The sequence below is a fragment of the Pinus tabuliformis genome, chromosome 1_2, assembly GCF_031772625.1.
Source record: "Pinus tabuliformis cultivar Carrire ecotype Pingquan chromosome 1_2, CPIR1, whole genome shotgun sequence".
NCBI classification, from domain to species: domain Eukaryota; kingdom Viridiplantae; phylum Streptophyta; class Pinopsida; order Pinales; family Pinaceae; genus Pinus; species Pinus tabuliformis.
Window position 1 is genome coordinate 202196288 of NC_142298.1, and position 72089 is coordinate 202268376.

A 72089-nucleotide genomic window follows, 5' to 3' on the forward strand; every position below is an offset into this window, starting at 1 on the left:
TCCAACTGTATCAGGTTGTCAAAGCTGGCCAACTCTTGCACCAAGGCAAGTGGCTCACTAGGGACCAAGTTCAGCAAAAGTTTCCCCATCTCATGGAGGCACTCAACACAATGGAGAACATTGCTTCCTAAGGGGGCCGAACTGATCCAGGTGGATATTGGTGGCCACTCGCCTATTCCACTTGGTCCCCCAACATTGTCTCTTTTAGTTTTTCAGTTTCCTTAATTGTAGCACAATTTACTATTTTTGGCATTTTTTCGAGTCTTGAGCTTTCAGAGCCATTTTGACACCCTAAACGACGTTTTTAGCGAAAATAGAGAGACCAAAAATGTCCTAAACCAACTTGCAAATTTGTTTTCAACCTTAGAGGACTTGCCAGTTTGTTTTTGACCTTCAAGATCTTCGAAACGAGGTATTATGATAGCCAAAAAAAGATTGTATGCCAAAGTTATGACCCCGAGAAGTTGATGTACCAATTTACCCAAACGGGGCCCACAGTTTTGGCGCTTCATCTCTTAGGGTTAGGTTTTTGGATGTTCAGGGTTTTCCATTGTTTCTCAATAATAAATAGGCCTTTGAGCCTCATTGTAACACAGTTTAGAGGCAAGTATATGTCGCATCTCTTCTAAGAGATAAGCTACCATGGCCTGAGCTAGTTCATTTTTATTTTTGTATGTAATCATATTTCAGTTCTTTGATATTAATGAAATGAAGTTTTATTTCTGATGCATCTCTATGTATATGGGTATTTATGTATTTTGTTGTGTTCCTGCAAAATTCTGGATCAACAACCCTAATCAATCGTCAAGCAAATGTAACAAGTATATAAGTGTAAGAGACATACATGCAACTCTATAACACCCTCCTCTCAGGCCTACCCAAAGTAACCATGCCAACTGGGTAAACATCAGATGAGAGTCTACTATGATCATATTTGACCTCCTATGTGACCTCAAGGAAGTGGAATAAAAAAAACATCGCATATAGTCATCCAACATCATCAACAAAACCCTCAAGAGACAAGTCAGCCACTTTCACAACTTATCCCTGGGTCCCACTATTGTTTTAGGTCTCTTAGGCCATAGTCGCTCTCATGCTATGGGCAAGGTAGCGGCCAGAAACCCAAATTCATTGTCAGAGGCCTGCCTGCCAGCGACTGTGGACTAATCCTACCACTTATGTGCTAGTGACCTCGAGAATTAAGCCACTTTTTCAAACCCAGAGCCCAGGCCACTACCCAAAATGGAATGAAAGATCAGAATCAAGTAAAGTATAGGGAAAAAATGATGCAAAAGTAGATATTTGATCAAGACCTTAACCAAACCCCTACTAACCATGACAGGCATTTCATCAAACATACCATCGACATGTAACCTACAGGTTTAAACAACAGAATTAAGTGTAGGGATCTCATACTTATTTAAGAATCACTATGAACCATTGTTCCCTCATGTCATTTGTTGCATTATCATCTTTTAGGTCATAGACACATTATCCATTCATATACAAGTAAAAACATGTTGAGAGCCATATATAGTTGTTATCATAAAATGTACATATAACCAACATAGTAGGAATATAAATACAATAAAAATATCATCCACCAAAATCCATATATACATCAGTACCTTTACACATGAAAATCAAGGGAATGAATTTCTCATTAATGAATGCAATAAACCAGCCGAAGATGGGACTATCACATTGCACCTGATCATAGAATGGCTAAGCCAAATCTCTCTTCAGTCATTCACCCTCATGCCATATTCCAAGCATGAATATGGTATCTCATAGAACACATCAATCAAAACTCATCCAGGTCTTCCAGAGGCCATCCACCTCAACCCATCAAACAACGATTCCACCTAACGGTCAGATATCACAAAACCATCATCAAATTGGTCTCCATCCAAGCCTGCCAGGGACTCCAGATCATTTTTCCAACCAAGGCTTCCAAAACTAGTAACTCAACCCGCATCTTATACAGGGCTTCCAAAGCGTTTCTCCAACCAAAGATTCTAGGACTAGTAACTCAACCCAAGCTAAGGAAACATGAGAACCAACCAAAAACTAACAATGAAAGTGAACCCATAATCACCGTGGCTATCCAGGAAATGGAAAGGCTATGCAATCCATTGTTGATCCAGGCAATCCTCCATGCCAATGACAGATCACAACCAAGAAACCACATGCATGCCAAAACTAGTGAAGAAATCATACATTCAACTCGGTACCTGCAAGAAAATCTGATGTAGTTGTTGATGCCGATGCCTTCTTGCATTTTCATGCTCTTCCTTTTCCTTCTTTCTCCAAGAATCCAAGTATGCCACACCTTCCACGAGTGCTCCAAGAAAAATCTAAGTATTCAAGAGTATGAGAGAGAGAGAATAATGAGAGAGAGCTCCAACACTAAACTCACAAAAGTTTACCAACTAATCCTTACAAGCCTTGTTATGGATGAGGCATCTATTTTCTTCATTTTCCATTATTTTCCTTAATTTTCCTTGTCCCATGCAACCTATGACCTTTCACCTCCCTTTTCTCCTAATTTCCATTATTTTCATAAATAAATGTGCAAAAAATGACATTTTACCTTTCCAAAGCCTTAGCCATTTCCTTTCCCAATTTCCTTATTCATAAACAACCAAACTAACACCCCTTAGGATGTCTTTCCCAACATTTAGCATAGAATAAGTGTCTCATTGACCGTGGTCATTGTTTTTAACTTTTATTACATGGAAGTTTCACCAGGGTTGTTACATTGCCCTAGAAGGTAACCCTTAGTTTATATGATGGAATTGTATTGCAGTTGTGTATTATTATTCTCAACAAGAAAGAGAGAGGAGACTGTGTGAGAGTGAAGAGGAAATTAAAATGGATTTGTTGTAGGTTGTATTTCTCCATTTTGTAGGACAATACAAAAGGAAGGACTAGTTGTTTCTCAGTGGACATAGCCTAAATTGGGTGAACCACGTATATATATGTCTCTCTTGTTTTATGTGTTTCTGTATTTGTGTTTCCGCAATATTTTATGTATTTCATTGCTCCATTAATTAATTTGTAACAACAATCATGGAAATTCTAAAAAATGAAGCACCTAGATGTGATGCCTTTGAAACCTTATTCTTTTAATGTTGTTGGTCAATCACAAGATAGGAAATCCTTGAATTCGTAGAGGAATCCAAGAATTCTAGTTCAGTTCTCCCAACATGCAACGTAACCTTCCTCATGCTTACTCCTAAGCAGGACAAGGTGGATGATCTAAGCATCTTCAGGACTAAAATTCCTTGCAATGTAATTTACAATAAATTACCAAAGTCATTGCTAATTGCCTTGATCCCATCCTTCCTCATCTCATCTCTCCTGAGTAGACTAGTTACATGGAGGGAGAATATATCCTAGATGAAATATTATCACTCAAGAGGTCATTTCCTCTTTAAAACATACCAAAACGTTGTGCATGCTCATTAAAATTAATTTCTCCAAAGCATTTGATAGGTTCAATTAATACTTCATAATTAAAACTTTAAAGGCTTTTATTTTTGTTGAATCTTGAGTCAATTGGATTAAAATGTTGATATCCATAGTCTTCTTCGCAATCCTTCTCAATGGTTCTCCTACAACCACCTTCACTCCATCATGCTAAATAAGAAGAGGGGGTCTCCTTTCCCTTTTTCCCTTTATTCTAGTTGTGGAAGGACTAGTTTGTGACATCAAAGTAACTGTCTTTTCAAGCAAATTAAAAGACATAAGGATCTTGAGAGAAAATATTCTAGTATCCACCAACAATTCAAGGAAAATGCCATGTTTATGGGAACCCCCACAGTAAGGGAAGTGATGATGTTCATCCATGCTCTAGATGAATTTATGGAAACCTTTGGAATTATAAGTAATAAATCAAAGTCTGAACTATTCTTTTTCAATGCCCCACCAACAATCAAAAGTCATGTCGCTTACTTGTTTGGCTACAAATATAGCTCTCTCCCTCTAAATATTTATGATCCCCTTTGGTAGTAAACTATTATATGGTTATCCTACAACGTGATATGCTCAATAAATTGGATATAAAGCTAGCCAATTGGAAATTCTAGTCTCTTAACATCACAAGTGATTCAATGCTTGTCAATCTTATCTTTAAGCCCTTACTACTCATCTTTTTCAGCCATGGCTACACCCAAGACAATCTTATGCTCAACTTGTAACCTACAAAGGTCCTTTCTATGGGGTGGAGTAGCAAAACAAAATAAATGTTCTTTGTGGTATAGGACAAATTTTTCCTTCCTAAGCTCATGGGAGGACTAGGCTATGAGATCCAAAGACACTTAACACTATTCTTGAGGCTAAAACTTGGTGGTATTAGATCCTATGTGGTCAAGGCTTATGGAAAAAATAATAATAATAATAATAATAAGAAGAAGAAAATTGACAATGAAAATATGGTAATAGGAAAACCCCTCAACAATTGATGTGAATCCAATCCACACAACTTTGGTCCTCTTTCTAGAACCTCACTTGAAAAGGCATGAAAATCATCCAAAAAACATTATTTTTGGGAAGCAAAGGATGTAAGAGAAGCTCAATTTTGGAATTACTCAAGACAATTACTTTTGAAGTTCAACGCTTAAGTGCCACTACAAGAACTATGTGCCTCCATGACATCTAACAATAGACACACATTAGTTGACTACTGGAAAATGGATAACCCAAATGACCATTAGAGGCATTGAATTATAGAAGAAACCTGACATCCACAGTCAGGAATAGGGGTTTGATAGTCCTTATGGTAGGCTCTTCAATAAAGAAATATCCCACTTGCTAATTATCAAGAAGTAGTAATATGGGGCTACAGATCGAAACACACATTCACTATCAAACAATATTGCTACTTCAAAGTTGAACAAGCCAACCACCCAAAAGAGTAAATCTAGGAAAATATTTGGAAGAAAAATCTCTAGCCTAAACTCCCCAAATTCCCTTAGCTCCTAGCTCGAGGCAATACTTTAACATGGGACAAGCGTCTTAAAAGAGGATTTCAAGGGCCATCATTTTTCCACCTATTTTATTATCTATGGAGGAAGTGGAACATCTCTTCATTATTTTAACATTTATAAGCAACCTATGGACTCAAGCTACCTTAATCATGTGAAAATTTTCCAAGAACAAGAATATTTGGTTTCTTACTCCAACAAACTAGAAATGAATGGTTTATATCAGTTCCATCCTCAATAGGATCTAGAGTCTCCTCTCAGGTTTTGTCCTATGGGAATTATGGAATGAAAAAAAAAAATGTAGAATTTTCCATAGAAGTAGTTGGCCTATGGCAACTATATAGAAAAATTACAACAAAATATTTAAGTTATGGTTCCCATTCATCTATGACCTGACCAAAACTAGAAATCAAATGACAACAAATCCAATATCCTTCAACTATGGGAAATCATAGCCAACCAGTTCCCCCTCTCTAAGTAGTTCCTCCAACCATATCTCAACACCCCCAAACCATGGTCTCACCCTCCCTCTAGCTTCATTAAGCTCAATTTTGAAAGGGTATCTAAAGGTAATCCTGGAGCAGCTGGCTTTGGAGGAATATTCAGAGATCACCAATGTATAATCATACATCTCGATGTAGGAACAATTTGATACCATAGAACAATGTAGTAAAACTCTTCACTCTCAGATTTAGTCTACATCTATCATCAACACATAATTTTCCAAAGTTAATAGTAGAGGGAGATTCCTAAATTGTCATCTCAATGCTAAAGAAACTCCATAGATCCAATCTAAATAAATTAGCATCCAATCGACATCTAGAAGTTAGTTTGGATTGAGTTGTGGTTATTCACCTTAAAATCTCAGTTGTCATCGCTTCCCATGTCAAGTGATAAGGGAAAAAATTGTATATAGATTAGCTAACGAAGGATGCACTTACCTCTTAATACTTCTCAATGCCACATGTGAAGATCTCACTACATCAACTTTAAAGGAAGATTTTGTTGACCTAATGCAAAATGATATGGACTCTCTATATGGGTGATGCAGGATGAGATAGGTGGGAGGGTAGCACAATGATCATCCTGCCAAGAAATAATGGGAGGGGATGTGCCATGCTGTCCCTCCCCCCCACGAATGAGATAGAACAATTTTACCACCAAAAATTTCCCATGATCTGCCATAACTGTGATGAGATGTCTTTGCCTTTCAATCACTTTCACCATGCAATTGTAGATTATGAGATTTCAATCTTGGAAGGTAAAATAACAATGCAAAAATTACGTTCAGTGGTCATTCTGATGGGGATTTACCTCCTGCATTTGAAGCCACCTGGAGATAATGACTTTTGCAAACCATCCTATGAATTTTTTTCATTATATCGACTATTGGAGTTATTTCCTTCCCCATCACCCTTTAGATTGATTATTAGCATTGGGTTCACACCTTGATGTTGTTCCTTTGTCCTGGTGATTCTAGAGGGAGTACGTCTTAGTTAGGAGTTAACTGGTGAAAGGTGATTAAACCAACATTGCATCTACTAATACACTTTTAATTGTTGTCTTTCCTTTGTTGGTTGGCTTGAATTCTAACATCATCCTCCTCTATAGTTCATATTCATGCCACATCAATGAGCTCATTTCCAATGACGAGAAACACACTATGAGGCTAGGGGAGATTTTAGAGCTCAACATAGGGCTAAATCCATAACTCAACAATTCCAAGAGCAAACCTTGTCAACCATCCAATGCAAAATCCATGAGGCTAAATAAGAAATTGTTGGAGAGAAAGGTTGTCTCTTAAACAAAGATATTTCCACTAAAGTTGTTGTGGGGATCTTGCAAACTGGTAATACTTTTAGGAGGAAAAATAAATACTTGCATACAATAGACTTGTATTGGAAAATGAAGTCCTTACAGGGGAAGGTGTTAATGAATTAGAAGGATGCCAAAGATGAGACCTTGCTCATGTTGTATGAGTTACAAATTTAAATAATGGACCTAGACTACATAATGGAAAGGATTGAGCCCCACTTGGGTATACCACCTAATCCAAGGAGATTTAGAAAGCAAGACAAGGAATCGATTGAGGTGGAACCATCTGATTCCACTTAATCTCAATGACTTTCTCCAGGTTGAATAATTTCTTTTGTTTTGTCTTTATCTTGTTGGTTTGAATATGTTAGTTGGCTAGAAGTCATTTTTTTTGGGCATGACCTTATGTATATTTTGATTTAAATTTTAGATTTCAAACTCAATTATTTAAGAGGTTGATGCACTACCACTAGTATTGTTTCCCTAGAAATAGACGAGAGTATGTTATGACTATTTAGATTTATACTCTTATGAATTATCAACCAAAAATTTAACGTCACAAAAAAAGAAAAAGAATGTAATGGCCCATTGACCCATATGAGGCCAAATAAGAGGTAAAATTGTTATGTCACTTCTAAGTGAAATATAGTGATGGTGTTTGAGTATTATTTTGGTCTATATAGTGAAATTGTTATGCATTTCCAAAGTTCAACATTGATTTTCAAATATTTTTGAAACAGATGTAAGCCCGCCGCCACCACCACGACTACAATGGCCAAGGATATACGTCAGCCTCTGTGCTAAGGACCCTTCAGTCTTGTATTGGCATCCTTATACTTTGGTCTTCATCATGGTTTTGTACATATCTCACATCATAATATGTATACTCAACAACTATACAACTAGTTGCAACTTTATGGATCTGATGTTCTTCACAGACTATCCAATGTCACAAGAGTTGAACTGCATGAAATAACAACAACTATAACAATAACAACAACAAATTCAGATGGAGGCAAGAATCAATGCTAGAAATATCCTTCCCCGACTCATCCCAACATGATTCCTGCCTCCCCCTCTTATTCAAATGCATCGGTGAAGCCTGGAAGGGGAATGGTCTGTTCACTACTTTTAAATTCATTATTTTATTATTGTTTATCCAACCCCTAGTTAACTATCTTAGATCACTATTTCCCTCTTCAAAATCCCCCTCTCATCTTCCTATGACAGACATTATTTCTTGAGTTTTTATGGTCTGGATATCAATTTTAACAACTCTTTTAGCATGTTAGGGCATTTTTATGGGATGGAAATCATGTTTTCTAACTTCCTCTACAACTTTCTCTTGTATGTGTGCTTAGTAGTATTTTTGCAATTGTTTCATAAGAGGATGCTTATTTTTTTCTCCTAGAGATGGTGATTTTGTGAATCTAGCAACCATCTTGGAATTTCTTGCAAAAACCAATTAGAATGAAGCAATGGCCATCAAAAATAACAAAAGTACGTTATTTGAATAATCTTCCACTAGATTTAGGAGAAAAATGCATATTTCTACCTCTTCTTCCCCCAAGTTATGTTAGTTCTCACTGATTTTATTGCTAAATGGTATGTATGTTTCCAACTCAATCTTGAAAGGAGAAGTAGAAGTTGTTGAGGTACTTTTTGGATTCACAAGGAAATTATAGAACCACCATCATCATTCCCTTATTGCAATAGAAAAAATCTATGCCAATGCATCCAATTCTGATGTGAAGGTGACTTCAAACGATGCATCAACAACAACTCCTCCTGAGATTTCCAAAGTCTTATATTTGATGATACCTCCCCACCCCTTCGCCTTATGTTATTTCATTACCCTGACAATCTACTTCAATTCTCACACTAGCAATGCGTACAATCCTTGTTTTTCCCCACTTTTGAAAATTATTTACTCTTCATTATTAATCTTCTTTTGGACATTTATGATATAGATGTTTCATGCAACACCCAAGAGGAAATGGCCTTGTCCTGTAAATCCCAAAGAAGTAAGCTCTATAGTTGCCACACAGCCTCCTACATCTATGGGAGGCATCTCAATCACTCACACAATGGTAAATGGTGTCTCTATGACTAGAAATAATGTTGAAATGGGGTCTGAAGTTACAAAGTTAGAAATCCATCTTGTGAAGAAGGAACCCAATGCCCTGTTTTATAGCAAGGGAATATCACTTGTGGTTTGCAAAAATTCTTCATTAGCTTCAACTTGTGGGAATTTTAATTCAATTTCTAGTCCTCTGCCAATTTCCAATAAAAGTGATGTGCCAATAGTGAGCGAAAAGATAGTGGGAACAAATATTAAAGATTCCAAGACATTAACAAGCAAGAACATAGTAGAAGCTAAATTTCTCAATCTAAAAGTAAGATGTGAGAAGATATTAGGCAATAAAACTGTAGAGATGAAGATGATATATGAGAAGACCACAAGAGCTAAAAGCACAGAGTTGAAATCTATGGCAAGTGAGAATATAGTAGGAATTGACATAGAAGAATTTATGTCTATACTCACACTGTCAGCAAAGAAGAAACCATCTGATGTATCTGAAAATTTGGGAAAGATGGTGCTTAAGGTATCTAAAGCACTTGTTTATCAAAATGCAATACAAGAAGTCGATACAATGGCTTCATATTTGACTTTGGTCTAGATTTGAAACAGGGGGCTGTGAAAATGTGAGAATTTTTGTACTGGTGGAAATATTTCTCTCAATAGACTCAATTTACATAGCTTTTCTCTGCAATGAACTAAGCACTTTAATTTGTTTTGGTAGGTTCCAGTCTCCAAATATTGAAAATACTTTTGAGGAGAAGTTCAATATTGATCTCATCGTAGAAAAATTGCTTCAATTTAGTAAGATTTTGCGTTTGGTTTTTGTATCAGTAGTGTGGTTATTGATAATTGTATAATTACATTTTGGCCTCAGGGACCTCCAGGTAATTCATTTCTTGATACAGAGGATGAAATTGACTTGATGTTGCTGGCACTGCTACTCCAGAGAAAGGAATTTTACGTTTATATTCTTTATGATATCTTGTATAAGAGACCATTATCAGTGGCGGAATTAATGTTAAAAACACATGATAAGTTCTCATGCACTATGGTGGTTGTGATAAGCTTTAGCTTTTCAGTTTTCATAGGAGAAAATGTTTCTTTAAGGGACTAATTATTTCTGGGAAAACTAGTATTCCTATAGAATGCTAGCCCTCTAGGCTTGGCAGCTACCCTAGAAACAAAAATTTATGTAATCCAATGATTTCTTCTATGTGTAACAGATAAGAGAAAGATAATGGAACCAACCTGGAACTTCCGCTTAATCCCTTGCTTGCTCTCTCTCCCCTTTGATAGATCCTGCAACTCCTCCCCATACTTAACACACTTGGAGAGTAGCTGCACAAGTACAGCAACAAAGATCCGTCAAAGCATCGTGATCTATTACAACATAAACATTACATAATCAAATATATAATGAACAAATGATAACATTCACAATTGCACAATCATATGGAAGAAAACTTGAAGAAATTTATTAATAGAAGGGAGAATTACAACCCAGTTGTCTGATCCAGCATCATCCTCCTAGCTTCAATCCCTCTTCACCTCATGAAATAGCAAGATCACACCAACAATACAATGCTCTTTCCTCAATTACAAACTATCAGCACTTCCTTGCAATTCACAATATTCCAGCCTCCAGATCTCTTAGATGAGGGATCCATTTATAGATGTGTGCAAGGGTGTGAGTCATCCATGGGTTTTGATTAGTGTCATTCCCCTTGTTAAAATTGGTTCCACTTGGAGATTTCTTAGATCCCTTACGCATCCTTGGGCGAATTCAGAGAGGCAAGTGGCATAGGAGAAGTTTCTAGAAGATTCCATGAGCAACCACCTAGAAAACTGTCTCGAACATTTGTCCATCCTCGCCCATCGCACCCTATAGAAGGCCTAATCAGTATCCATCACACCTTGGCTATGTACCACTCAGTATGCATCTCACTTTTCTAGTGGAGTAGTCAATATGGTTTAATTTAGGCAGTTTTTGGATGGTTTCTCATATGGAACTTTTGCGGAATGATGTATTCAGATGACTATGTTCCTTTAGGGTATGAAACAACTCTTTTAGGGGTTGATGAGCCCTAATAAATTGACATATAAGTTGGGGTTGATGCGCCCAAATATGTCTATAACAGTTGCCCCCTAAAGCATGAAGTTGTAAATATTAATGTCGGGTGAAATGCTTTATCATGAGGATCGGAAGTTTCAAACTGGAAGGTGACCTGCATAAGTTACAATACAATACATCATCATAATATATTTTTCATGACTTAGCTGAGGGAGGCATTCCCATGCTCAACTTCATAAATTCACTTCATGTACATAGATAAGATAGTCGTCTACAGATACAGACTGGTGATTTTTCAGATATAGAGTCATCATCCATGGGTAGGATGACCATCTGTGTAGAGCCTTTGTACATTTGATGTTTTTATGTCCCTAAATATATCACAGTCTGGATGGATGAAACTAGATCCGGGGTCTTCAAACTCATTCAATCTCCGCTCGATGTACAAGTCAATCCATCTGAAGTGATGTTCTGAAGTCGAACATGGAAATACATCACCTAATTACCAGCCAATGATGTAAGTTGGTAACAAACACGAGAGGAATCACCGGTAATGATAATGACCCTCAAGGTACTATAGTACAATTCATGTGGTGTGAATATATGATTTGATGTCGAACACCACACAAAATCTTTCAGTCGAAGGCCATTGATGTCAACCTGTCACCGGAAGTGAGAAACTTTCCATTGATGTATGCAAGCTTCAAAGCACTGAAAGGGGTGTTTATAAGTCAACTTCTTGGATAATGATCTGATGTCGACAAGAAGTGAATCATCATAGGAGGGCCTTGATGTATCCCACATCTACGACACGAAATGAAGGAAATGATTTCTGGAGGTGAAAAATGAACTGACGACACAAGGTTCAGGAATGGCGGTCATGAAGGTTGGAGGTACTGCAGTGGATGAGCCATTAACTGGATGGTGATTTCTCAACTGAATGAATTCTCTTGAACATGACGGTGATACTGAGATGAATTGGTAGTGTTAACCCCAAAATATGGATGGTATGAAAGACCAATGGTGAGATGACCAGTGAACGAAATAACCCAACCCAACACAATGATGGTGATGAAGTGAAAGTGTCATGTTCAAGAGTGACTTGCTACCATAAATTCTTCAAGTTTTTTCCCTTTTTCCTGAGTCATTGCTGACCAGTACCTCTTTACCTTTGTCAAGCTTGAGGAGGATAACATATGCTTGTTCTATAATTTTCCCTTTGGGCAAACCTATCGCTATTAATGTTTTAACGAGTCTAGCGACAGTGAAACTCGGTCTCGTCTAGATGGACAAGTTTTTCGCTATTGTTTTAATGAGTTTAACAACAAGGATAACTCAGTCCTTTTCATGTTTAGAGAGTTTGAAAATGGACGAAAAGAAAACTCCATAAGTTATTTTTCGTAAAATAACCCCTCAGGTCCGAAAAAGGATAAAATAATATAGGAGGGATGACATTTCCTGTTGTGTGCGGAGCATGATTGTTCAGAGGTCTTTGTTTCAGCCGGATGTATACCCCAGGAAGTTTGTACACCCCTCCACGCGGGGGGGTGCGGGCGGTACTTTTCCCCCCCGCGAGGGTCCGGGGGCCAGCGGTCCCTCGGCGGGGGCTCGGGGGCAGCGCCCCCGAAGCTAAAAACAAATGTAAAATTGCCTTGTAAAAGTATAGTAATTTCTAGTCAATCTGAGTCGTTCATTAGGTGGATGATCTGACGGTAGAACTTATGTTTAGTTTAGGGTTTTTTTCCCTAGAAGGCAACCCCTCTCTTTCTATGAGGGCATTGTATTGGAGGCTGAGATATAGATGTGTATTCTGTGAGCGAGAAACAGTGAGGTGAGACTGTGAGAGAAAACAGAGGATATTACAGCGGATTTGCTGTAGGTTGTGTCTCTTCATTTTGCTGGATAATAGAAAGGAAGGACTGGCTGTTCGGGGTGGACGTAGCCCAAACTGGGTGAACCACGTATATCTGTGTCTCTCTTGTTTTGTGCGTTTTCTGTGTTTATATTTCTGCAATATTTTATGTGTTCCATTGCTCCGTAATATATAATTTTCTAACATTTCCAATACTTTAACGAGCTGGAAAAGACAAACGCTCGACAATATTTTCATATTTAACAAGTCTGAAAAGGGTTTAAAGAGGACTCTATTTTGAGGAATGAGTGGTGTCAAGGGTAGCAACTAGTTCCAGTGATTTTTGAACTTCTCAAAACATGTTGATTTCTTTGAAGAGGCTGGCTAATAAGACCACTCATTGTGACTGCTCCTCAAAAAGGGTAAAACAACCAAGTGAAAGCGTATGATCGGCTGAAGAGATGGTGGTGATGAGATGAAAACAACCAAGGCTCAAAAGGCTGATAGAATGGAAATCACAGGGGTTTAAAAATTGAAAATGGGTTCATTTTTAGACAAGCTTGAACCATGGGGTTTTATGCTTGGCTTCAGCTTCTTTTTTACACAAGCTTAAAATGGAAAAATATGCTTGAAGTTAGTTTTATTTTTACACAAGCTTGAAATGACAAATCTATGCTTGAAAGTCAGTTTCATTTTTACACAAGCTTGAAACGACAAAACTATGCTTGAAATAAAATTGAAAATGGGTTCATTTTTAGAAAAGCTTGAACCATGGGAAACTATGCTTGGATTCAGTTTCATTTTTACACAAGCTTGAAATGAAAAACTATGGTTGAAAAAAGGTTTGCATGCCCCCAACATGGTGAAAGGGAGAGTTTCTTGTAACCAGATGGAAGTCACTGTGGTGAGGCAGGACAGTTATCCAACACCTCTTTGGTTTCGTCCAGAATAGACAAAGGTGAATGGTGTGATAGACCAATCACATAACCTACAGGGAAACTTATCTTTACCATTAGGTGTATGCCCCCCAAGCTTCATTACATTCACCAGATTACTCATGGCTATCAGGTGGATGAAATGAAGGTTCAAGTGATAGAACTTGAACAGTATCATTTTCACTCTCCTCGAGAAAGATACGATTAGCTGAAGGTGAAATTGGGTCAACTGTTACCTCGACCTATTGATTTTGGTCGAGTATAGACTCATAAGATTCACTTTCAGAATGAGTGGTTTCGACCGACGTTTGATTTAAGTCAGTCGATTTTTCAATTAGTGAGGGACTTAGGGAGAGTTTCTTGAAACTAGATGGGAGTCGTTGCGGTGAAGCAGGACAGTTATCCAACACTCTTTTGGCTTCATCCAAAAAAGGTAAAAGGTGAAGGGAATGGTTACCTTCACATAACCTACATGGAATCTTGTCCTTTCCCTTCCGTCCATGAACTTTGCTATCACTAGTTGATGGTGTGTTACCAACATAATCTCCAGAGGTTGATGACACGGGATGGTGTGAACGGGAAGACCATTCTTTCAAGATCCGAGGAAAGTAAAGACAATCTTGATGAAAATGGTCTCCCGTACATATTATGCAAGGATATTTTTCTTTGGGAAGTTTAATGGGCAAATTTTCATCAGATGATGCATTCAAAGCAATGGTTGCTTGGTCGTCCCCTTGCTGAATTGGCTTCTTCTTCTTCTCAGCCACCTGGCTACTAGTATCACTACTTTCACCAAGCAAAGAGGAAGAAGGGGAGGGAGAAACAAACGACGAAGAAGGCGAAGGGTCAACTTCAGGATCAATTGGAGGTTGCTTTTGTTCAGTTGAAGGTGCACCCCCATTTTGAACGAAAGAGGTTGAACAACCATACTAGCAGGCCAATGGTAAGCCTCGGAAGGGATAATGTAGCCATTTAAGGAGCACCAATATTTCTGAAAGAAGGAAAAGCACTATGATTCCCTTCAAAAGAGATTCCTTGATTGGTGGACTCCGGATTTGTCTCCATATATCTCAACTTAAGATCAACTAAGGAACAGGGATTTTATTCCGAATTCAATTAATTTTAATGATGCTTGGACACAACTTTTCTTTTTCAATTTTTAAGAGTCGAGAAAAATCTAAATATGACTCTAGTCTCCTTCGATTTTTAATGAGCCTAAAAGGACAAGTGCTCAGATGGACCTTTTCTTTTAAAGAGTTGAAAAGGAACGAAAGTGACTACTCTGGAAAATCTAGATAGAGGGATTACCAAACCAATCGCAAAACTGCAATATACACCTTGGTGGTAAATTAAAGAGAAATTACCAAGGACTTATGTACGGCAGTCAATCTTCCCAAATGTTGTGTTCAGTGCATTGCGATCAATAAGGCAGAAGACTTGGCTTCCTATGGATAAAGGATTTAGGCATATTTTGGTCTCCTAATATATACGCGACGATACGGGGTGCGCAAGTCCGTGCTTGCACTTGTCGTATCAAGGAGGAGGAATCACCCAACCTTCGATGAAAATGATAGCCACTAGTTTTAATGACGCCGAAACACGTCTCTAGCCTAGACCTCTAGGTATGTTGCGTTAAGTTTGAAAGCGTTGTTAGGTTCATTGAAATTTATTTTAAAGTTGATCTTGTTTAGAGTTTGCCTTTCAATGGTTAACCACGTGATGATGATTTGAAATTCCTAAGATGCAATCTACAATGATAAACAATCTTTGTTTATTTTTGTTAATGAATATCCTAGCTACTAGGGAAAGAAAATTACAATGCTTTTAAACAAAGAACAAAGAGCACACTAGTGCATTTCCCTAAATCATATTTTCGCAAACAAACCAAAAAGTGCTAAATTCAAATGCATGTATTTTTTTTCGTTCTTCTTAATGTGTAAAATGCCAAAAAGGAAAACTAAATGCAGCAAAGATCTTAAATATTTCACTCAAAATGATATTTTCGACAATTTCTTCTTCAAAAGAGAAAGGAAGACTCAACGACACTTTTCAATTTTGAATAAAAAACGCTTTCGACACTTCGAATATAAACAAATCAAACCAAATACATGAAGAAAAGTTTAATCGATTATCAAGGGAAGGAAGAATTGACGATACTTATCTTTTCGACACAAAACGACAATTACGATAGTTTTTGTATCAAAGCGACAAATCGATTTAAACAACTTTTCGACAAAGGATTATAAATGATGAACAAACACACAAAAAACATTCACTAATCCTAATGTAATTGAGGTTGATCTATGTGATGCAAGTGAGCTTCAGTAAGGAGGCACTGTTCATATGCAGTAAAACAACTAAACAAAACTGAAAACAAGGTCAAAAATCCCCAATTTCTAGAATGGAAAAAGAGTTCAGTCAATCATCAAACCTAGGCTTCACAAAAATATAGATGCGTAAAACAACTAAACAAAACTGAAAACAAGGTCAAAAATCCCCAATTTCTAGAATGGAAAAAGAGTTCAGTCAATCATCAAACCTAGGCTTCACAAAAATATAGATGCATCACACTTACTACACTCAGGAGGTGTGATGCATACTAGGTTACAGTCAAAGACAGTGCGATGGTCCAAGGAGCGCAACTGAAATGGGTTTTGGCTCAGATGTGTAGTTGTTTTCAATGAGTTAAGCTGAGTATTGATGAACAATAAAGAGTGAAGTATGAAGGAATGTCTTGAGGGGTTACTGAGCTACCAAAAGGGCATCTAGATTTGCTTGCAAGTCAAATGTTTAATTCATAAACTAAACCAAATATTGACTGAATCAACAATCATCTATATTGCAATTGCAGAGCAAGAGCAGTTTGAAGGCTACATGGCCGACTTTAGGCTCTGTCTATAGTTTATAAAACAAACAGTAACAACAAACAAACATCTGTTATTCCCTAGCGGATTCACCAATTTGCTTTCTGGGAAAACTAGTATTCCTATAGAATTCTAGCCCTCTAGGCTTGGCAGCTACCCTAGAAACAACAGTTTAAAGAAATTCAATGATTTCTTCTATTTGTAACAGATAAGAGAAAGATAATGGAACCACCCTAGAACTTCTGCTTAATCCTTTGATTGCTTTCTCTCTACTTTGACAAATCCTGCAACTCCTCCCCGTACTTAACACACTTGGAGAGTACCTGCAAAGGTACAACAACAAAGAAACGTCAAAGCATCGTGATCTATTACAACATAAACATTACAGAATTAGATATATAATGAACAAATGATAGCATTCACAAATGATAACACTCACAATTGTACAATCATATGGAAGAAAACTTGAAGAACTTTATTAATAGAAGGGAGAATTAAAATCTAGTTGTCTGATCCAGCATTATCCTCCCAGCTTCAATCCCTCTTCACCTCATGAAATAGCAAGATCACACCAACAATACAATGCTCTTTCCTCAATTACAAACTATTAGCACTTCCTTGCAATTCACAATATTCCAAGCTCCAGATCTCTTAGATGGGGGATCCATTTATAGATGCGTGCAAGGGTGTGAGTCATCTGTGGGTTTTGATTAGTGTCATTCCCTTGTTACAATTGGTTACACTTGGATATTTCTTAGATCCCTTACTCATCCTTGGGTGAATTCAGAGAGGCAAGTTGCACAGGAGAAGTTTCTCGAAGATTGCATGAGCAACCACCTAGCAAACTGTCTCGGACATTTGTCCATCCTCGCCCATTGCACCCTATAGAAGGCCTAATCAGTATGCATCACACCCTGGTAGTGTACCACTGAGTATGCATCACACTTTGCCAGTGGAGTAGTCAGTATGGTTTAATTTAGGCAGTTTCTGGATGGTTTCTCAAATGGAACTTTTGGGGAATGATGTATTCAGATGACTATGTTCCTTTAGGGTATGAAACAACTCTTTTAGGGGTTGATGAACCCTAATACATTGACATATAAGTTGGGGTTGATGCGCCCAAATATGTTTATAACACTGATGATAACCTTCATGTTCATGGAAACATGTGGAAATTACCAACATCTTAGAAGTCAAGGTTCTAGCAGTGAAGGAAGAATGAGAGCTAGAAAAGAGGGAGGAGGCAATATTAGAAGAACTAGAAAAGAAAAATTACAAAAGAGACGATGGAGAAAAAAATGTCTTGGAGAAGCATAACATTAAAGAGATAAGTATTGATTTGTAATTAGAGGGAGAAAAAATGGAAAATGATATCATATAATGAATCAAGAGTAGAGCAGTTATAAAAATCAGGTTAGAGGATTTCCTTCTCTAATTTGTTTTTGGGTAATAGTTTCGTTTTGTTTTGTTGCAGTCTCATTTCAATCTGTAATTAATTCATAGAATCACTAACATGGATCTTCTTTCTATTTTCAACAAAAACTATAATGAGGAATGCCAATACTTCTTCAAGTGTAGTTGCTTCTATGACGATACCCATGGTAGTTGCACGCTGGCATACCTACATGCTCTTAGGTATGAGAATTTGCTTTCTTCAATGTCTATACTATTGAAATCTTCTTAGATATGGATTCTTTTCATAGAAAATTTTAGGGGCGAATGTTCCCCTTTGGCAAAATTAAGGGGTTTTAAATTTTTAGTGGGCGAATATTTTGTATCATAGTACATTTTTACAAATCACCTCAAATAGCCCACCTTATTTTAAGGGAGAGGGTAAAAAAGGTAAATTTAGCCCTTGAAATTAGGAGTTACAACCTTCCATTCGCCCATTTTCAAGAATAGGTTTTATTTAAGTGAATCCATTCGCATATTTTCAAGAATAGGTTTTATTTAAGTGAATCTTATGGGCCAAAGGCCCAAATACCATATTTATAAAAGAGGTATGGTAAATAAATAAAACATTTTTTATATTTACTCCATAAGTCACCTTATATACATGCAAGGGTGTAAACAAATAAAAATATAAGTAAAGTGGAGGTATGGTAAATAAATAAAACGTCTTTTTATACTTACTCAAAAGGTATGGTAAATAAATATAAATATAAATAAACTAGACGCATGGTAAATAAATAAAACCTCTTTTTATATTTAGTCCATAACCCTCGTTCTATTTCTGAATGCTCAAGAAAGAGGTTTTATTTAAGTGAATCCTATGGGCCAAATACCATTTTTGTAAAAGAGGTATGGTAAATTAATAAAAATATAAATAAAAGAGAGGTATGGTAAACAAATAAAACATTTTTTATATTTACTCCATAAGTCACCTTATATTTACGAACACTCAAAAAATGCGTTATATTTAGGTGAAACCTATGGGCAAAATACTATGGGACAAATACCATGGACAAGATTGTTATTAATACCATGCAAAAAAACATTATTAACCCTAATATAAGTATTAATAAAAATAAAAATGGCACATGGTATTGACCCATGGTATTCACCAAAATGGCACATGGTATTGATCCATGGTATTCACTTGGAATGTAGCCTATTTAAATGGGGGAATTAAACCAGCATAGATCCATCTTTACTGTAGATCTACTAACCATCTTTACTCTATATCTACTAACCCCCGAGAGGTATCAAATATCGTGATATGCAAACTAGCATAGAGTGAAAAAATATTTGATCCAATCAAGAGTAAAAATGGATGTTGTAATTTAATGTATGTTAAACATTTTAGCTTGGTTAAAATAAAAAATAAAATAAAAATCAACTATTAATTTTATTAATTTTTATAAATTAATAATAGTAATTTTTAAGCTCCATGTTTATGATAACCCATGGTATTGACCCATGTTAATACCATGGTATTCATGTGAGCATAGACTATTTAAAGGGGAAATTCTATAATATTAGATCCATCTTAATTCTGGGTCTACCAAGTGCTCAGAGGGATAAATAAATTTCATCCCCCCTAAGAGTGGTAGATGTGGAGTTAAGATGGATATAGGTTGGTTTTTATGATAATGAAGATATTAAATAGACTTAGGAAATTATATTGTAAAAACATCTTAAGGTGAATGGTTAAAGCATAGACATTGGACAAGTATATTTGTATACTTTTGTTTTAAACTAAAACAAATCCAGGACTAAAAGGAATGGATTGATTGCACTAGTCATCCTTCTATAACTTTCCAACATATGCTGGAGTAAACAGATTGTAATTTGGGTAATTATTCTAATTGCAAATAGGAACAAACTTGTGTATTGGCAAGGTGGTTACGAGGTCCCTAAAAGTGATGAATTTGATTTTTTCTTGGTTTTATATATAGTATTAGGTTTTTTCTCATGCTTTCTGTGAATGGCACGGGTGAATTTTATCCTACACCCACTAGGTTATCGATATGTAATTTCGTAATTTTGATTTCAAAAGATATTTTAAAGAAATGCAATGGTTTCATTTGTGTATTCAATAAACACAAGATTTTATAATTGAGTAAAATATTCGCCATGCCTGGTGAGAGATTTGCCAAAAAATTATATATACATATCATATTATTGATAAAATTGCCTTCCATTTTTCCTATATACCATGGAGATTCGCCCATTTATTATACATCTAAATTTAGGGGGGGGGTCTTAAAATTTTCCTTGATTCTTTTTCCTGTTTTAATAAAAGTAAGTGTTGACAGTGCTAGACCCACCAACAATCATGGGATCTTCCCAATATGAAGTCCCAACTAGACCTCGAACCATTTGGTGTAGGAATCCCATTTGATATGATGGCCAAGTTGCCATTGTCTTAAAGGTTTTCCTTAGCTCGTACTTGTCAGCACATGAGAGTGGTTTTCTTTGTCTTCAAACAACGAGGTTCGCATGCCTACTGAGTGTTTAGTGTTAATTGTGTCAAGGTTATTTCAACACAGAGGGAGAGGGTGGAAGTGAGTCTCAAGTCGGAAGGGAATAGTTTCAACTCTGTTAGAGACACACAACACAACAGGACATGTGCAGCTTCTGGTGGAGTAGTCCATAAGGATGCAGTAGTCACAAACATACAGTGAGTAGATATCACGTACAACACCCAGTGGAATAGTCCACATGACTGCAACGGTTTTTGTAACAAGTTTATGATAATGACTATGTCGAGTGTCCAGCAGGATAGCTCACATGGGCGAGACAACGTTAACAACTTATAAAACACATTTTTGTAAGAATATGTATTAAAAAAAGTGAAACATTTCAACTGTCTTAATACATATTAAAGAAACATGCATTACAAGTGTCCAAAGAATAGTCTTACAAACAAATAAAATACATGTGTGAAAACATGTTGCCTATTATCAGGGTTCTGAACTAAGTGAAAATTCCAAGACCCATCGGTACAACATTACATCACTGGCCCTAATAGTGGGGCTTTGGAGCCACTTCTCACTCCTCAAAGAAAATACTACATACTCTCAAGGCTATGTGGGAGGAGCCGAGGTGAAAATCATTTTGAATGTACAAATGAGGGGTATATATAGCCAAGGGTGAAACTAACCCTTGTGACTATTCGACTTCCCTCATGACTGTTTGACTTACATGACTCTTCAACTTTACATGTGGGTCTCTTGGACTTCCACGTTACATTATATTGATTACAACAGTATGGCCCACAGTAGTGATGTGGTCGAGATGACTCATGACATGACTCAACACGACATAACTGGAATGTCCATGTTGTTGTTGGTGTCAATGTCGAGCTGCAGTGCTGGTGAGTGATGGATGTTCTCTTTGTGTATCATAGCTTCAGCTCCACGTGGAAAGGTGTGCGGAGTTTTCAATGGTGTTGGTTTTCTCTTGATGTTGCACTTGCATGTCTCTCCTTCGCTTGTATTTGGCATACTCCATGTGTTCATCCATTCGCGAACAAGTCTCCTTGCATGTGCTCCTTGTTCATCATGTCTATCGTCGCGCCATGTCTCATCCATGTACCTGTATTTGTAGTCACTCAAAATGAGATAACAACAAATCCAGAAATCTCCTAATCTATCATGATGCATTATCTTTCCTTTTCGGGTGCAGTGATCCAAGAGGATCTCCAGATACCAGTGGCATGGTAAAAAAACTCAAAAATTAAAAGTGGTAAAAAGTCAATTAACTTGACATCAAGTCGAAGTGCTTGTCACCCTGATTCCAATGGTGCAAACGGTACTCCAATCTGAGTCCGTATGAGGGAGATAGAAGCAGTAAAAGTTCGGGGTTGACTTACCCATATGGCACCCTTAAGGAGGGTGCAATTTGGCAAGAATCCAGCACCGAAATACAACCAATTTTTCATGTGAAATTATGGGTTTGTTAATTTGTCTAATATCCTCTAAGTTTCGAGATTTTTTTCAAAAAAGTTAAAATTTCTATTAAAATGGCAGCAGGCCATGACCCCCGTTGCCCCCGGTGGAGCCCACAACAAAATAGTATTAAAAAGGGGGCAGGCGGCCATGACCCCGCCACCCCTCCACTCTACTCCATACATATATCAAATAATTAGTGGAGGATGGGTATGGTCTAGCGCTCTGATGGACCCGCTGCCCGTTATAAACAACGCAATGAATATGTATTAAAATGGGAGGGGCGGGATTTGATCCCCCAACCCCTCCTCAATTATATTCCTCATTTTCCAACACGCCAAATGGTCTCCGTTGGGAGATCTACCAACGTTTTGACATATAAACACATTTACACAGTGTGTCCGGGTAGGTAGAGCATGACAAATATTTCGAGACAGAGGAGGTGGAACCTTGAGCAGGTCTATGGCAAGGGGTGGAACCTTACCTGAGCATAATTTTCCAGAGGGTTAGTTTTGATCCAGAGTTAGGATTGGTCAAGTTTTATATTGATTTTTCACCTCTCGATGACTGGAACTCAATGGTGATTCTAGTTTCTGCAATAGAGCTCTCCATTTCTCAGCCATTTTCCAGATTGGAGGTATAAGCCTCCTTTTGTAAATGTCGATTGTACTTCTTCTTTGTCATGCCATTTAATGAATGAAGGCCTCCGCATTGATCGAGCAGGGCCTAGAGACATAGTCCAAAGGGGACAAACTCTGTTATCAAGCCTCTTGTCTTCTTTCCATTTTTTTATGTGTTTCTCCTCTTCTCTCATGTGCACATTAAATTTTTATGGTTAAGCTGTAATTTTATCCATGTAATTCTTTAATACATTTATAAGCAAAAGATCTTGGATCAAGTGGTATCAAAGTAAGTATTTGTAGATGTGAATTGCATCTTTGCATGCTAACAAGAAATAGGCTCTGAAGAGGTGAAGGGAAACTAAAGTCTTTCAATCCTAAGGTGGGGCATGCACATCGAAGGAGAAACATGGCAGATGAAGAGGCTCGTTATCAAGAGGAGCACAATTACCACAAAACCTTCTATACATTGGTATAAAAGGTGGATCAATTGCTTTCAGGGCTAGAAAAAGCCGAAGAGAGAAATCCAAAAGAGCAGTTCAGTGCATGGAAATGGTGGAGAACAACCCCCTCCTTCTCCTTCTGCGAGTGAAAGTTCCTCTTCTTCTTCTCATCATCATCATAGGAACTCAAGAAATGCATCTAAGAAACCTTTCCTTAAATTAGATGTCAAATTTGATCTTCCCATGTATAACGGTGTAAGTAATGCCGAAAAGCTTAACAATTAGATCAGGCATATTGAAGTCTACTGTAGAATTCAACAGATGGAAGAGGACGATGCAAAGATCTTGTTGGCATCCCTTCGACTAAGTGGCACCACTCTCGTTTGGTGGGAGAGAAAATTGCAGGGAAACACGAATCTGGGTAACCATCTCTCCTCATGGTCAAATTTTGTCTCCGCATTGAAAAAAAATTACCCTTTGGGCTATAGGCAGAAGGCATTAATAGAATGGCAACATCTAAGGCAAAGCAAAGGTCAAAATGTGAAAAATTTTACTGAAGACTTTAGAAGACAAGCATTGAATTTCAGAATTTCATTAGATTCACCAGAGATTGTAACTAAGTATATTAGTTCTTTACATAGTTACATAAGGCAATCATTATTATTTGAACCTGCTACTATCGATGAGGCCAGTGTGAAAGCCATGCATCTTGAAATCATTGGGATTCACACACAAAATGACAACCAAAAAGAGCCAAAACAACCAAGAGGAGAGGGAAAAAACCCTCTTGTACACATTGTGAGAAAGAGGGACACGATGAAGATAATTGTTGGAAACTTCACCCTGAGTTAAGACCTAAGAGAAATGACAGAAAGGAGAAGCATAAGACCGCCACCACCATACAACAAGATCAAATATTTGAGTAAGAAGAACACGAGAAGGTCACGGCTACAGGTTTTCCACGAAGTAGACCCATTGACTTGGGATCAGATTCTGGTGACGAAAGGAGGATTGAAGCCCTTGGAATAGCAACAGACAGACCCATCGATATGGGTTTTGATTCAGGTGATGAAGCAAAAATTTCAATAGGTCTTGTACCAAAGATGGAAAGGGCACCCAATGTGGTAGGGCTCCAAGAACTTGAGGAGACCAACCAAAACCTTCAAGCATAAAATGCTAAGTTAAGGAGGCTCCTATAGGAAGAATAGGATGAGAAACAGAGGTTGCTACACTAGTTTCAAGCTAAGAACAAGGCCTTGTGAAGATTACAGCCTAACCCCCTTGAGGTAAAAATAGTTCTTCAATTCCATGTACTTTTGCTAATGATAATTTCGCTGCTTTTGAAAAGTATACTATAGGTATCGGGTCCAGGCTATTGAAGAAGATGGGCTATCAAGGAAAGGACCTCAGCATTAATGGCCATGCCATCATGAACCCCATCAAGGTAGATGAAATGCTTTGTCATGCAAGACTCGATTATGTGAGGAAGGACGTTGGGGAAAGCTTCAGAGCAGTTAGTGATCAGTCAATGAGGGATGACGAGACTTCCTCCTCCCATTCCAGTGATAGTAAGGGCTCCATGAACCCTTATCAGAGGAACACCAAAGGGAAGTGCTTCAAGAAGACCCAAAAGGTTTGGAGAAAGAAAAATCATTGTGGTCACTGCAAAAAAGAGGGACATCAGGAAAACACGTGCCAAATTTTCCATATCCAACAAACAAAAATAGAGAAGTCAACCGGTGACAACACTCAAACACATTCATGGTGGTCTGCTTTATTAAGGAAAGGACATTTTTTTTAATAGTAGTTTGTATGGCCTTAGTTTGTAAAGCATGTGTTGTAAGTAAATTTGAAAGTGATGATGTGTTGCCATCACTTCAAAATGCAACGATGATGTTTTTAGGCCTTCTTATGAGTAGTTGAAGTATTCATTGTTATTGTGTAATCATTGACCAAAGAGTGTGCTATAAACTCTTGGCAAGTGAGGGATTGTTGAGTCATGAGTGAGTGCAGAAGATGTATTAGTTTCTGTGCAATTGATTGAAAGTGTGGTTTGGTGAGGACACAGGTTGTATGTTGAATAGTTTTAATGCTTTTGGCGGTCCAAAATCTCTCAATGGGGAGGATTGATCAAGGAGGATCTCCAGATACTAGTAGCATCATAAACAAGCTCAATAATTCAAAGTGGAAAAAGGTTGATTAATTTGACATCAGGTTGAAGTGCTCAACGCCCTAATTCCAACAGTGCAAACAACATTCCAATCCAAGTCTGTATGGGGGAGATAGAAGCAGTCAAAGTTTTAGGTTGACTTACCCATGTGGCAGGCTTAAGGAGGGCACAATTTGGCGAGAATCTAGCACCGGAATCTGGACAGTTTTCTGGGCAAAATTGTGGGTCCGTTAATTTTTCTAATATCCTATAAGGTTCGAGAGTTTTTCAAATAAGCTGAAATTTCTATTAAAAGGGCGGCAGGCCATGCCCCCCACCACCCCCAGTGGAGCCCACAACAAGATAGTATTAAATAAAGGGGCCGGCGACCATGAACCCGCCGTCCCCAGAACTGTCACAACAATTAACATTTAAAATAGGGTGGGCGGCCATGACCCCGCCGCCCCTGGAACCACTGTAACAACATTATATAAAAATGTTAGGGGGTAGGTTGTCAACCTCGCCGCCTCTCCACTCTACTCCATACATATATCAAACAATCAATGGAGGATGGGGATGGACCACCGTTTCGACGAACCTGCCGCCCGGTATAAACAACCCAATGAATATGTATTAAAATGGGAGGGGCAGGATTTGATCTCTCGACCCCTCCTCAACCATATTCCTCATTTGCCAACGCGCCAAACGAACTCCGTTGGGAGATCCACTATCCTTTTGGCATATAAACACATTTACATAGTGCATCCGAGTAGGCAAAGTGTGGCACAAATTTTGAGACAAAGGAGGCGGAACCTTGAGCAGGCCTGTGGCAGGGGGTAGAACCTTGCCTCAGCATAATTTCCTAGAGGGTCAGTTTTGGTCCAAAGTCAGAATTGGGAAAGTTTTATATCGATTTTGCACCTCTCGGCAACAGGAAATCAATGCTGATTCCAGTTTCTGCAATAAAGCTCTCCACTTCACTCATTTTCCAGATTGGAGGTATAAGGCTCCTTTTCTAAATTTTGATTGTACTTCTTCTTTCTCTTAATGAATGAAGGCCTCCCCATTGATCGAGCAGGGCCCGAAGATGTAATCGAAAGGGGAAGAACTTTGTTATCAAGCCTCTTGTCTTCCTTTCATGTTTTTATGTGTTTCTCCTCTTCTCTCATGTTCACATTAAATTTTTATGTTTAAGCTGCAATTTATCCATGTAATTCTTTAATACATCTATAAGCAAAATATCTTGGATCATGACGGTAACTAGGAGAGAGGAAAATTCTCTAAAACTGCGCATAGCACAATTCAGGTCGTGGTGCAGGCTTTAGGGCACTGTCAATGAAAATTATGCAGAGGTCATTGGGAGGCCGAGATGGGCAGTCCAAATCAACTGTGACTATCTGCGGGATCTAACTCAGCTGGAGGGAATATCTGCACAATTTTTCAAGGGAGACAGTTCATGTAGCAGGGGGACACTGGTACTGAAAACTACGCAGATTCTCCAGGAGGTTGGAAGCGCGTTGTTGGCCAAAACTACGCAAAGATGGCATGCTGGCCAGCAGGACATCCCTGCACAGTTTCTGGGCTAAGAGGGATGTTGGGTAGCTGGGAGACAGCCCATGAAAACTGCGCAATTTTCAGGAGGAGCAGCAGGCCGACTGACAGGGTGACTGGCTGACAGAACTGCGCAATCTTTTAGGATAGTGCAGTGACAGGCAGCAGGTGTCTTTCCATCATGTCTTCGTAATTTCTTTAGTTAGTGGAAGCGGGCATTCTTGGATACTTTTGCACAATTTTTTGGAGTGAGGCCAGGGTTTACTGCCCAGTCAAACTCTCTGGTTGACCAGTTGAATGCTTGATAGGTTTCTTATGGGTAACACAAATTGAGAAGGGTTGCTGTGAAAATTTTGCATTGTTTTTTGTGACATCCAGATAATTAAACAACAGGATTGCGCAGTGAAGACTTCCTGGGAGGTAGCCTCAAACTCTATGCAATTCTGGGTAGCATTACATGTTCACTGAGGGCTGAGACTATGCAGTGCAGCCCAGTGGAGGTCCGACTGTTTTGGGGTGGTCCAGTCGACATGGCTTTAGCAAAATGACTAAGTGTGTGATCGAGTGAACTTGTGGATACACGACCTTGCGAAAACACACTCAACATGACTCGACGACAAGACATCTTGAATCAACAAGACAACAACACTCAATGTGACCAATCGACAGGTGTGAGCAAGTGTAGGTTTTAACCCCGTACAGAAATTACCTGCATACGAATTCTAAATCACAGAAAAATAAACAATGCGAGAGCATAACACATAAAACACATATACGCAGAGATTTTCCCCTGGACCCCAAAACCGGGACTACCAGCTTGATTTTTTCATTATGTTCCTTTCAATGTTACAATACATATTTATACATGCCGAAACATCCAATACCATGGACCGAAAACCATCACATCCAAAACCATGGACCGAAAAACCACAGGTAGGTTCGCCCAACCTAATATAGGGTCCAAAAAAAAATTTTCCCGGGGCGCTGCCCCGAACCCCGTAGAGGGGGGCTACCCACCCCCCCTCTAACCCCCCAGTTCACTACGTGGGTTAGTCATGGAAAGAATATAACACAACCCAACAATCTCCCACTTGTTGTTTTCTTTCCACAGGAGAGCTTAGTCATTTTTTCAGCCCTAAAATACCCATTGTTTCTCTACACCAAGAGAACTTATCAAAGCTCACAGATTTTGTCAATGCATCTGCAATATTCTTCAAAGTGTCCACCTTTACCAACAACACCTTTTTGTCTTCTATCATATCGCTCACAAAGTGATACTGAACATCAATGTGCTTTGTCTTTGAATGATAAGCAGGGTTCTTTGCCAAGAAAATTGCACTTTCGCTGTCACAGTCTATTCTTATAGCTCCCTGTACTAATCCCATACTTGAACACAATCTCTACAACCAAGCTGCTTCCTTGCTTGCATGAGTGGCTGCCATGTATTCTGCCTCTGTAGTTGATAGTGCCACTACAGATTGTTTCTTACTCATCCAACTGACTGCACCTCCAAATAGGTTAAACACATACCCACTTGTAGATCTTCTCTGATCCAGATCTCCAGCCCAGTCGTGGAAAGAATATAACACAACCCAACAATAACAAGCACGGCACTTGTGATATTCGTTGAACGACTGCGACGAAACTTGCGTGAAATTGCATACAACTTTTTCTGTGAGTGCAATAGATGCTTATATAGCTAATAAAAATTGTACACATGAAGACGGGCTTTGTGTATAGCCATAACATGGCTGCAAGCATGATATTGTGACCAACATGCTAAAAGATGTCTAGTGAACGTTCAAACGAGGAAGGTGCAAAGATGTAACACGAGCTCATGGGATGAGCCCGAGTGCTTGCAAACATCAAGGAAAAACCTAAGGAAGGCTCTAAAATTGGATGCAGGCCAAAATTTTGGAGGGTGTTGCAGCCGCTACAACACTTGGCAACACACTGGTTGAATTCCAGCTTCTATGTTTTGGTTCATTGACAGCATAGGGCCTTGGTACTTTAGGGAGTATTGAATCATTGTTTGGGTTACTTTGGTTTCCTCACTTACCCCATGGAGAGACATGGTTCAACTTTCGCCAACTCAGTCAAACACAACAACAAGTTTTAGCTTGATTAGAGTGTTTCGAAATCGAGAATGGTAGTTTGGATCACGAGTTAAAAAAATTCAGAGTATAAGTTTTCATCTCTGGTGTTGCTCCACTACCAACAGGCCTAGACAGTATCTCGGTGGAGCCATGCAGGAACACACACATTGCTCCACTGCCAACGAGCCTGGTTAGTACCCTGGTGGAGTTGCATGCTTCACCTCTCTTCACATGAAGCCTTTCTCTTCTTTCTCCTTTTTATTTTTTTAAGAGGACTGTGCATAGGAAATTATTTATTTTTGGGGTGGAAGAGGGATCCTGACTTATTGAGAGTAGAAGAGGTTGTTCCTTCAGAGAAGCATCTAAGACCATTGACATAGGTTTGCTCATTTATATTGTCCCCTTCTTTGTTTCTACTAGTTGGATGAGCTTGAACACACAGATCAGAAGGCTAAGTATAGGCATGGGGTTTCCTAGTGTGGACACAAGTTCATGGTTGGACCCAAACTTCCCTTGCAGATGGCCTGTATTTTCTGTCAAGACTTCATCAGCCAAAGGTTATAACAAAGCAAAGAGAATATGTACATGGGACTGTCCAAGTGCTGCAGTGTCACAAGACTCTTTAGATCTCGGCAACGTACTCATTAAAAACCCATAAATTAGTGGAGGGCAACACTTATTTACAAAAACAAAAAATAGCATGATACTCAGCAAACAAAACAAAGTAAAAAAAAATAGTAAGCAAAGCGAAAAACAATAACCAATAGACAAACTATGTACGTGGTGTGGGGCGTGGCCTCATCTTACTGAAAATAATGTTTGAGATCTTGGTCGTTGACAAGAAGGTTATCAATCCTCCTGTCAAGTGATTGCAGATGGTGTGTGTGTGGGCCAAGTTTCTCATGGACACTGTATGTACCAATCCACAGTGTCTAGAACTTCGTATTTTTTCCTTTGCCTTCATGGGATTTGTGCCATTTCAAGACTAATTCACCAACATCGAAGTTAGCATTTTCTGCAAACTTCTTGTCAAACCATCTCTTGATACGGTTCTGGTGGAGTGTAAATTTTTATTTTGCTTTCATCCTTTCTTCCTACAGCTTGTGAAGTATATCCATCCTACACTGAACTAGTAGACAAGGCTTGCCTTGGGATTCTTGAGAAAATTGGAGTGTAAGCAAGTGGATGGTTGGCGGTAGGATGGATTCTTTCCCATAAACTAGGAAGTATGGCAAAGTGTTCATAGAGAATTTGGGTGTTATGTGGTCATCCCATAAGGCATTCCTCAAGGTGGAGTGCCAGTTACACTGTGCAGAGTAAATGGTCTTCTTGATTATGTGGATAATGTTTTTATTTGTGGATTTGGCGAGGCCATTTCCTTATGGGTAATAGTTAGATGAGTGTTTCAACACAATGCCATATTAAAATGCAAAATCATAAAGCTTCAAACATGAAAAGTAATTTTCATTTTCAAACACAAGTGATACCGAAATGCCAAAGCATGAGATGATGTTCTGTTGGACGAATAGGATGACTTCCTCGTCATCCACTTGCTTGAGGGTAATTGCTTATGTCCACCACATGAAGTAATCAGTAGCTTTCAAGAAGTAGTGATGTTGTTTTAATGAATGTGGGAAAATTTCCTCGATGATGTCCAAGCCCCATTGTTGGAACAGTTCAGTCACTGCAACAGGGTGCAACGAGGTTGCTAACCTTAATGTTCTTTCGGCGCATCGCTGACAGACCGGGCACTTGCAGGTGAAAGCGTGTGCATCCTTGAACAATGTGGGCCAATATAAATTGCATCACATAACTTTGTGTGTAGTGGTATTTCCCATGAAGTGGCCCCCAACTAATCTATCATGCAGATTATGTAAGACCTTCTCTGAATTATGTGCCACCAGGCACCTGAGCAAAATTTTGTTGTTGTGAATTCTGTAAAGCACTTCGTGCACCAACTGATAGGATAAACCTTTGAGGTGCAATTCCCTCTTCTATCTCATGGAGAAGTGAGGGGGTATGGTTCCTTTCTCAAGCTATCAGCACACATATTTGTACCAAGAGTTTCTGCATGTAGTGGGTGGTGCTCGCTCTACATCATACATTTTGATTTCTTACACCCAACCAGCAGGGTCTTCTTCTTCCTCCTATGCATGGACTGCCTCAGCTGTGAGTCTATACAGACCATGATCCTTGATAGTGTGAACTGGCTTGATGTCAAGATCATACTCTTGCAAGCATGTCATCTAGTTCGCACGTCGTTCACCCAATTCTTGTTGTTCAAGTAGTGAGCGGATTGTTGGGTGAGGCACATTGACTATGCAATGGTTCTTCAGCAAGTAGGGTCTGAAGTGTTTCAACACCTTGTATACTACATATGCTTGTTTTTCAACGATGGGGTAGTTGACTTCAAGTCCCTGCATGCTTTCACTCATGAAGGAGATGGGACATTTGTCATTCAGCTCATCCTTCTAAGTGAGTACTACAACAAGCGAGTTGTCGAAGGCGAAGGTGTATAGCAAGAAATATTTGTTGAAATCTGGGCTGTAAATTGCAATTGCTTCCACTATATTCTTCTTAATATGGGTGAATGTGTTCTTTTCCCTCTTGCCCCAACTGTATACTGCATCCTTCTTGATCATGTCTTGCATTTTTTTCACTATCTGCGCATAGTCTGAGATGAACTTCTGAAAAGAGTTTATCTTTCCCAATAAGGACTACATTGCTCTCCTGTTGGCTGGGTGAGGGATATGTGTAATGGTCTGGACCTGGTCCAAATCAACCTTGATCCTGCCTCTAGAAATGATGTGCCCAAGGAGGTTCCCCTCAGACACTGCAAATACGTGCTTTTTAGGATTCAAGGAAATCTCGTATTTCTGACATTGCTCAAATATTTTCTTCAGATGGCATATGTGGTCTCACCGTTTTCTTGAAAAGATAGTCACGTCATCCAGGTACACCACTACGCTCTTTACGATGAGTCCATAGAAAGTGATGTCCATGGCGCGTTGAAAGGTTGCACCTGAATTCATGAGCCCAAATGGCATTCGTCTGTATGCGAACATACCCCACTTGGTGAGAAAGGTAGTTTTGAGTCAATCAGGTTCCGCTACCAGAACCTGGCTATATCCTGAAAACCCGTCAAGTAAGGAAAAACTCTCTACTCCAAATACTGTGTGTAAAATATGCTCCATAGACGGCACAAGGTAATTTTCTTTGTCTGAGGTGTAGTTCAAGTTTTAGAAATCAACACACAAGCGAATCTCCCAAGACTTATTACGTACAGGAACAAGGTTGGAAACCCATGTGAAATGACGAACTCTATATATGATCTGTCCCTTCAACAGCTTGGTCAACTCTTTCTATATGAGGGGTTCAAGTAACACATGTACTTTCCTCATATTCTCTTGGAATGGCTTGACCCCTTCTTTCATTGGAATGACATGTTGGATTATTCGTGTGTTGTATGTTTTCAGATCATCATATGTCCATGCAAACACATCCCGATACTATTTGAATAAGTAGACAAACGCTTTTCGCTCCTGTTTTGTGCAGCATGTCCCGAGATTGACAAACTTTGGATCTTGTTTTCTTCCAAAATTTTGGATCATGGTAGAACTGTGGGTTTTGTTGTTCCTTGGCTCCTCAAAGTGGTTCTACAAGTCATAGAGATTTTCTATCGATACCACACCCTTGGGGATGAGGTTTCCTTTCTTGTCATCAGCTCCGACTTGCAGAGATTTCTCATGCTCGTCTTCGTCAATCGCTGTGTCTTTAAAGACATCAACATTGGCCATGAAGTGCAGTATCTGTTTATGATCGTAAAAAAGGTATAGATTAGTTATGTTATCAGGAATAGAAGGCTTATACAAAATTTCTGTAGAAATTTTGAATAATAAACACTTATTCACAGAGATTATCCCGATTATACACTATTGCGGAATACATGCACAATACATAATCTCCTCTACATTGATCATCAATTTAGCAACATCAAAAACAATGAAACATCAATCGCATGCACACATTAACACAGTATATAACCCGGGGAAAGATTACAGCTGAAAACCCCACACTATCTGTATATTAATGATTGATAACATGTAACAATAGATAGTACAATACTCCTCACAAGTATCCAGCACTATCTCCACCTGTTACACACAAAACTAGCTCAGATCCGAACAAGTCACAGGTTCAAATCTCCTCAGCTGCTTTGCCTGCCTCCACTGCACAATCCTGCAAGAGAATCACGTGAGCACATGCTACAATTGCCTTGATATTGGCCCACACTGTGCATTCCTCATTGGCATTACTCAATCCCATGCATGTGCAAAATCTCATGCACAACTGATAGTCACAACTCACCCTTTCACTTACCTCTAACACCTGTCTCTTTTGAACTGTCCATGCACTGAGTTAACTGATGTATTCTTTAGTTTCTTTATGAGTTAATAATTAGTGAATTAATTAGTATTGAATTCACACAACTCATTACTAGTGTATTCTTTGGTTAGACTAAATACAACTAGTTCAACTAAGTCAAATTGAACACAACTCCATCAACTCCACATCCAACTCCACAAAACTCACATGCATGAGTTCTAACTGAAGTCCTCCATGCAATAGCTCAACTAACACATAAGAAACCACGTGATTCCTTTTGTCAGCTGCATGTGCCACATCCGTAGCTCGAAATGAAGTGCTCAAAGAGAATAAGATAATGTTTAGAGTCCAAATATTACTAAGGGCTAATAATATTTGATTGTTTCTATTTTTAGCCTGGCAGTCTAAAAATAGACTCTGATCACTCCGCTGTGAGCCAAAAATAGAAGTCCATCTATTTTTCCCAACATGACCAATCATCCAAAAATAGCATCCTGCAACTCATATACCATGATCCATATGTCTAAAAATAGACTTTGCACCAAAAATAGCCTACGGGCCCACTTAGTGAAGGCGACTCCTTTCCACTAAGCTCCATCATCTTGTTGCATTTTCAACACTCCCTCTCAACAAGATATGGATTATCTGCAACCCCTATCTTGCAACTCTGGAATTTTCTACATGCAACACATTTGCCCGGTCCACTTGCTCCAATAACACTTGGAACAAAAACACTCCCAACTTACCACTTTGTTGGGCTAGGAACATACTCTGATGCTGAAACTCTACCTACTGCTGACACGTGTTCCCTCTCTGACATCTGCGCTACTGCAACACCTCCATGCATCTCGCACCATTGCACACTTCTTTGTGCCACCTAGCACTGTGCAAAACACGTGTGCCTCTCACATTGCTGCAGCCTGCTAGCTATGCGCTATCCTAGGATTCCCTGCACTGTCGCTCTCTCTGCCGCTCCATCCGCATCTGTCTCTACCCAATCAGTCAGTTCGTACTACTCCACATCAGGGCTCATGTAGCAAGGTCTCATCCAAGAGGTTGGGTACCTCAAGGATCCTGCACCTCCTCCTTGGGACGATCAATCCACATCACCCCACCTCCTACCTGGAGGTATGGCTGCATGTGATCCCTCAGCCCACCTGGCTCGAAGTTTCCCCCTACTGGAGGTATCTTCATGAGTAGATGTCTTTACTCGATCTCCTCTCAGCTTCCCTTGCTGTGGCTGCTCCACAACCTCCGGAAGCTGCTGCACCAATCGTGGCTCCTCCACAATCGTCTGAGACTTCTTCTGGCTCTACATGTTGAGAGGTAATATACGCTCCCTCTCAACCAGCAAGTCTCCATCAGTTGCCTTGCTGCTAAAGGCCTTTCATGCATCTTGAACCTCAAGAGCATACAGGTTCTTAACCCGTGAACCAATCTGCTTCACCTGTCTAGTGATGATGTGTCTAAGGAAAACCTTTCCCTTACTGAAGACTACATCATAGCCTCCATCTTCCAGCATCGCGATCGACACCAAATTTCTCTTCAGTCCTGGTATATACTTGACATCGTCCAAGGTAAGGTGAGCTCCATGCTCCCTCTGAAAAATAAGCGTGCCTACACCTAAGACACTATACTTCTCATCATTACCCATCACTATGAGTATCTGGAGATCTTTCTCCTCCAAAGTACTGAACAAACTTTTGTCACCGGTCATGTGGAAAGAAGCTCCACTGTCAAGAAACCAACCACTTCCCACCATGGATGAAACCATGCATGCGAAGAGTGTGAAATCCAACTCAAACTATGAAGCAAGTGCCTCACCTTCAGATCCTTCCCCGGATCCCTTCTTAGATTTCTTCTTTGGGAAATTAGTAGCATAATGGCCCAACTCATGACAATGAAAGCATCTCACCTTCGACTTTTCAGCCTTCTTCCCATCATTGGAAGAACTGGATTCGGAAAGAGAACCCTTCTCCTTCCCCTTCTTCACCTTACTCGCTAAGGCACAGTTCTCCTCATCATGCATGGATGAAGAATTGTCTCTGGTGCTCCGTCTGATCTCCTCCTGCACAAGATCCGACCAAAGTCTTTCCCATCCTGGCAATTTCTCCTGACAATTGACAGAGTCCTGATAGGAATGCCAACTCTTAGGAAGACCAAGGAGAGCCAAGCTCACCAAGTCCTCATCATCAACAGTCACCCCCACACTTCCCAGCTCATCCCGGCACTAGGTGAACTTCGTGAGATACTGGGGCATACTGTCTCCATTCTCACACTTAGATGTTTCTGAGTTTATCCTTAAGCGCCATTCCACCAGCTCAAAACTCAACCGCTTCTGATCTAAAATTCGTGAGAACAAATTATTTCTTGTACAGAGATCGACTATATGGGCATTCATCGGATATCTCACCTTCCAAAAGAAGGATGAATCCAGAGGCTACCTGGCCCGATTACAGACTCTGCCTGAAGAAATAAAATGTAAACACTCTCTGAATAATAGATCTGATGATCAATCCTCGCTTTGATATCCTGTAGAATTTTTTTTACAAATCAACCAGCTCCGATAGCATGTAGAAATTTTGAATAATAAACACTTATTCACATAGATTATCCCGATTATACACTATTGCAGAATACATGCACAATACATAATCTCCTCTACGTTGATCATCAATTTAGCAGCATAAAAAACAATGAAACATCAGTCGCATGCACACATTAACACAGTATGTAACCCGGGGAAAGATTACAACTGAAAACCCCACACTATCTGTATATTAATGATTGATAACATGTAACAATACATAGTACAATACTCCTCACAAGTATCCAGCACTATCTCCACCTGTTACACACAAAACTAGCTCAAATCCAAACAAGTCACAGGTTCAAATCTCCTCAGCTGCTTTGCCTGCCTCCACTGCACAATCCTGCAAGAGAATCACGTGAGCACAGGCTACAATTGCCTTGATATTGGCCCACACTGTGCAGTCCTCATTGGCATTACTCAATCCCATGCATGTGCAAAATCTCATGCACTACTGATAGTCACAACTCACCCTTTCACTTACCTCTAACACCTGTCTCTGTTGAACTATCCATGCACTGAGTTAACTGATGTATTCTTTAGTTCCTTTATGAGTTAATAATTAGTGAATTAATTAATATTTAATTCACACAACTCATCACTAGTGTATTCTTTAGTTAGACTAAATACAACTAGTTCAACTAAGTCAAACTGAACACAACTCCATAAACTCCACATCCAACTCCACAGAACTCACATGCATGAGTTCTAACTGAAGTCCTCCATGCAATAGCTCAACTAACACATAAGAAACCACGTGATTCCTTTTTTCAGTTACATGTGCCACATCCGTAGCTTGAACTGAAGTGCTCCAAGAGAATAAGATAATGTTTAGAGTCCAAATATTACTAAGGGCTAATAATATTTGATTGTTTCTATTTTTAGCCTGGCAGTCTAAAAATAGACTCTGATCACTCCGCTGTGAACCAAAAATAGAAGTCCATCTATTTTTTCCAACATGACCAATCATCCACAAATAGCATCCTACAACTCATAGACCATGATCCATATGTCTAAAAATAGACATAGTCTAAAAATAGACTTTGCGCCAAAAATAACCTGCGGGCCCACTTAGTGAAGGCGACTCCTTTCCACTAAGCTCCATCATCTTGTTGCATTTTCAACAATTTCAACAGTAAATCTATCCCTAAGTGGTGACATCCTAGAAGCTGCGTTTCCCAAAGCATTGGCAGTTGCATTACGAGTTCTTGACAACAGTGATATTAAATTCTTGGAAGTTAGATATTATTCGCCATACCTCTTGCTGGTAAATTTTTAGATGAGGTGATAAACAGGTATGGTGTCACGTACCTATCGTACCAGTATTTCTGAATCACCTACCACTTTGAGTGCAGCAACGTTGAAGCATCCTTTTGTAAGCCCAACACATGTGTTTCGTATTCAACAATGTTGTTCACGCACTTGAACTCCAAGCGGCTCGAGATCAAATGTTTCCTGTGTTTTGGGTCAATCAAGACACAGCCGGCTCCAGAGCCATCCTGTGTCTTTGGTCCGTTAAAGTACATGGTCCACAACTCATCTGTACATAGACTGTTTGACGCACATGTACTACTGCTACTATTTCTATTGCTACTTCTAATGCTACTACTACTTGTGTTATAATGCGCTATACAGGTTTCATTTCCATCAGTTGGGCAAGGAAGGAGACCCAACTACATGTGTGGTGGGGTTGGAGCTAGCTGTGCAAGATAACACCCCAGTGTTGTTTCCAAGAGGAAGTTGTTGAACATGAGCTCCACGAAAGCCAATGGTTCGTTCTCACCATTGATGGGAGTGATGTTGTGCCTCATGTATCTCTTGGATAACACCCAGATTTGATTGATTTTTCCCTAATACGGAAGCCACAAGTGTGACCAGACTATAGCAAAGTACCCATTGAACTTGCTAGACCAGTCTCTACTGAACAGTATGCCATATGCTTCTGATATGTCCACAACAATAATGTTTATGCACCGGTGAACTCATTCGTCATGAGATAGTCGGATTATTACATCCCGAAGTTCACCAATGGATGGTATGCATGTATGATCGAGTTGGATGATTGCACATATATCTTGCTCCATTGCTCATTGATCTTTTTGGCAACGGAGAGCAACATGATGTTGCTGACGTGCCTGTTATGTTCCTATACTAATAGGTGTCATATATCATGATTGACTTGGTTTAGCTCTGAAATATATACATACCTTTGCTTTCTGCAAATGTTTTCCATATTTGTAAAAAAATCAAAAAATTAAAAAATGTAAAGAGGGTATGCTCTAAAAGAAAATCAAAGGGCAAAAAGAATGAAAAGGGCAGAAAAAAATAAAAAATGAACCCCAAGAAAAATAAAAAGACCATGAAAGTGTGCAAGTCCAAATGCCACTGCTATTTTACATTTTGTACAATAATATTGTGTGCAAAGTGTTGTTATGCCACAATCCATGGTAGTCATATAGTTTAAACTTGACTATTTCATGTTTTAAATTTTTATGTCTATAAATAGAGAATAAAATCTGACCAAATTGTTTAATCTTGGCAGATAAGTAGATAGGTAGAGTAAATAAAGGAGCTCAATAGTTTAATCTAAGCCCTTGGATGTAATAAGGTTAGACTTAGTTAGAATACCATTGTAAAAGAAAATAAAACGTTTTGATAAGGGTTTGCCAGTTTAAGTGCACCCTAATAAAAGAAGAAAAAAATGGTTGGATAAGTAGGTAGGGTAAGTAGATGATTGGTTGCAGAATTATGCATGATGAATGATTATCCACATATCAAGTCATATACTTTCGTCATCAAAAGCACTTAAAGATATGGATGGAAATGAAGAAATTTACATCATGGACAAAAGTCAAACTAATTAACTTCCTCACTCATTTTGAAAGTTAAAGGGGCTCAGAGCATTTCTCTGACTCTTGGAGGGACCAAACCCCCGACCCAATAACTTGTAAAGCCTAAGTGCTAACGCCCCTTCATCAAATTTCAACCCCTCTATAATTCATTCATTCCCCTCAAACCCTTTTCCTATGGTAAAATCACTCTTTTACATAGGAAAAATAAATGGTTCTTCATAAAAACCCCCCAAAACACATTTTAGTCTAAGTCATAATGTTATATGATGAATGCATTTTCGGACACATTTACTTAGCGCATTTTCTTTTTCCCATGGTCATATTAACTTTTAATTTTTATTATTTATTTAACTCTCGAAACACATTACCCTTCCCCGTATTATTATTAATAAAAATCCTAGAAAATAAATAAATATCTCATTCCTAAGGTTTGAAAAATAAACCATAATAAAGTTAATTAAGTTGGATTAGTTAATCGAATCGTGATTAATTAAGAGCCAAACCCCCCGACGCATTAAAAAAGGGATTAATTAGTCATCTGGATTAATTAATAACCTCTCCACCAATACCATCATCCCCGATATAATTAAGTCATTTTAATTATTTTAATTATGCAGCAGGCCCCCTCCATTAACTCCCTAACACTTTCCACCACCGACTGTCGTTCGATCTGCCCTCCCTCATCCGACGACTCTCGCTCATATCGCGTGGGCCTTTTGGTCGAACGTTAACCACGTGATGAAATTTGTTTTCACTTTTCACTGATGCTACTTGTCATCCCATTTGTGGTATCGCGCGATCCTCAGCCAAAACCGCCAACCTCCCAAAAGTTGTGTGACGAAAACCAATACCGCTCTCGTTTACAGCTTTCGCTAAACGACAAAGTGTCCCATCAGTCATTTAACTCCAATTGTCATTTTACATTCACCCACCAAATTCCAAAAGGTCATTGAATTTGTACATAAAACAAAAATATTCATGGTTTTCTCTTTTTACCGAAAAAGAAAGTTCTGCTTCCATGCATGCATAGAGTACGTCCAGACCGGAAAATTATTCCCAACTGCCAACCACTATCAGTTGCTGAACTCCAGGCCACTGCAGAATATTATGTGCACCCTACAAAACCTTCACCACAACCATTTGTCCCGACAGTAAACCATAAATAGGTTTTTACAGCATTTCCTTCTCAGAAACCCTGTTTTTGTACTGAACTTCCACTAAATTGCTGTAAACTCAAATAATTCAGTACAATTAAAGATGTTTCCTAGTCCCAAAACTTCCCCAAGCACCTATTTTATCTAAAATCCTTGAAAACCCCAACTTTATTCCTTGAATACACAAGAACCAAGGATGGAAGTTCCTGTCACCCTAAATGTCACGCCAATCACTACTCCCCATAGGGATTTGGACCACCTTCCCTTGGCCGATAAAGATTTTCAAATTAAGGGCCTTACTTTTGATGAAACCCCCTTGAAGCTACACTGTAAGTATTGGGACAATTATCTGAACAATGCTTATAAAATAGGTCTTCGGGAGTCAAACCTACCTAAATATCAATTCCCCACTGTCCATATTTTCCCAAATATTGTCCACCAATGCCATGTAAACTATGACCCCAATCTGAGAGTTGTAATGTCCCCTGACAAGAAAGTCCTTTTCACCATTACAGTTGTTATTACTCAAGAAAAAATTTTAAATTGTTCACATCAGTTCGATTGTTTGTCAAAGGGTTGGTGTCAATTTTGGGTCTAGTCTTTTCATCTGGTTTTAGAGTCTAAATAGTTTGAATAGGAGTCTTGTTAAGAGTATTGTTGGTATGTATAAAGGGGTCAATTCTCTGTCTTAGTCTATCATTGGTCTCACATCTCACATGGATATCATATGTCCAAACTCGTTTCAAAGCTGAAATTGTCTAGGTGATTTCGTAGCGCATAATTCATATTTTGCACTGGCTGCGCTACGAAATTGAGGATTTGTTCGAATCCATAGCCAATATTTCACAGTTGTCTCCTATGGATTCTGTGGGAATATCTGACTCGACATGTCATAGTGCTGGATCTTATCATCAATATACAAATAATACTGTTGTGTTTCATTCTCAAGGTTTTTCCTATAATCCCGCTACATTGGCCGAAGTTCTGGTATCCAGTGGAGGTCAATATCTTAGCATGCCTATTGTACAGAGTTCTGCTTCCCTCCAGAAATCTGCATCTAGTGAAAATCTCACAGGGGAACATACATCAGGTTACCTAAATTTTCCGTCATCAGATTGCCAAAGAGGAGCTATACATGGTAGTATCTTTGATGAAAATCCAGAATACATCAGGCAATGGCTGCAAGAGTTGGAGAGAGAACTTTTTAGTGATATTGATGAAGTAAGTATCATTAGCCCCGCTCAAAGCACATATATTGACAGGGAATGGGCAGACACAATAGAAAACCTCTTGTATGAGGATTCCCCTATGCATTCTCCGATGGAGAGCACAACCTTGAAGGATTATTCTAATGGAAGCATAGATTATCCCAGTGTTGCAAATATTTCTTATTCATGTTCTGTTTCACAAACTAATTCTTTGCAACAAGAAGCATATGCATCAACTGGTCACCGGCAAGATAATGTTCATACAGGGAGCTCTTCCAAACAGCTGTTAGTTCAATGTGCAACTGCAATATCTGAAGGTAAAGAAGAAATGGCATCACATATAATCACAAAATTGAGAGAGACAGTCTCAATTCAAGGAGACCCAATGGAAAGACTTGCAGCTTACATGGTGGAGGGTCTTGCTGCACGAATAGAATCTTCAGGAAACGGAATATACAAAGCTTTGAATTGTAAAGAGCCACCAAGCACTGATACTTTATCTGCCATGCAAATGTTATTTGAAGTTTGCCCATATTTCAAATTTGGTTGCATGGTGGCCAATGGTGAAATTTGTGAAGCCTTCAAGGATGAGCAGAAGGTTCATATACTAGATTTTGATGTTGAGCAGAGTGATGCAAAGGTTTTTTTTTTTGTATCATCATTTTGCTGCAGAAGGTGGAAACTTTCAGTCGAAGATGGCACTGGCCTATACCTATTATCGACAACAGATGTATGAGAAATCTGTTAAGCTTTATGCAGAACTTGCATCTGTAGCAGTAGCTAGCTTTCTTAGTTTCAATGAATCACCATTGGTTGAACCAGTACGGATCAATGATGGAGCTGAAGAGAACAAAGCAGCATTAAGGAAGTCGCGTGGTGAGGAAGATGATGATTTCCAAATTATTGAATATCAGGCCCAGAAAGGGAATGCAGTGGCAATGTATAAACTTGGTGTATTCTACTACTTTGGTTTGAGGGGGGTTCCCCGTGACAATGCGAAAGCATTATCATGGTTTCTTAAAGCGGTTGAGAAGGGAGACTCAAATTCGATGGAATTTCTCGGTGAAATTTATGCAAGAGGTTCTGGAGTTGAGAGGAATTTTACCAAGGCACTAGAGTGGTTCAAGGCTGCCTCTAGGCGAAAGCGTTTTTCTGCATATAATGGCATTGGCTATTTGTATATGAAGGGTCATGGAGTAGAAAAGAAAAATTATACAAAGGCAAGAGAATTCTTCAAAAAGGCAGCTGAAAATGACGACCCCATGGTCATGGGCATTACAATCTAGGAGTTTTGTACTTTAAAGGACTGGGTGTGAAGAAAGACATTAAAGTAGCTTCCAGGTATTTTATAACAGCAGCTAATGCTGGTCAACCAAAGGCCTTCTATCAATTAGCAAAAATGTTCCAGAAAGGGATTGGTCTGAAAAAGGATCTTAAGATGGCCACTACATTCTATAAGCTTGTTGCAGAGAGAGGACCTTGGGGATCCTTGTTGCGATGGGCATTAGAGTGTTACTTGAAAGGGCAAACAGGCAGAGCTCTGCTATTGTACTCGAGAGTTGCTGAGCTTGGATATGAGGTTGCACAGAGTAATGCTGCATGGATTCTTGATAAGTTTGGGGAATATGATATATGCATAGGAAAGTCAGGTTTCTGCAGTGATGTTGAACGACATCAACGTGCACACACCCTTTGGTGGCATGCATCAGAGCAGGGTAATGAGCACGCGACACTTTTAATTGGGGATGCCTATTATTATGGATGAGGTACATGTGGTTCCAGCACATATGTTTCGTAAAGTCATTAGCATTACAAAGTCTCATTGTAAACTTGGGCTTACAGCTACACTTGTCCGAGAGGATGAGCGCATTACTGATTTGAACTTCTTGATTGGGCCCAAGTTATATGAAGCCAATTGGTTGGATTTGGTGAAGGGAGGATATATTGCTAATGTACAATGTGCTGAAGTGTGGTGCCCCATGACAAGGGAGTTTTTTGCAGAGTATCTGAAGAAGGAAAATTCTTAAAAAAAAAAAAACAAAGAGGCCTTGTATGTTTTAGAGCCTGTGAGTTTCTCATCCGTTTCCATGAACAACAACGTGGAGATAAGATCATTGTTTTCGCAGACAATCTTTTGGCACTTACTGAATATGCAATGAAGCTCAGGAAGCCTATGATTTATGGTGCTACCAGTCATAGTGAAAGAACAAGGATCCTGTATGCATTCAAGCATAGCCCTGATGTTAATACCGTTTTCCTTTCAAAGGTGGGAGATAACTCAATTGATATTCCTGAAGATAATGTGATTATACAAATATTGTCTCACGCTGGTTCTCGGCGTCAAGAAGCACAATGTGTGGGGCATATCTTGCGAGCAAAGGCACACATGCACATGGGAAAAGCTTACAACACACGAAGGACGTGGCACTCATTACTAATTCAAGAAAATCAACAGGGACAGTTTCCTGTTTCTCAGCAGAGGTAAAGGGATACGACATTAAGGACCAGTAAGAAGCTTCGAGCATCCATCACAGCTAAACTAAAAAAAAACCAATTGTCAGAGAATGAGCCTGTTTTCTCCTTTTTCTCGTAGGAGCACCATCTTGATTGTAATAAATGATATGTTCAGCACGATGTCGAATTAGAATCCTAATTGTTTTAGGTTTCTAGAGTTGTCAATTTGTAGTCTGCTGTATTTATTAGTTAGTTTCAAATGTTAGCAGGTGTCATCATAGGCAGAATTGGAGTTCCCCTCACGCTGGAGGAGGAACCTCAGTTAGGTAGAAGAGCTCTATATATAGCTGAAACAGCAATGTAAATGGGGTTGGAAAACTTTATAACAGAGCATAGTATTTGGCTTATGTAAAGACTCACTTTCAGTAATATAATTTTGATTTTACTTCTCAGGATTCATGAAGGATTTTTCATATTCAGAATGTGTGATGTTGTCTTCTTCTTAGTTTTGTTTACAGTGGTATGGATGTATAATCACTCAGAATTCACTGAATGTGCTCTGATTTCCTGTATGCATCTATAAACTGTGTGGTTCCTTATGAGTGTATATTCTGAATATTCAAATGCTGAATGCCCTGACTTCCATGTAAGGTCAAGATCTTTGTTGTATTGAAGTGTTGTTGACTCCATAAGCCCAATGGATACTTGTTTAATGTATTTCCAGCATTCATATTTGTCACAGTTGTTCTACAAGAGTTAGCCATCTTATTTTTAATCAAAATCATTATTACACCCAGAGAGAGCCCTCTCAGGTTGAGGAGGCTACGCCTCAGCCTAAAGTAGGTTTGAAATAGTTACTTAGAATCAACCTGACCAGCAGCCTATCAGGGTCTGATTTTGAGATAACAACAGCTGAGTCTATAAATGAAATGTTGCAATTACAGCCTGGCCAGGACCTCACTCCCCTTTCCATTGCTGATTTACTTGAAAAATATTCAAGGCTGTCCAGTTCTGAAATTAACCAAGTCTGTCATACCTTCATGGAAGAAAAATACAGGCCAAAACACCCCCCTCCTTACATGTCAAGCTTCTTTACAAGTCTGGGCTAGGATATCATCACCATGATCGCTTGCATTTTGGGTTTTACTACTAGTGAGTATGTAGATGAGTTAACCTTAGCCTACATGTCTATTTTCACCTCTGGTCAAGCTCCTGCAACCAAATTTGACTATGCTACATTCATTTCTGATAAGGTGCATGACCAATTCATAAGATTAGTGAATGAAAGAGTATTTAAATATTCTTTAGTGCTGTATCATCTTTTCCTCTATTACCAAACTGATAAATTCCCTTTCTCTATACAAAAGCTTGACACTAGAGGGAACCCCAGGTAAGTTATCTTTTGGACTTCCATTTTTTACAATTCACCTTCTTCTCCCTATCCTTATACACATTTTATTGATCAATTTGTGCATCCAGTAACTACCATGTTGATAGGAAGTCCCCCTCCTAGAATCAGTGATGATATCAAGAGAATTCTTCAGTTATCCAAAAAATATAAGGTTGGAGACTGGTACTTGTACCAGAACCATACCAAGATCAGGATTTATGGGTGTGAACTGCCTCCCTTTAAACTTCCCAAATACCTCCCCATGCGATTATTTGCCCTGGAGTACTACAGGCAAATGATCAACTCTGATGAAATCCATTTTATGAAAGCTAAGAAGAAAGCTCAGTTAAGGATAAAGGATCACCTAGGACCATTTGTTTGCAACAACAGAAAGGCAGGGAAAGAGGCAGAGGAAATCCTTGAGAGATTGAGATTGAAAAAGAGTTTCATCTGGCCTTATGATCCTCATAGCTTCATCTATGACAGAAGACAGAAGCATAAACTATCCCCCTACATCCATCATAGAATTCCAGAGATAGAACAGTATGAAAATCAAAATGAATGGGTGGAGGGAACACTTATAGAACAAGATAGTGAACAAGTTGAAGTAGAAAATGTTATGAAATATTGGGAAAAAATACTTGATCTGGATTCCTTTGAACAAGGGCCTGAAGAATCTTCACAACGGCCGAAACAAGAGCATAGTGCACAAACATCAGGACAACCAGAGACTTCAGGACAAGGAAAAGATTCAAGGTCACAGATCATTCTAGAGGAGTTGACCTAGACTGATACAAACATGAGCAACCCTCCAGTATTGCAGACCCCTCTTAATGAGGAGAGAGTTCAAAAAAGAAGTAGGAATGAGGCTAGCCCCTCTACAGTCCCATTGGACTAGTTATATGTGAAGAGACAAAGATTGAATCCTTTATCTAAACAGTATTATGAAGAGACAAGAAGTGACACATTGCAGACAACACTAGTAGGAGAGACCACCTCTACCTCTCAAACACAGGCACTAAGCAGGCAGCAAAGTGTAGAAGTGTCATCAATAAAGACAGCTTCAAAGCAGAGCGAGGATTTGAAAGAAAAGTACAAAGATATTAAAGCTAGGAATGAGAGGCTCAAAGTTCAAACCTATGCCCACTATCTGAAGATGGCTCCTACAAACCAGACAAGATTGATGTTAGCCTTTGACATCAAAGAGGGAAAGATGCAGATGACCTTTTTAAAGCCAACAGTACAACAACCAAAGTCCATGGTTGATTATTTGAAAACAAATTTTGAAGTTCTTGCCAAAGACATCCACCCAATTGATCAGATTGAGCTCCATAAGCAAATGGGTGAGATGGTCTATTCAACATTGACCAGTAAAGCCATCACTGCACATCAGTTAGAGAATTCTCTAAATAATACTACAGCATAGTTACAATTGGAAAGAGCCTCTTCTCAATCTAAGGATACTAGGATCAAATCATTAGAAGACCTGGTGATTGAGTTGGGACATGATCCCAAAGATGTAAGGAAACTAAAAAAATGAAAAAGAAAAATAATGATGACATTTTTGCACTCAGGAAACAACTCAATCTCCCTCCCCTCGTACATCCACAAACAACAGAAGTAATTGAGAAACAAAACAAGGAAGAACTTATGTACTTGATCCTTAAGTTGAATGAGTTATTAAAAGAAACAGAGCAAGAACTAGGAAAATCTTTGCAGTCCAAACAGGGTGAGTCGACCACCATTCCTCAAACTATAATACCCATGGTGTCTACAGCACTGCCATCTACTATTGCAACATCTTTGGCACCCAACATTCCTCCAGCAACAACTTTGCCAGTAACAACAACAACAAGTACATCAGAAGCATCAACAACTTCAACAAAGAAAACAGAGGACTTAATAAAGTCCATGGAGGAAATGAAAATCCAAGCAACTGAAATAAAGAAACTAAAAGAAATGGTTACTAGCTTGGAAAGAAATTATGAGCTATCACAGATTAATTACACTAAAGAAGAGAGAAAGAATAGAAGGATGACTAAAAATATCAAGACATTTTAGAATGACTTAACATTGGAAAAGCCTTTGAGAGATATCAGAGAGATTTTATGGACCAATATCATTGATTATATCAATGATATTTGTTCTGCTATTCAGATCATTTTTGAACAGACAGAGTTAGTTAAACTATCTAAAGAGGCTATACAGAAGACCAGGGAAGAATTGGGAGAGAAACTTGAAGAGGCAACCCAATTGATCAACTTCTTGAATAGTAAAAGCAAGCAATAGTTGGAACAATGGGATATCAAGGATTGGACTGGTACTATCCTTAAAATTAAGAAAGTTCTTACTAAGAAGAACTTAATGTTGAACCTGGAAAGAAGATGTCAAAGTATTCAAGAAGACAAAGATGATTTTATGGTAAAATATGACATTCTAAGAGAGAAATGACTTCCAAGTCCACTGGTCATAAATGACAAGTTGATGACTCATGAGGACTACATTGAGAAACTGCACAAACAAGCCAAATGTCAAGCCAACTCTTCCATAGTGAAAGAACTACCTACAGGAAAAGTGTTGTATGATGGTTTGGAAAATCTTTTCTATATTGAGCATGAAGTAAAGAACCTGTTCACAGTCCAGCCCAATTTTGCAAAATACACTGAGGCTGACGAAATATACAGGAAATTGATCAGGATGAAGATACCAAATGAAGAATGGTGGACCAGTATGACCGATATCCTATAATTTACTATGGTAACTCAGAGGTAAATAAAAATATTTACTAAGGTAAAGGTTGGTAAACAAGTAAAGAGTATCAGAAACAAGTAAAGAGTGTCTGTAGGGAAAAGCAAGAAAAGATCCAGAACACAATTACTAAAGCAATAGCAAGAGGCAAATCCGAGTTTCAACCTCCAACTCTTCCATAAATAAAGGGACAGCAGCAATCAGTTTTACATCTGTCTCTATCTTTTTGTAAAAGATATTTTGTATTCCCTAGAATAAATCTCATGTGGTTATGAGATATTCTTGATGTAATTTTTGTATAAATACTTCTCCATTTGAAGTATTGTGAGTGGATTCTATAAAATCTATGTAAATATATACTATCAAGCTGATAAAGCTTTTGTAATCAAACTTGGATTTTTGCTAGAAAAGGAATGAAAGTTAAGGACATTTCATCAGATTCTCATGCAGTGTGATCACAAATAAGTATTCTATCCTTGTGATTTTATATGTTTCCTATATGCTCCAATGTTTCATGCATCCAAAATCTAAATGGTAAAATAGGCAAAGTGTATTAGAATAAGCTTTAATGCTCTCTGCTATCAACAGTTTACCATTTTTACTTTTTATTCTAAGTTATTTCGATAAAGGAATTCTTAACTGCTCCTCTATCCCCGTAGTTTTTCTCATAAGTCCTTGGTATAGGATTCTTAATTTCCCTCTGCTATTTGACCTATCTTCCTTTCCTCTTTCTAATCCTAACTTGAGGATTCTTAATTGCCTTCTAGTTTTGAGTAGAACTATCACCCATTCAAGCCCCAAGGTTTGTTTTTATTCTGTTATCCTACCTGTTGAACTCATACCTCAGCAATTTGACTTGATCCAGTTAATTATCCCTGATTGACTCCATAGACCAATGGCCTAAAAGCCTAGTTTTCCCATTTGTTTCAGAACTCCACCACTCTAAAAAAAAAAAAACTTACCGAACATTAATAGCTAGCCTAATATCATATCAAAACATAGCTAAATCATAAAGAGAGAGCCCTCTCTGGACTTAGGTGGGCTAGCACCCAAGTCTAAAAGATTGGTTTGGAGTTACCTTGGATCCTTTCCTTCTTTCAAATAACTTCTAAGGAAAATCTGAGTGATAACAGTGTCAAAATCAACCAAACAGTTGTGAAAATTGCAGTTAAAGATTTCGAATGAAAGAAAGAATGTAGGGCAAATAGTGTTTTCTTCTTCCATCCAAAGTTTATTGAGCACAATTGTGAGTGAACCAGGAAATGTGCTTTCTCCCTTTCTAGCAGAGGTTGTGATGTATGTCGATGTTTACGCCAATGCGCACAATAGAATATCCCACTGACATTGAATCTTAGCCAACTCAAGCAAACTGATGTTTGCATGATTTTTCTTCATTTCTTCCACAATGTTATAATCAAGAGCAAGTAGACTCACCAAGATGTCTGGGTTGAGACTAGTGTTTGTACTGTCTAACAGAGTGTTCTGCAGTTTACTACTCATGGACTTACTCTTGTTCACCGTTGTCTTCTCGGGCTTGCTTTATGTTTTCTATTTCTGGACTGTTGGTGGATCAACCTTCCTTAACAGTTCAATATTTTCTTGCATTTCCCCAAAGGTAGGGGGAGCCCCTTGACTTCTGAGTTTGTATCGACCATTTTTCTTTTGGGGATGCTTCTTGATGTTCATTTTCTACACTGCTTGTGAGCACTAATACATAATGATTACTTCCCTAGTGGTAGGTGCCTCATCAAGTGCATCATCTTCGTCATCATTTGTGTCTCTCGGCTGGCACTACGTTTAGCGTGCAGTTTCATACTGACCCTGCAACTCGTTTCCATTCTGAACAAGACCCTTGCAGGTGATCATCTTCATGGAATCAGAAAAATTCATCATTCGTGCATTTTTTCACTGGAACAATGAGGTGGATCTCTGTGCAGTTTTAGTCACGAAGCAGTTGTTCCCTGATGACATGCTTCCTTTTTGTTGTCTAGGCGGGTGGTTTCTCGCAAATGTGTTGATAATTCATTGTTTCAGCTCATACACTTATGTCATCAAGTTCTTCACAAGAAAGTAACGTTTTAATGTCACTGTCTTCCTTGTATTTACCATTTCTCGTCATAGCCTAGGGCTTCCTCCTCACATCTCTATAGTCCTTCATTGGTTCATCATCCTTGATGACTCCAATCGTGCACTAGTCCTTCTCTACAACGATTTCCTCTTCGCAATTTTTTAGTAATGTTGGTTTCGTAGCTCGCTTGATGAACTGCATAATTCTAGTTCGCAGTGCAGACATATAGTAGTCGATAGTGATGGATTCACGAGGTTTTGTGTCCGCTGCAAACTTGTTCAATATGCGCAAGAACCTCTGATTGAAATCTTCTACCTTTTCTTTCGCCTCCATCTTCAGGCTACCAAACTCTTTGAACAACATGGTCGGGATCTTTTCATCAAATAATTTTTCCAGAAACATCCTTTTGAACATACCCCAGTTATGGATGGAGTTGATAGGAAGGTTGTGATACCATACTGTTGTGTGGCCATCCAAGGTACACGGAAAAAATATGCATGCAACGTCAGTGTACTGTAGCTTGAGCGTCTGCAGTTGTAGGTAGAAGTTTTCCAAGTGATCTTATGCCTTCACTACTCTATCACGGTCATACCTTGTGAGCATTCTCCCTAAAGATTTTGGAATCTTGTGCAAAGCACCCGAGATAGCCAATGGTACCTAAGTCATCCATTCCAAGTTTTGGTCGGCCATTTCTTCTTCTTCTTCGTCCTCCTCCTCTTATTCAGAATCTGATGCTTCCGACACTGAGTCTGTTGGTTCATCTTCGCCTCCACCTCCTCCACTTCCTTCCCCTCCAGCTCCTATACCAGAATATGAGTTCAAGATCACGAGGGTGTCTCATTCTCCCTGTTGGAAGACCAAAGGTTCCTCTCCGTTCTCAACAGCTTCTGTCAGACCTTAAAGTGTGGCAATAACTGCTTCTTCCACCGATGATACAACAACTCCTGTGGGAGTGGTCTTTGGCTTCCTTGATGCATATGGAATATTTTGTATTCCTGGGATCAGTTTGACTACTTTGGAAAACTAACAGGTGATGGGATGGACAGAGCGAAGGTGCTGATATGAAATTTCGTGTTCACATTTAGGAGGTGAGGAGTAACCAACTTCAGAGTTGCGCGTAGGTGAGAGGGAGTGTGAGTTACTACCTTGACCAGATGATTGATGAGTGGGTGTGAGAGGACATTCAGCCATAAACAACTGGCAGCCCTCCTTCTAGCGCTAGAAATGTTGATGATGTTGGATCCGCCAACATTCAAGGGATGTCCCTGGTATGAAGTCCCAACTAGACCTCACACCATTTGGTGTAGCAGTCCCATCCGGTATGATGGCCCAGTTTCCACTGTCTTAAAAGTTTTCCTTAGCTCTTTCTTGTCAACAGATGAGAGTGGTCTGCTTTGTCTTCGAACAGCAAGGTTCGAGTTCCTAGTGAGTGTTTAGTGTTGCTTAGGTCAAAGTTCTTTCACCACAGTGGGAGAGGGTGGAAGTGAGTCTCAAGTTGAAAGGGAATAGTCCCAACTCTGTCAGAAACACAAAACACAATAGGACATGCACAATTTATGTCAAAGTAGTACACAAAGATGTGGCAGTCACAAAAACATAGTGAACAGATAGCACGTACAACACCCAACGGAATATTCCACACGAGTGCGACGATCGTTGTAAGAATTTTATGAGAATGGTTTTGTCAAGTTCCCGATGGGATAGCCCACATGGGCGAGACAAAGTTAACAACTTATACAACACATTTTCTTAAGAATATGTATTAGAACAACCAAAATAGTTCAACTGTCTTTCATAAGCATAATCATTTTTGTAAGTTAAAGCAACATGCATTACAAGTGTCCAAAGAATAGTCTTACAAACAAATACAATACATCTATGAAAATGTGCAAGCCTGTTATCAAGCTTCTGAATTAATCGAAAGTTCCAAGACACATCGGTACACCATTACATCACTAACCCCGATAGCGGGGTGTTGGAGCCACTGCTCGCTCCTCAAAGAAAGGGCTACAGACTCTCAAGGCTATGTGGGAGGAGCCAAGGTGAAAAGTCTTTTGCATGTACAAATGAGGGGTATATATAGCCAAGGTTGAAACTGACCCTTGTGATTGTTCGACTTCCCTCATGACTATTTGACTCACATGACTCTTCACCTTTACATGTGGGTCTCTTGGACTTCCACGTTACGTTACATTGATTAAAAAAATATGGCCCATAGTAGTTATGTGGCCAAGATGACTCATGACATGACTCGACATGACAGAGCTAGTATCTTCATGATGTCGGTAGTGTCCATGCCGAACTGCAGTGCTACTAAGTGATTGATGTGCTCTTGGTGTATCATAGCTTCACCTCCACGGGCAAGGTGTGCGGAGTCTTCAATGGTCTTGGTGCTCGCTTGATGTTGCATGTGCATGTATCTCCTTCGCTTGTACTTGGCATGCTGCATGTGTTCGTCCATTCGCGAAAAATTCTCATTGCATGCACCCCTTATTCATCTTGTTCGTTTTTGCGCCATGTCTCATCCATGTACCTGTATTTGCATTCACTCATGATGAGATGACATCAAATCTAGAAATATACTATTCTACCATGATGCATTATATTTTGCTTTCAGGTGTAGGTGACCAGGAGAGAGGAAAAGGCTCTTAAACTGTGCAGAGCACAATTCAAGCTGGGATTGAGGCTTTGGGCACTGCCAATGAAAATTTCACAGAGTTCACTCGGAGGCTGAAATTGGAAGTATGGATTAGCAGTGACTGTCTGCGGGATCTTGCTTGGCTAGAGGGTAGATCTATGCAATTTTTTCTAGGGAGACAATGCAAGCAACATGGGGACACTAGCAGTGAAAAATGTGCAGATTCTTCGGGGAGGCTGGTAGCAGGCTGTGGGAGACTCTCGACAAAACTGAATATAGCTAGGAGGCTGGCTTGCATGACATCCCTGCACATTTTCTAGGTTGAGAGGGATGCTAGGTAGCTGGGAGGAAGCCCATGAAAACTACGCAGTTTTCAGGAGGAGCAGCAAGCCAGCTGACAGGGTGACTGGCTGATAGAATTGTACAATTTTTTAGGAAATCCAGTGCCAGGCAGCGGGTGTCTATCCAGAATGTCTACGCAATTTATTCAGTCATTGGAAGTGGGCATGCTTGGCTGCTTCTGTGCAATTTTTTGGAAGAGTGAAGCCAAGGGTCACTGCCCAGTCAAACTCTTTGGTTGACCAAATGGAGGCTTGATAGCTTTTCTCGTAGGCAACGCAGTTTGAGATGGCTTGTTGAGAAAATTTTGCACTGTTCTAGGTGGCAGTCAGACCAGTCGACCCCAGGATTGCATAGTGAAGACTACCTTGGAGGCAGCCTCAAGCTCTGTGTAATTCTAAGCAGTAGTACAAGTTCACTGAGGGTTGAGATTTTGCAGTGCAACTTAGCGAAGGTCCGACTATTTGGGAGTGGTCTGGTCAACATGGCTTCAATAAAATGACTAAGTGTGTGAGTGAGTGAACTTTTATTTACACGACCTTGCGAACACACACTCAACATGACTCGACGAAAAGACACCTTGAATCAACAACACAACAACACTTAGTGTGACTTACCTACAGGTGTGAGCGACAAGTGCGACACTAGTGATAGACTGTTGAACGGCTACGACGACACTTGCACGACATTGCATACAACTTCGTGTGTGAGTGCGACAGATGCTTACATAGCGAATACAACTTGTACACATGAAGATGGACTTTGTGCAGAGCCAAAATGTGGCTGCAAGCATGACATTGTGACCAACATGGTAAAATATGTCCGGTGAATGGTCAAGCGAGGAAGGTGCAAAGAATCAACACAAGCTCATAGAATGAGCCCAAGTGCTTGAAAACACCAAGGAAAACCCCAAGGAAGGCTCTGAAATTGGATGCACGCCAAAATTTTGGAGGGTGTTACAGCTGTTACAACAATAAGTTATATTTTACATGAACTGAAATTTTCTAGCAAGTATTTTGGACAGGCTGCTACTACTTGGCTTGGGTCTCCTTCTCTTCCAAGAGTATTTCCCATCAAAGGGACCAACATGACACCAACATTGTAAGTACACTAAAAAATTATACCTTAAGTAAAATAAAACACAAGTGCAATGAGAGAAATATGTATATTTCTTCTTTAATTTCAAGACAATGTTACAGAGGGATCCCTTTTTTTGAAACTTGTGTTGGTAAGTCTCCAGATTCTAAATTCAAAAGGTCATTTTTTCTCACAGGCCATGTAAATAGAATGTCTATGTTGTGGGTACACATGACTTGTTTTAGCATCCCCACATCAATGATCTCACCTACATTCCTACAATCAAAATTGGGAGGTTTGATTTCAACCTACTCGTTGGTGGATTCTTTAGTCCAAAATGCTTTGAGGAGGCAATTCCACTTGATGCTAGAGTGGCTGGAGAGGATGTTGTTCTGGTATGTAGAGCAATTTTGGAGGCTTCTAGAGATCTCTGCACTCAGGTAAATCAGTAGAAGACACGAATGATGTGGCTTATTGATGAGTTGGTAATGCTACATTTTCTGTAATAGAATTTAACTACTTTATGGTTCCCATAGCATTATCCACTATGAATATCCTTAATGAGTGCTACCAATAAATATGCACAATTGGTTTGGAATTTCTTATAACCTATATCATAACAATAATCTAGTTTTAGGGTTATGGCTAGACTAGAGATAGAATTGGTGTATAAGATTTGGTTATTGGTAGAACAACGACATTGTTTATGTGAAACTCCTTTGGATTCAAACGATATATGGAGATGGACTAGCCCATTAAATATCTACACTTTAGATTCCATTTAGCCAAAATTTGTCTATATATATTAATACATTGAACATATATTGATGGTATGTTGGAAATACATGGTTGACATGTTACATCAGATTCATCTTAAAATCTCTTGTAACATGGCACATTTTTTACATGAGAAAGAATTTATTTTTTTTGGCCTTAAAGCACACTACCAAGTAGGTTTGGTCGGAAAAAACACTTTTGAAGGCACATAAAGGCTATGGGGGTGACTTTGAAGAAACCTTAATTTTGATATAAAAACCATTAACGGTTTGGGTAATATCCTCCTAGCTTGCGTGGTGTTTAAATTTAAAAATTTGTTATAGGAAGATTTAATTATAATTAGTTCTTCTATAATTAGTTATTAATTATGTAGGAAGGACATAGATGGGTATATATTTATTTAGAGGGTCAAAAAATAGCTAGTAGGATGGTAACAATAAATTTTCCATTCATACAACAAATGGCAAGGTATCCATCATGGTCAAGGGAAGACAATTTTTTCCCTTTTATATGAAGCTTAGGGAAGAGCTCATGTGCTTTTATAAGTGCTCAAATGTTGATCCAGGTGGATATTGGTGGCCACCTTCAAGTCCACCTGGACCCCCACCATTGTTTCTCTCAGCATTTTTCAGTTTCCTTAATTGTAGCACAACTTACTATTTTTAGCAGTTTTTCGAGTCCTGAACTTCCGGAGCCGTTTTGAGGCCCTAAACGACGTTTTTTGGGAAATCTGGGACAACATGTGCTCGGATAGATCTTTCTAACGAGCTATTGTACGCGTCAAACGGAGATCGTATGCCAAAGTTACGACCTCGGGAAGTTGGTGTACCAATTTACCCAAACAGGGTCCACAGTTTGGCGTTTCATCTTCTAGGGTTAGGTTTTGGAATGTTAAGGGTTTTCCATTGTTTCTCAACAATAAATAGGCCTTCAAGCCTCATCGTAACATAGTTGAGAGGCATGTAGCCACCACATCTCTTCTCAAAGATAAGCTACCATCGCCCTAGCTGGTTTATTTCCATTTCTGGTTGTAAGCATATTTCAGTATTTTCCATTAATGAAATGAAGTATTATTTCCACTGCATCTTTGTGTATATGGTTATCTCTGTAATTTGTTGCGTTCCTATTTAAATCCGGATCAGTGGTATCAGAGGGGTTTGCTTTTTCTCTGTTTTTCTTTGCATGTCCCCAACAAGGTCGGGATATAAGGAGTTAGGGCTTGAACTGGTCGAACCTTTGCAAGACCAGCCTCGCAAATCCCGACGGCCTCCCATGGCGGATGAGAAGAAAGACGAGGGGGCAGGATATCCCATCAAAATCTTGCTCGAAGAAGCCCTCGAGCGACAACGGAACGCGATGATGGACAGCTTTGCCCAGATCCTTCAGCGGCTACCCAAAAGCGACGCATCGGCTTCCAGCAGCTACTCTGGAAACGCCACGCCCTTTAAGGTACAAGTTAATTTTGAAATCCCCATATTCTAGGGTCAGATAGACGCAGATGCCGTAGATAAATGGTTAAATCTTCTAGAGGGTTATTTTTTTGTTCATGAATTTTCGAGTCGGGAAAAGATTGTTTTCGCTCTTCTCAAAGCAGCCCCCCACGTCAAGGACTGGTGGGAAACCTACTGCGAGCAGAAGGATGAAAGTATTGGCTCACTATTTTCAGCCGCACCCACCTGGAATTCATTCCGGGATGCCATCAAGGAGCAGTACTACCCTGTCGGAAGCTATGAGGATGAATACATAAAGTGGACCACGCTGCGGCAGGGAAGGGACCAAGACGTGCCTGAGTTCACCAATCTTTTCCATACCCTTCGCACAAAGTTGGGTATCAAGGATTCAGAGCAACATTTGATACTCAAATACCATGGCTGCCTGCACAAGTACATCCAGGAAGAAATACAATTCTTGAACATCTCCTCACTCGGCGCAGCATACCGATATGCCATCAAGGTCGAGCAGAAGTTTAAACAAAAGAAGCGAGACTTTGGATCTGCAAATCCAAAGTAGGGGAAAGGTGCCCCTAAACCACAGAACAAAGGACAAAGCCAAGGCGGGACAGCCCAAGACAACCCACTGAAGCTGCAAGCAAAGAACAGCGCCGCGAAGCCGAAAAAAGACACGGGAAAATGGTGTGAGTTCCATAAGAGCTCCACTCACAACACAAGTGAGTGTCGGGCCAAGCAGTCACTGGTGGCTGAGCTAAAGGTTTCAGAATCATATGCATGTTCCGACTCTGAGTCAGAACCCGATAAGGGGAATGACAAAGGGAAGTAGATCATTGATGCAGATCCCAACGCCACTATTGCTACCGCCAAGATCCAGAAAAATGAACCCGAAGATTTAGAGGAGGAGGAGCGTCTCTTCCACTCCCAGATGTGGGTAAAGGGCTCCCCGATACAGTTCATTGTTGATAGCGGGAGTCAAAAGAACCTCATTTCTGCAGAGGTCGTGAAGCGGTTGGGCTTACCGACCACAGCACATCCACAACCATACACCATTGGGTGGCTTCACCAAGGACGAGATCTTCGCGTGAGCCAGCAGTGTCGCCTTCCATACAACATCAAGCCCTTCACGGATGAGGTATTGTGTGACATTGCTCCCCTTGAAGTTTGTGATGTATTATTAGGACAGCCATACTTGTGGAAGCGACATGCTGTGTATGAATCAAGGCCCCGTGCTGTTATTATTACATTGGGAAATAAGTTGTACAGGATACCAGAGGTAGCACCACCTACTGCCGTCTCTTTGATTACTGCATAACAATGCAGTAAGATCATTTCCAAAACCAGGAAATTTGTTTTCCTGATGATACGCCCTCAAGGAAAGAAGAAGACGGTGGCCGCGGCCCCCAGACGGGGTCCCTCTGCACGACAACTACAGATGGACAAGGTTGTGGAGGAGTACGAGGACATCTTCACCTCCCCTGCAGGGGCTCCTCTGCACTGTTAGGTCAAGCACTCCATCGATCTGACCCCAGGTGCGTCGATACCCAATGGACCAATTTATCGGTGCTCCGTTCTAGAGAACAATGAAATCAAGAGGCAGATTCAGGAGCTCCTGTAGAAAGGTCACATCCGTCTGAGTTCATCGCCTTGTGGGAGCCCGATCATGTTGGTACAGAAGAAGGATGGGACGTGGACACTCTGTATTGACTATCGGGCACTGAACAAGATCACTGTCCATAATAGGTACCCGATCCCGCGGATTGATGACCTCCTGGACCAACTAAAGGGGGCGAAATATTTCAACAAGATCGATCTAAAGTCAGGATATCACCAGGTACCAATCGAACCCTCTGATGTGTGGAAGACTGCCTTCAAATCCAAGGAGGGCCTTTTCGAATGGTTGGTTATGCCTTTCGGATTGACGAATGCTCCTGCAACCTTCATGAGGCTAATGGATGACATCTTGTGGCCATTCACCAACTCCTTCGTAGTAGTATACTTGGATGACATTCTGATCTTCAGCCAGAGTTGAGAAGAGAACCTCCACCACATCCGACAGGTTCTCCAAACACTGCAGCAACACAAGCTATGTGCCAATTTGGAGAAATGCACTTTTGGCATGACCCAGGTTCAGTATCTGGGATACATCATTGATGAACAGGGGGTGCATGTCGATCCAGCCAAGATCCAAGTCATTCGGGATTGGCCATCTCCAACCACTCTAACAGAGCTCCGCAGCTTTCTAGGTCTTGCCAACTTCTACCGCAGGTTCGTGTTGGGGTTTTCTCATATTACTTGGCCTTTGAGTCAAGTCACCAGGGGAGGGGCGAAAGAAAAATTCTTTTGGTCAGAATCTCCACAGAAGGCATTCAGGGAGTTGAAGGATCGCCTCTGCATGGCACCAGTGCTTGCGTTACCAGATTTACAACAACCATTTGAGGTCGAGACAGATGCCTCTGACTATGCTATTGGGGCAGTCCTTACTCAACATGGACATCTAGTGGCATATCACAGTGAAACACTTTCAGACACAGTCCGGAAGTACCCCACTTATGATAAAGAGATGTATTCCATTGTACAGGCCTGCCGACAATGGAAGCATTACATTTTGGGGAAGGAAACAATCATCCACATAGACCACCGACCCCTATAGTTCATACAGACCCAAGGGAAATTGCAGAATGATTGCCATCAGAAGTGGTCTACATACCTGCAACAGTTCCACTTGAATATCAAGTATAAGAAGGGCAGCACCAATAATGTTGTAGATTACCTCAGTCGACCACCGATCATGGCGTTAACCACCGTGCTCAACTCTTGTGGGCACGAGACTTCTGATTTGCCACTTCTCTACAAAAGCGACCCAGAATTCGGCCACACATACCAGACACTCTTGGAGGGTCAGCATGTTCCAGATTTTCACCTCCAGGATGCCCTGTTATGCCACCTGGGTCACCTTTGTGTTCCTTCAAGCGAGCGTGCCAAGATGATTTGGGAAGCACACTACAGTCGGGCTGCTGGGCATTTCGAGGTCGAGAAAACAGTGGCAGTACTGCAAAATTATTTCTATTGGCCGAATCTTCGACAGGATGTTGGGAAGTACATCAGATCATGTACTGCCTATGCCATTGCCAAACCGACCATCAAGAAGCACGGCCTTTATACCCCGTTGCCTACCCCTAGTCGACCTTGGGAATCCATCTCCATGGATTACATGTCAGGCCTTCCTTCCACTAAGCATGGAAATGACTGTGTTTTTGTGGTCGTCGACAGATTCTCAAAGATGGCCATTATGGCGGCCTGCAAGAAGAATATCACAGCAGAAGCCACTGCTAAACTCTTCTTTGAATGAGTGTGGGTGCACTTTGGGATCCCACAGTCTATCATCTCAGATCGGGACAGTCGGTTTCTCAGCACATTTTGGTCCAGTCTCTGGTCAATGCTGGACACCAAACTCACAAAGTCCACAGCCTTCCATCCTCAAACTGATGGCCAGATAGAGGTTGTCAATAGGATGATTGTACACATTCTGTGCATGTATAACTCAAAGCATCCACGCATATGGGACGATAGCCTCCCCTATGTTCAGCACAGCTACAACCGAGCTCTTCACCTCCCCTATGTTCAGCACAGCTACAACCGAGCTCTTCACAGCTCCACTGGCCATAGCCCTTTTCAGGTGGGTTTGGGATTCCAGCCATTATGCCCCATTGATGTGGCCATGCCACTTGCAGCTACTCACATAAATTCAGCTCATGTCCAGTCCGAAACAGATAAGGCCACCAGCTTCATTGAGCGCATCCAACATATTCGCCAGCAGGTCCATGACATTCTGGAGAAATCAAATGCCAAGTACAAGCAGCGACATGATCAACATCGGGTGCCACACAAGTTTCAGGTGGGCGACAAAGTCTGGTTGCATTTGCAAAAGGAACGCCTTACTGGAGCCTATCGGAAACTGAGACCACTCCGATATGGTCCTTACACCATTACTAAGGCTATGGGAGACAATGCATTTGAGCTCAGCATTCCCCCATTCCTTGGCCTGCACCTAGTGTTTAATGTGGACCGCCTTCGGCCATACTTTCCACCATTGCTAGACACATCTGACATTGCAGAATAGCTCACACCCACAGAATTAAATCCAGATTGCATGGAACAAGCTGCAACTGATCGGATCATGGACACACAGATCAAGAACACTCGCCAACAGAATATCCAACTGTATCGAGTTGTCAAAGCAGGCCAACTCCTTCAGCAGGGCAAGTGGCTCACCATGGAACAAGTTCAGCAAAAGTTTCCTCATCTCATGGAGGAACTCAACACAATGGGGACCATTGCTTCCTAAGGGGGGAGGAATGATCCAGGTGGTATTGGTGGCCACCTTCCAAGTCCACCTAGACCCCCACCATTGTTTCTCTCAGCATTTTTCAGTTTCCTTAATTGTAGCACAACTTAATATTTTTAGCAGTTTTTCGGGTCTTGAACTTCCGGAGCCGTTTTGAGGCCCTAAACGATGTTTTTTGGGAAATCTGGGGCAACATGGGTCCATGGACTGATGTTGCCTCCCAAAGTGGCAGTGCTTGGATAGATCTTTCTAACAAGCTATTGTACACGTCAAACGGAGATCGTATGCCAAAGTTACGACCCCGGGAAGTTGGTGTACCAATTTACCCAAACAGGGCCCATAGTTTGGCGTTTCATCTTCTAGGGTTAGGTTTTGGAATGTTAAGGGTTTTCCATTGTTTCTCAAAAATAAATAGGCCTTCGAGCCTCATTGTAACACAGTTGAGAGGCATGTTGTTAGGGTCCCACCCTAACCCCCTTATTTATGTCATGGGATCACGTCATAGTCAAGAGTCAATAAAGCCCATATTAATATTTGTAAGTGGTTAACCCACAATTAATGACGGGACCACAGTTAGTTGCAAATGGGCCGTAGTATTAGATAGATGGTATTAATAAAACCCACGGTATTGGCCCGTGGTATTGCATGTATGAGTCATATATAAAGGATAGAGACTCCTTGCGAGGAGTATCGTGTCTTATTTTGTAATCGAGCTCTGCTCTATTGGAGGTTGCGCCCTCGAAGAGGCAAGTGAACATTACTCTCTGAATAATAAAACCATTGCTATTCTGTGTACTGGGTATCTTTTCTCAGCATATTCTGTATTGGGTATCATTTTGCAGGTTAAGAGCATAACAAGTGGTATCAGAGCACTTTCCAGGGCCGGTGGGATCTCCAATTCTTAGCAAAAAAAATTTGGCTAGAGACGTGTTCCGACGTCTTTAAACCACGGGATCTGTCGTTGAGCGCATAAACCTGCAGATTTGGGGAGGCATGCACGCAGGAAATACAAGAGGTGGTCACGTCTGTTGGACTCCCTTGTAACCCCTGTGGGTACCCCTTCGAGTAGTAGCGCATTAGACAAAACCGCGCATGGACTGTCTTCCACGTACCCTCTGGGTATATAGGAAGCCCCTAGACTCCCTTGAAACCTCGCCATAGATAAACCGTCGGCCGTCTTGTGGCTACAGTACACCGAGAACAACACTAGGAGAGATTACTCGCCCGTACGATAGGGTAGTCGGGTTGTACGGCTAAGGGTACGGTCGATCCTCCTTAGTTAGAGCCCTGAAACATTGGGCTGAGTACTACTGCCAGACCCTTATGTATATTGCAATCTGTAGCACCTGACACTCCTCAAGACCATAGTTCCCTTTTCTATCGGGGGATCGCACATCATCTATTCCAGATCCGCTGGTGCAACGGGGTGCAGCAGCAGCCGACATTAGTCCCGCAGTCTCGAGTTCGCAGATCAGTCATTCCGATCTATTAGAGCCAGCCGATCCGCAGCAGCATTCTGTTCCACCGCCCAGAGCTATCCGATCCGCCATTCAGATCTCTCAGATCCACCAGATCGGAGTTGTTGTGAAGGGTTCCTATACCGAGGTATAATTTTCACAGGACTTTTGGCCGCTTTGACATTTTGAGGATTTGGCGACTGCAGTATTGATTAGGAAGGAGTAAAACTCCGTTAGGAGTTTTCAAAAAAAAAAAAGTCTGAGATCTTCCAGGGCGCTTATTGGTGATCTAGCCCATCAGAATCAGGACGATGAGCTGAGCACGGTGGTACCATTCAATTATTAGTGAAAATTTTTAGGCGGTCCCAATTTTTCATCAGGTTGGTGTATGGTAGAAACTAGAGCTCAAGAAATGGCCAAAGAAAGAATGGACAAACTTGAAGAATCCGTCCAATCCATCAATAAGCAGCTTACCGGACTATGTCTCCAGGTCCAGCAATTAATCCCGAAGGGCAAGGAGCAAGCCCACGAGGAGGAGTATAATGACAATGAATACAATGAGGGTGAGTCTAACCACTCTCCTCACGTCTGGCACACCCACCCACCACCCAATCAACGACCGCATAAGTTGGATATGCATAAATTTGACGGTTCTCACCCGTTCGCATGGATAGCACAAATGGAGCAGTATTTCAAAGTGAATCATATCTTAGATGATGCAACTAAGCTTATGTTGGGGAGCATGTACTTGGACAATGAACAGTGGCAATGGTGGGCATGGCATCAACATTGCAATGGACCTTTTAAGACTTGGACCCAATTTACCAAAGCTCTTCGAGACCGCTTTGAACAGGAGGACTCTTTCTTGGGTCATCTTACTAAGCTCCGACAGACAGGTACAGTGGATGAATATATTACAGCTTTTGAAGCCTTAGCCTTCCACACTTGGGGTCTCTCAAATGTGTTCTACAAGGAATGTTTTATCAGTGGTCTTAAAGAAGCCATCAAAGCTCAAGTCTTACTGCACCACCCTCCCACTTGGACAAAGGCTTGCAAGGTAGCCCGTAACGTGGAACGTGCATTAGCAGCCCAATATAGTCGCCCAAATTTCCCCGCTAAAGGTCGTCCCCCACAGGCTCACAACACGACTCAAACACTTAAGGTCCAAAAGGTGTCACCTGCGGAAATGGCCGAAAGAAGGAAGCAAGGACTATGTTACTACTGTGATGAAAAATACTCCCTAGGTCATAAATGCAAGGAGCCCAAATTTTTACAAATAGATGCCACTGACTACAGCTCAACAGAGGAAGATCCACCACTTGAGGAACATGAGGCGCTAGAAGAAGACAACCCAAAGGAGAATGTCTCTGATGAACCAGTTATTTCGCTGCATGCGTTGGTTTTCTTAAACATCGCCCAGTAGTAGTCTTGATTGATAGTGGAAGTACCCATAATTTCATCCATCAAAAAAATCGCAGAAGCAGTGCATTGTTTTGTACGAGCAGTTTCTAACTTCCAAGTCCAAATTACGGATGGGGGCACAATGAAATGTGAAGGCCACTGTGAAAATGTCAAACTTCAAATGGGGGATTATCAGTTGAAAACCCACATGTTTTCCATACACATGGGGGGTTGCGACATTGTCCTCGGCGTTGAATGGCTCCGCACTCTTGGGCCAATCACAATGGATTTTTAGGAGTTATATATGAGTTTTAAGTAGAACAACTGCACACATACCCTCCGTGGACTCCAGGAGGGAGCCCCCTCTATCATCAGCTCGCATCGGATGGAAAAGTTGTTAAAAAAGGGCAATCATGTAGTGTTAGCTCAATTTAATGCCATCCAGGTCGTCGAAACCAAGTCTCTGCCAATTCATCCTGAGATGCAACAGATTTTAAATAACCATCTGCCGGTCTTTGACAAGCCTCATGAGCTTCCACCCTCGCGAGGGGAACATGATCATAGCATCACCTTGGTTCCAGGGGCCCAACCCCCAAATGTGCGGCCATACAGATATCCGTTCACCCAAAAGAATGAAATAGAAAAAATCATCAAGGAACTTTTGGAAGCAGGTGTCATTCGTCCCAACATTAGTCCTTATTCATCCCCAGTGGTCATGGTGCTCAAGAAAGATGGGGAGTGGCGGATGTGTCCTGACTTCAGGGCCCTCAATAAGTTGACAGTCAAAGATAAATTTCCCATTCTGGTGGTTGACGATTTTCTGGACGAACTCAATGGGGCTCAATTCTTCACTAAGCTGGATCTTCGCTCAGGCTACCACCAAATTCGCATGAAGGAAGTCGAAATTCCCAAGACTGCTTTCCGAACTCATGAAGGCCATTATGAGTTCCTGGTCATGCCATTTGGTCTTTGTAATGCCCCCTCTACTTTTCAGAGCCTTATGGATCACATTCTCAAACCATATCTCAGGAAATTTGTCCTTGTCTTCTTCGATGACATCCTCATCTATAGTAACACTTGGGCTGCACATCTTCAGCATGTAGATCTACTCTTATACTTGCTCCGCAAGCATAAATTATTTGTCAAGATGTACAAGTGTTCGTTTTGCATGGAAGAAGTTGAGTATTTGGGCCACATTGTGGGGCGTGAAGGTGTCAAGGTGGACCCCAAAAAGATCCAGGCAATGCAAGAATGGCCTCAACCTAAGACCTTGAAGAGCTTGAGAGGATTTTTGGGTCTCACAGGCTATTATCGTAAATTTGTCCGCAACTATGGCTGCATAGCGAAGCCCCTCACTCAACTCCTAAAGAAAAATTCCTTCTTCTGGAATGAGGAAGCACAACAGGCATTTACCGCTCTCAAAAACGCCATGTGTTCCACTCCAGTCTTAGCACTACCTGACTTCACCAAATCCTTTGTCATTGAATGTGATGCTTCGGGGACCGGTATTGGGGTGGTCTTAATGCAGGAAGGGCGACCTTTGGCCTTCACAAGCCAACAACTAAGTGGGAGGAATCTGGGCCAATCTACCTACAAAAAAGAAAAGATGGCCATCTTACATGCCGTCAAGACCTGGCGACCTTACTTATTGGGGCGACGTTTCCACATCCACACAGATCATCATAGTCTTAAACATTTTTTGGAGCAACGCCTATCCTCCCCACAACAAAATAAATGGGTCGCCAAAATGCTGGGATATGATTATGAGATCATTTACAAGAAAGGGAAAGACAATAGTGTAGCAGATGCATTATCTCGCCAATTTGAGGAAGAAAGTACTCTGCTAGCAATTTCCCTCCCCATTCCAGAATGGATTGAAGAGGCTCGCAAGGAATGGTTTCCACACCCCGGGCTATCCCAACTCATTTCTCAATTGCAGGTAGATCCAAATTCCACCAAGGGCTACTTGTGGCAGGATGATATTCTTCGCTACAAGGACATAGTCGTAATATCCCCAACATCCACCCTCAAAGGTCGCATTTTGGCAGAATTGCACTCATCGCCCATTGCAGGACATTCGGGCTTTCAGAAGACGTATGCTAGCACCAGAAGATCATTTTTTTGGACAGGCATGAAAAAGGACATTTTTACCTTTGTAGCAGAATGCGATGTCTGTCAACGCCACAAAGGGGAAACAATAAACACACCAAGCACATTACAACCATTGCCCATTCCGACATGAATTTGGACGGAAGTTTCTATGGATTTCATTACAGGTCTTCCAAAGTCCGGGAACAAGTCAGTCATCATGGTGGTTGTGGACTGACTATCGAAGTATGCTCATTTCTGCACCCTACCCCACCCATTTACACCAACTTTGGTCGCTCAATATTTCATGGATCAGATTTTCAAATTGCATGGCATGCCCACTTCTATTGTGTCCGATCGCGACCCGATCTTCACGAGTAATTTTTGGCAGGAACTCTTCAGGATACAAGGCACTCAACTAAAACTCAGTACTTCCTATCATCCGCAAACGGATGGTCAAACTAAAGCTGTCAACAAATGTCTAGAAACCTACCTTAGGTGTTTCACTTCAGAAAAGCAACACCTTTGGGTATAGTGGTTACCTCTGGTTGAATGGTGGTATAACACCAACTATCATGCCACCACCAAAATGACTCCCTATGAAGCAGTATATGGTCAACTTCCGCCTTCCTCTACCTCTTATCTCAAGGGGCGCTCCAAAGTACAAGCAGTGGATCAACTCCTATAACACCGCGCAACCATGCTCGCCCATCTTAGAGAGAATCTTCATCAAGCTCAGAACCGCATGAAGCAACAGGTAGACCAACATCGCTCAGAGCGCCAATTTCAAGAAGGGGATCAGGTCTTTTTGAGGCTGCAACCATATAAGCAAACATCACTCAAAGACAAGGGTTGTCAGAAGCTATCTCCAAAATTCTACGGACCATACCAAGTACTTCAGCGCATTGGAGAAGTGGCTTACAAGTTGGCTTTGCCACCTACTGCAAAAATCCATCCAGTTTTCCATGTATCGTGCCTCAAGAAAGTGATCGGGAACAATTGCCGAGTTCAAACCAGTCTACCTGAATTGGACGAAGAAGGGTCAATCTGGCTTCAACCCAAACAGGTTCTAGACACAAGAGACAAACACCTGCGCGGCCGCATGATTAAGGAAGTCCTCGTCAAATGGAAAGACACCTCTCCGGAAGATGCAACTTGGGAACCAGCCACTATTATTCAGCAGTTTCCGCAACTTCAGCCTTGAGGACAAGGCTAGTCTTAAGGGGGAGGGCATGTTAGGGTCCCACCCTAACCCCCTTATTTATGTCATGGGATCACGTCATAGTCAAGAGTCAATAAAGCCCATATTAATATTTGTAAGTGGTTAACCCGCAATTAATGACGGGACCACAGTTAGTTGCAAATGGGCCGTAGTATTAGATAGATGGTATTAATAAAACCCACGGTATTGGCCCGTGGTATTGCATGTATGAGTCATATATAAAGGATAGAGACTCCCTGCGAGGAGTATCGTGTCTTATTTTGTAATCGAGATCTGCTCTATTGGAGGTTTCCCCCTCAAATAGGCAAGTGAACATTACTCTCTGAATAATAAAATCATTGCTATTCTGTGTACTGGGTATATTTTCTTCGCATATTCTGTATTGGGTATCATTTTGCAGGTTAAGAGCATAACACATGTAGCCACCACATCTCTTCTCAGAGATAAGCTACCATCGCCCTAGCTGGTTTATTTCCATTTCTGGTTGTAAGCATATTTCAGTATTTTCCATTAATGAAATGAAGTATTATTTCCGCTGCATCTTTGTGTATATGGTTATCTCTGTAATTTGTTGTGTTCCTGTTTAAATCCAGATCAACTGTCATCCCTATTAGTTATTCACTAACTAGTATGCTGGGATGGTATAATAAAAACAAAGGCTATGTTAAGGCAAATGACCCGTCTAAATGTGTAGTTGTGTGCTTTTTAGCAACATGGTTGTATTGATAAGTAGGGAAGGCACAACTGTATTTCCCAAAGTTGCAAAGTTACTATGCTTGAGGTCTATGGATCCCATACCTGATGTTTCCTTTCTTTTAAAATCTTCAGAGCAAGTACAAAATGTGCCCAAATGGGTAGTAGAAAGTAGCAATGTTACTTATGTTACTCGAACTATCTAAACTGATGAATGATCCCAATAAGCATAACCCCACATGTCTAGTTGTACCAGTGAAGTTATTTGCTGATATCCCAAAATTCAATGGAAAACCTGGAGAAAATATTATAGCTAACATAACAACATATAGCTATGGTGTATCTAAATGAGCTAGGGCTTGGAGCTCTAATGGTGGTGGGTCTGGGGTTTCGATGTTGTGCTTGCATGCAACCCATTACTTCCGATGATTACCTGTTATTGCCCCTGTAACCTTCTATCGACCACTTGCTTATGCTCCCGTTGACCTATGGTTTTTCTCGCCGTTCCCTCTGAACCTTTTGATCCGGGCTTCTGCCTGTCTGTCCCCGGCTGCTGGTTTTCACCTATCCACACAGGCTTACCTCCCCTCCTATTTTCTAACTTTCACCATTTTCTGTTAGTGCATTGTCCTCTTCTGGCAGCTATCATTAACAAATATTGACAGTTATGGATGAGTTGGGTGATTTCGAGGAACCTTCGGAGGACGTGCCCATCTGGACACCCACCAGGACCACAGCAGTCGATTTATTCCCTTTCATGTCTGACCTTGCTGATGAAATTGAGGCCCTCCCTCCATTTTCTCACCCTTGCATCCCGCCAGTATCCCTCTCTGAAGATGCTCCCTCTCCCCCTGACTTCATCACCCAGCCCCTCTCGTCGTGCACCCTAGCCCTTATCAACCCTCCGTCAAACCCTAGTTGCCCTTCTCTCAGAGGGGTCTCTCCCCTTTTCCCTCCTTAGACTAACCCTATTTGCCCTACTCTCGGTGGAATTTCTTCCCTTTTCCCCCCTTCAATGGTGAACCCCTCCCCATCAACAAACCATCCCCTGGATACTGCAATCCTTGGATCAGGTACACTTGCTTCACAGATCCTTTTGACCACCTCTCGGGGGCATTATATGAGCATTAGCTTATTTCTGGTATCTTCATTGCTATTCTGCAGGTGGCACCTGAAAACCCTAGGGGTTCTCCTCCTTTGGAACGTGCTCCAACTTCCTCATCTATGGACACATCAGCTGTGGGGAGCCTTGGGGTTTAAAGGAAGAAAAGGGGTCTCAAAATTCGGACTGGTGTGGTGCCCTTGAACTTTGTAGAGGACATCAAGCTATTGGATGCTATGGACATTGCTGAGAAATTTCTAGTGGGTCGGGTTCGTGGAAGGCATTACAGTGTGGAAAAATTACAATAATGGGCCTTGGAGGTCTGGAGTGAAAACCTGAAGGAGACCCTTAAGGTTCAAACATTTGTCAAAGGTTGGTTTGCATTGCACTTCAGTAGTTTAGAGCATATAAACTGGGTGTTATCCACTGTATGGCACATTGATCAGGCTCCTATTTTACCAAGAAGATGGATGCCCCTTTTTGATCCGGAATGGGGGAGAGTCGATGCTAGCTCTATATCGGTTCGATTGCTCGGATTACCTTTGAATTTTTGGATGGACGACGTCTTTAGACGTATTGGGAATGCCCTTGGAATTTACCTCACTTACGATGCCTCATACCAATCTTTGGGGAAGATGTCTTATGCCAGGATCTTAGTTCATATGGACCTATCGGAGGGTTTGGTTGAGTTCATCAAAATTCGGTGGAGGAACTATACCAGAAGACAGCAACTGTATTATGAGGGTGTTCCTTTCCGTTTCCGGAGGTGCCATAAGGTCAGGCATCTATATAAATACTGCCCCCTACTGGGCAAATCTAAAAATCATCCCTCGGCACCAGAATCTACGACCCACCCACACACTTCCCAGGACGTGCATCCTTGGAGCCAGGCTTCTATTGCTCCTCTGAATATGGTTGCTTCTGAGGTCCCGGCCAAACATCATAAGACTCCAGAAGTAAAGACTGTAGCACCACCACAGCCGAAGAAGTGAGGGGGGCCTCCCAACCATCCTCATCTGCCTCCTCCTTCTCGTCCTCAGTCGCCTTCTGAGGGCTTGGCCTCGACAGGTATGAATCTTCCACTCAACCCTGTTTCCACTTACTGCTCATCTCATATTGATTGCATTTTATCTAGTTCTTTCTCTGATCTACATGCCTTGAACCCATCCTCTGATCATCTGGGTTTGGGTCTGGTCTCTGCTCCCCCTCTCTCCGCTCCACTCTCCTGCCAGTTCACTTCTAGCCCCATCTTCTCACCCACCCCCTCCACGCCTACCCCCTCTCACCTCCCTACCCCTTCATCTATCCTCCAGCCCCCCCCCCCCAGGGGGTACATGACGCACTAAAAATCGAAGAGGAAAGCCCAGGACCTTGTCGGGCTTGAGATACACCAACCTCCCCCTCCCCCTAAACTTCATAAGGGCCGACTTTCTTATCTATCTAAAGCCCAAGGCACTACTAAAGATGAGATCACTGTGGGGGTTCAATCTACTATCCCAGGGACACTTAGAGCCAGAGAATCATAGTCTATCCCTCCATGAAGATTTTTTCTTATAATTGTAGAGGGCTGGCTAGGCCAAACAAAGAACTAGCCCTTTGTCGTTTTATTACCATTGAACTGCTTGATATCATTTTCCTACAAGAGACTCTAGGACCTGCTATAGACATCTCTTAGTCTCTCCAAAACATGCTTCCGAGTTGGATTTTCATTGAGCTTGATGCCCATGGGAGATCGGGAGGATTAACTTTGGGTTATAACTCTCGAACCATCAAGTTGCTCAACTGTTGGGGAGGCCTAGGCCATCTTGGTGTAGATATTAGATCTGTTGAACTGGGTATGAATTTTAGGATATCTAATGTTTATGGGCCTTGCCAAAACAGGCCTGCTTTTGGCAAAACCTCTTGAGTACTGATCTATTCTTGAGTGACCACCTGATCCTTGGTGGTGACCTCAATTTCTCCATCGGATACTTTGAATCCTGGGGTCATAGGGCACAACGAGACTCCCTTTCAGATTACTTTCTATCTAAAATGTAAGCACACCATTTGATTGACATCCCCTCTGCAAAAACTCAAGCAACTTGGAGGAACAACAGGATTGGAGAAGATAGTTTGGCCCGCAGACTTGACCGCTTCCTTGTCAAAGAAAAGGTTATGGACTTGGGTTACAATATCAAGTTTTGCTCTATCTGACTCAGGGAAGACTCCTACAAAAGAATGGTCACTGATTTCTGGAATTCCAACCCCCCTGGGAGGAGGGAAGACAATATTAAAGGTTTTATTTATAACCTTACAATCTTGAAGATAATTTCCAAGCTTTGGGCACATAACAAAAGAGTACAGGAGGATCAATCGCTCTGTGAGATTGATTCTGAAATTGCTGCTTTCGAAATTGATCTTGGAGGAATGTACACTTCAGAGGAACACAAGGAAAGGATGCTTTCTCATTACGCTTCTAGAGCTAAAATCCCTAAAGCTAAGGAAGAAACCTGGCGCCTTAGAAGCAGAGCCATCTAGATGCATGAAGGCGACGAAAAAACAGAATTCTATCACAAGTACGCCAATGGAAGAAATGCGACTAACACCATATGGCAGCTACAGAATGAGCAGGGGCGGATTGATAATACCTTCCCTCAACTTGCTGAATTAGCATCCTCTCATTTCAAGCGCACATACAGTGCTCCCAGGGACATAAACATGGCAGAAATCATCAGGGTAGCACAACTCTTCCCTAGATATGTGGATCTTGAGGAGGGTGATGATTTAATAAAGGTTGTTACTTTGGAGGAATTGGAAACAACTTTAAACTGTTTCAAAAAGGATAAAAGTACGGGCCCCGATGGTTGGTTGATAGAATTCTACTTGGCTTTCTTTGACACGATTGGTGAAGACCTGCTCAGAATTGTTGAGGACTCAAGAACCAAAGGGTACCTTGAAACCTCAATTACCTCCACTTTCACTGCACTCATCCCGAAGACTGATAATCCAGACTCCTTTGAGGAGTTTCGCCCCATATACCTTTGCAACTGTATATATAAGATCATCGCTAAGATCATAGCAAACAGGATGAAACCTATACTTTCTAATCATATTTTGCCGGAACAATTCGCCTTCCTAAAGGACAGACAAATCCATGAAGTTGTGGGTACTGCTCAGGAAGTTATACATACTCTTTACTCTAGGTGTGGCAAAGGTATGATACTGAAGGTAGATTTATCAAAAGCTTTCAATAGGGTAAATTGGCTTTATATTAGAATGTTGTTAACTCATTTAGGTTTTCCTTACTTATTTATCAAATGGATCATAAGTTTCATTACTAATATCCCTTTTAGCATCCTGGTGAACGGTAGTGCCTCTCCATTCTTTACTTCTGAAAGGGGTCTGAGACAAGGATGTCCTCTCTCACCTTTTCTCTTCCTGCTAGTTATGGAAGGACTCATTAATCTCATCAAAGAGGATCATCGAAGGAGCAGATTAAAAGGAATAAAGATAACAAATGGATGCATCCTAACCCACCTTCTCTTTGTCAATGATATACTTGTATTTAGTAATGGCATCATTGGGGACATTAGTATCATAAAAGCCAATTTCTCCCTTTTTCAAGAGGCAACAGGTATGATCATAAACGATAGAAAGTCCACTTTGACAGTAGCCGAATGTACTACGCATAAGATCTTCTTTTCCCTGCAACGCTTCCATTTCACTCAGCTGCAAATTTTGGATGGCTTAAAATATCTGGGTTACAAGTTGAAGCCACTAGGCTATAAAATCGCTGACTAGACTTGGCTC

At 40.6% G+C, this 72089-nt stretch overlaps 1 protein-coding gene and 1 pseudogene across 1 annotated transcript; both read left to right on the plus strand.

The window, feature by feature from the left end:
• Positions 1 to 40700: 40700 nt before the first annotated feature.
• LOC149205176 (scarecrow-like protein 1) lies at positions 40701 to 41684 on the plus strand (the record flags this gene model as incomplete). Its single annotated transcript, XM_089397334.1, has 1 exon — positions 40701 to 41684. A coding segment is annotated over exon 1 (984 nt), but the record flags the coding sequence as incomplete, so codon positions are not given.
• LOC149205177 (ERAD-associated E3 ubiquitin-protein ligase component HRD3A pseudogene) lies at positions 41685 to 43077 on the plus strand (annotated as a pseudogene).
• Positions 43078 to 72089: the final 29012 nt, after the last annotated feature.